Here is a 72,089-nt window from a genome sequence, read left to right on the forward strand (position 1 = left end):
GGTTAAGATAACATCTTGGATGCATTGGGTTAAATAAAATATACTATCAAATTGCTTTCACCTATTTATATTTCAAATTTTTAATGTCGCTATTAGAAAATTTGTGGCTCACATTGTATTTCTGTTAGATGTATAATACTGCTCTGCTGTGTATTTATTTTTCCCCTTGGTGCCAACCATAGAGCTTTGCAGCCAGTAAGTGCTCAACACACCCGTGTTGAATAAAGTTGACCTATAGTTGGTAGGTTAATTGCTGCCACATTTCTTGTCATTGTCACTGGGTTTGTGGGGAACCTCACAGTGAAACATCTATCCCCAAGCCCATGAGTACATGAAGTTCTTCAGTCTTGGCCTGGAGGTGCCCTGTACATTGCATCAGTCTTTGTATTTCCTTTCAGAGGAAGCCCCAGTGCAATCATACACATAGCAATCACCAGGGATGAGGTGGAGTGTGTGGACACTGGCTTCTTGCACAGGAAGTGGCCTCAGCTTTGCAGTTGTCCCTGGGGCATTTTCTTGACAGGCTTCCTATAGGAAGTGGGGGTAGGTGAGCACGAAGTTGAACTCAATGTTGAGAGGGGCTTCTCAGTTCCTTCATGAAGGTGAGGTAAGCTAAGGAATGTGAGGATCTTGGGCTCTTTCATTTGCTTATGCACTGATGCATTCACTTATTCACCTCACAGTTCTGGGGCAACTATTTCATCCTTGGACCTGTGAAGAAAGGTAGGGATCAGACACAGCCCTATTTTTGGCAGTTCTTGGTCTTTTTGGAGAGACAGACACATAAATGCAGTGTGGAGAGGTTTTTGAGACTAGAGGCAGGCAAAGCCAGGAGCCATTAATTTTGCCAGGAAAGGGGTGGTCAGAGAAAGCTTTCTAGAGACAGTGAGCATCATTATTTTATTTCCCTATCTTTTAGAATCTAGCTAAAATCCTACTTTTCTATGAACCTTTCTAATCACCACCACTTCCTCACTCTCTGCCCTGGAAGAATCATGTCTTTCTTACCCACTCTTCTGATTTCACTTTGTACCTTCATCAAATCACTTGTCTCACACTGTAGAGATATATATTTCCTTGGGTGCATGCCTGAATCCCTCTCCCCTCTAGCCTGACAATCCCTCAGTATGATGTAGTGACTGATGCTCAGACAGGCTGTGCATGATTTTTCAAGGGTGTATAGTTAATGTTACAGAGGTTGGTCTATAACCCAGGGTCTATAACACAGGATCCAAGACACAGGGACTCAGACTCAAAATTCAGTGTTTATTTTCATTCCAGCACTGAGTGAATAAATGCATGTATCTACAGTGTGGGACTCCCGCACTGTCTGCCTGCTCCCCCTATCCAACTCTCTTCTCCCTCATCCCGCCTCGTAAGCATGGTCAAGCCAAAGAGCATCCAAAATGGAAGAACTCTATGTCTTTTCGTTGGACAACAGACCTAAAGGAAAAGTCCCGTTTGTGCTGTTGCTGCAAATTGGCCCTTCCAAGCATGCTTTGTGTTTGTGAGGTAAAGAGGAGCTCTGAGGAGCCCCATGCCATTTTCTCTAATTCAGACCTTTTGCATAGTAGGTATGATTTGTAGATCCTCCTGGCTCCTAATGCTTTTTTAATTCGGGTATAGTTGTTTTACAGTGTTGTGTTAGTTTCTACTGTACAGCGAAGTGAAGTAGAGTTCCCTGTGCTATAAAGCAGGTTCTTATTAGTTATCTATTTTATACATATTAGTGTATATATGTCAATCCCACCCTAATGTTTTTTTTTCATGGATCTACTATGAAGCTCAAGTTGGCCATCATTAATTACTACTTTAATTGAAGGCATTGTTTCCAGAGGGCCCCTGTTAAAAAGCTAGGAGAGTACCTTAACTGATAAGAGGAAAAAAACCTGAGTGGGTAGCTGAACTTAATCTCTAGGATATGAGTAGGGAGGAAGGGTCCCTCCCTAGAAAAGTGCCCACAGGACAACCCTGACTCCACCACAAGCTTTAGTCAGAAACCAAAATAAAAAGGAATTGAATCTTTCTAGAAGCCAGATCTGGGGAAACTGGTTTCAAGGACTAAGCCAATAAATTATTCTGGTAGAAGGAAGTTTTCTGCAGAGTAGTGTGAGTGTAAGTGAATTCCTATCCCAGGTAGTCCCCTAGAGCCTCTAGGCTCTGCATACACAGGAAAGACCATAGTGAGAGAGGGGCAGGTATGGAAGGGGTTATAAAGGAACCAGGGAATGTTTGAGTTGGAGAGGCCACCAAGATCATCTAGTTCAGCCTCTGTTGGTTAAATGGGAAACTAAGACTAAGGGAGGGAACAGAGCTGACAGATCTGGGAGTAGGACACCAAACTCCTGGCTTCCAGGATGTGGTCTTTTCTCTTGAACCCGAATTTATATGACTGTATGTAGCTTAGATAGATTATTCACGGAGGCTTGAGTACTGTCAAGGGTCCTATTTCTTCTATGTAGACTAAGGACTGAGACTTGGTCACTGCAATCATTGAAGGTGATCCTGTAAGTATACCCTGAAAGCATTGCAAGAACTGCCTCTCCCGTCTGCCATATCATCAGGATTTATGATGTAGAGCACTGCATAATGGGAATCCAAAGTCTTCCTGGCTGTGAATGGGGACTGCCCAAGGATTGCAAGCATAAGGCTCTAGGAAGTCATTCACTTTCTTCTCATAACTGTCATGTCCCTCATGAAGCCTAAAGGTCACAGTTGAACTTAAGTGTCTGGCACTATCTTTTCCTTCTCAAGGTCAACCACTTTCTTCATAACCAACATAGGAGAGTAGAAAAAGCCTAACATTTTAAGTCAGAAAGACCTGAGTACAAATTCTGCCTTCTCCATTATTTCCTAGTTTTGTGTCCTTAGACAAGCCACTTTACTTCCATGTGTCTCAGTTTCCTCACCTATAAATAGGAATAATGATAATACCATATTAGATGGTTGTTGATTAAATGAGATAACACATGTAAAACACATAATAAATACTTTCATAGATGTGAATTTTCTTTTTTCTGTCTGTGAGCTCCCTGGATGCCAGAATGTGACCTGTGGGCAGAGCTGTGCTAGCAGGCCCAGCTTCATAGGCATGTGACCTGTAAATTTTCACAGGTCCTCATACTTAGAAAGACCCCAAACTTAGCTTAATGTTCTGCTGTTGCCATCTGGAATTTTTAATTTCTTTTTTACAAAGGGCCCTTCCTTTTCATTTTTCACTGGGCCCTGCTAATTATGTTTGTGTGCCAGGGGAGATAAAATGGGTGTTTCAGGACTAGGAGGCATTCTGACAGGGTGAGAGAACACATGATTTGGAGTTGACAGAAATGGATTCAAATTCTAGATGTACCACTAATTTTCTTTTTGATATCAGGCATTTCCTTTTATCCCTCAGGGGGTCAGTTTCTCAATTTTGACAATGGGGATTTTTATTTGATAATGTCTCAGCTTTGACATTCCAGGACTCCTTCAGTAAATCTGGGGAAAACTCCCTGTCCATAGGTCGAGCCTAGGGCAGCCAGGGCTTTCTGCTCAGGCTCTCTGCAGCTTGGGGAGTTAGTATCTGTTGGAGTTCAGCTGGCAGTGGGTGAGGACATGGCAGTGAGGACTGTTGCTTCAGTAGGAGACCCTTTCACAACGGCACTCTTTTGTCATTTTGCACCCAGATTTCCGTTGGCTAACCTCAGCCTTATCTTCCTCATTTCTGTTTCCTCTTGAAGACACCAAGGGCCCTTCAAAACATAGGACCTTCCTGCTCACAGCATAAAGCCCAGTTCCCTCTGGTCTCTGCAGTTTGACTCATCACCAGGGAACCTATGCCTCCTACAAGATGAAGGCACCACTCCAGTAACAGGTATAGTATCAACTTGTCCTCTCTGCTTGGATTCCCAAACTGGGGCAGTGTCCATGGCTACCAAATATGGCTTGGATCTGCTCATCCCATTCTCCTTGGACCCTTCTCAGGAATTCTGGATCAAGGGTGGGGGAGAAGAAGTGTCCCATTGGTACCCTTCTCTCCTGGAGCCTATAATGATGAGAAAGGAGGATGACATTTCCTCTCCAAACAGGCTGTTTAGGGGACAGCAAAATGGAAGTGGAATGTTCTCTGGAACCAGGATCAGGATATTTAAATAATGGTCCTGGTTTTGCCATTTACTCATTGTGTATCTTTGAACAAGTCCTTTCTCCATTCTAGGACTCATATTTTTTACCACTTCTGAAAAGAAGAGGAGGGGAAGGATTAGATGGACAGTGTCTAGAGACTCTTTTAGTTTTTATATCCCTTATTTTGATAGTTTTTAGCCCTCTGTTGAGAAAGGACTTGAGAGTGATGCTGAGTAAATATCTCTGGGTAGGGTTGAGCAGGGGGTTGAACTATGCCTGAAAAAAAGTCCATACTGCTCCCAGTATGAGGGGACCCAACTGGGTCAGTTGCAGAGCAGGTCTTACTGCTTGGTGTGTTAGCCCTCCCAGGGTAGACAGGGAGCAAATGATATTTTATGTAGTATAACAGACCAAGAGAAAACTTTCAGAGACCCTCAGTATCACTCCACGTAGATATCCATCTTTTCTTCCTATGGGTCTGGCCAACCTTCCTCAGCTGAACCTGCTTTCCTTATATACACTCTGTTGGAGAGGCATGGACTAAAACATCCAATGTGGAAATAAAACCAATATAGTTTCAGCTCAGCCACTGCCTCTTTCCATTAATACTGGGGCAAAATGGTCTATAAGGCTCTTAAACTTCATGTACTAAGAAAGAATCTTTAACCTCCTCATACCTGTCTTCCTTTTTGATGAAGTCAGAAAGGGCATTCAGGAGGCTGTGGACATCTTCAGTTTATCCAGGTCTTCACACAGAAGCTGGTAGCCAGTAAGGGTAATGATAGAAGAAAGGCATCAGTCCAGTTCTCTCTCCCACTACCCTGAACTCAAACTCTATTAATCAGCTTCCTTGATTGGCTTCCACTCACAGCTCCAGGGACTGAGCCAAGGTGCCTGTGAGCTCCTATATGAGAGGCTCTGGAAAGCTCACCAAACACTTTCCTGACAACTTTGCCAGGTAAGTCTTCTTGTCCCCATTTCCAGAGAAGACAACTGAAGCTCAAAGGGCAACTGAAGCCTAAAGGAAAACTTTCCCAAAGCCATGATTGGCTAATTAGTGCCCCAAGCAGCATTAGAATCCAAGTTTGTCTGATTCTTTCCACTATGCCATATCTGGTGACCAAGATTGTTGCTTTGGTTGAAAAAGCCACACTTCTGGGTGGCTTGGAACGGCTTGGGTAAGTAGAGAGGGAAATGAGGGGATGGAAAATATCATTTAGAGCTTTAGGTTTGAAGTCACTCTCAGATATCAAATTGGAGGAGCATGTCATCTGCTTACCAACATACATTTACCTGAAAGGGTTAAGTGTTTTTTTTTTTCAATGCACTATGATTTTTTGCTGAAAGACAAGTCCCTCTGCCTTGTCTTAGCTGGGATAAGGCTTTCTGGCCTCATAGGGTAGTTTTATGTTCCTCGGAATGTTTGCCTCTTTTCATGCCAGTATATAATATAAGCCAGCTACTTTCTCCCAGATCAACTACCACATCTGGAAAAGGGAGGAATTTAACACGGACTATCTGGAATTTTTAACAACAGTATCTGGGTATTGCCAAGTGAATTCTCTCGGAAGTTCCAGGCCTGATCATGCTCCTGGCAGCTTCTTTATTTCTCTGATGGCTGTGGGTTGAATGATCCCAGTACCTCACTGCCAAGTCCACTGCCTATATTTTGCCTTCCGTTTTGATGTGTCTCCCTTTTCCCAGAGAGATATACAGAGCATGGAGGTAAAAGGACCAGTGAGGAAAACTGGAGGGCATAATAGGGTGACATAGGGCACAGCCCCAAACTGTGTACAACTTGTACGATCTTTAGCAACTCTCATCCTCAGTGTGAGCCTTCATTTCCTCATTTATAACATGAGTAGGTGAAACTAGATGAAGGTCCTTTTATAGCTGCTATTCTTGAGTCCTGATTTGTTAAGTGCATCATGTTAGGTAAGTCTGAGACCATAAGAAATTCCTGTTTCATTGTCCTGACCCTGTTAAGTCAGTGGTCAATGGCCCTTGCTTTCCTTGTGGTAGTTCAACCACCTTTTGTTTTTCCTTTGGAGCATTTGTTATGTATCAAATACTGACCTAAGGGCTTTACATACATTATTTCATGTCATTCTCACAATAACTTATTAGGTAAGTACTATACTTACGCCCATTTTGTGGATGTGGAAAACTAGAGCTCAAAGAGATGAAATGATTTATCCAAGATTTCTCAGCTACTCAGTGGAAGAGCCAGAATTCATGCCCATGCTTAAACTCAAAGCCTATGTCCATAGTCATAACACTGTGAGAACATAAACTGAGAGAGTTGCGAAGGTGGGACATGGACATTGACTCTGGGACCTGGTCCTTTCCTGAGGTCAGGGAGGCAGGACAATGACCAAATTGTACATTCTCTGCTGCATAGAGAATCTCATTGGAGCTCCGGATCCCTAGAAATGCCATAGCTATAGGACTCAGGCCTGAGGACTTCCCCAGCTGAGCACTGGGGTTTCACCTGCAGTATCAAGTGGGCTTTTCTTACATACCCTAAGGATGCCTCTTCTGGTTAGAAGCCTTATTGCCTATTTTGTTCACTTCCTTATTCCGGTGCTTCAGCTAGTCCCTATAGCCTCTGCAGTTTCCCTGGTGCTCAGGGTGTGACTCCTTTCTCTTTCTTTCCCTCCAGGGCCATATCTCCCAGGAAGATCTTGCCTCCCCACTGAAGCCCCTGGCCCAGCCTCCTGCAGTGCCACACTCCGTGTATTTGACAAGCTGAGTTAGACACTCCATGTAGTAGAGTGTCAGTTTGTCAAATACCCCAAGTGCGGCATATGCCTAGCAGCTCCAGGCCAGGACAGTTGAAATACATCTGATAGACTGACAGCTGGATGCAAGAACACACACCAAATACCAACTAAGCTCTCAGAAGTTATTTTCGGTGACTTTGAGGGAATTAAAGCATTGTACCTGAGGGTGTTGGGGGGCGGGGAAATGAAGCAGCTCTGCTTATACACAGTGGGAGCCCTAGGTGGATACAATAGTCTTGAAAAGGCTTATGGGCCCCAGGGATGGCAGTACTCCTTTATTCATTACTTTCTTCCTTCACATTCCCCTCCCAGAGTCCCCTAAAAAGGACATCTGAATTCTCACACAAGCATCATCACAGGGCTTAGACACCCAGTTTCTGGACACTTAACCTTGGCTTCTAAACACACTTTGACCTTACCTATCTCTCTCCTTTTCTTCATGCTTTTTCTCCTCCTGGGAACACCTTCTTCATTTCTCTCTTCTTATCCAATTCTTTCCCATACTTCTTGGCCAAGCCAAAGTCCAGTCTCTCCAAGGACTTTTGAAAGTCAACCTATACTCTTTCCTTCTTCATTCTCAAAGCACTCCTTGCCTGGATGCTTGTATGTACCCTTTTATCTCCTACTGCCAAATGGTACACCTTGAATTGTTAGTGGACTTTTGCAGGGGATATTTTTGAATTCCCCACTAGATTGTGAGCTCCTAGAGAACAATACTCTTTCCTTAATTGCTGTCTCCCCATTCCATCCCTACTCCAGCCCCAGAACAGTACTCAGGTAACAGAAAATACTTAATAACTGTTTATTGGTTGATAGACTTTCCACTAGTCTATTAGTTTTGGGCCTTTGGGCCAAATGCTACCCAGGAATTTTGTAAGAAAACAATTAAACTTTGGTCGCTGCAGTACTATAGGGTGTGTGAGGCAATTGCCAACATGGAGGGTTTTTCTTCCTGAGAAATAGGGTCAAGAGTCAGAGAAGGAAGGCAAAAATGTAGACTCAGAGGGCAAGTAAGTTTTGGAATTACTTGGTAACAAAAAGTTATACAGATGCTTTATTGCAGGATTTTTCAGAGACTTTAATATTGTAATGTTCCATTGGAAATCTCCAAGAGAGGGCCATAGAATGAAGCAGTTCCCATGCTTATCTGATCATGGAAATGTTTTTCTGTGGGCCATTTCCTGGATCGAGTGTTCCATGGAACAAAATTTGAGAAATTGCCTTAGAGGAACTTCATATCTTTCCTCTCTTCTGGAGATCTTGTCTTTTTACTCTTCTACTTTTCTCCACCCAGCTACCTGCCTAAGACAGGTCCTGTTTCATTATACCATTTTTGTTTAGCCTATCCTGCATATTTGGGCTAGCCTTATACTTAGGACTTTCTCACTGGCTTGTCTTGCATGAAAAAGATTATCAGGTTTTAGGCAGAGATGATCTCTAGAAGTTTCCTGCTGCAATAAATATGTGCTCCTAGGTCTGTAATTTTATCTTGTTTTATCTTGTTATCTTGTGGCATTTAATAAACTTGCAGTATCAGTGTCAACCTGCATCATAGAAAGAGTTTAGAAGTTTACTTTCATTTTTTCCTACTCTGGAACAATTTATGTAACAACAACAAAAGGCTTATGGGTCCCAGGGATGGATGTACTCCTTGATTCATTACTTTCGTTCCTTCCTATAAAGCGAAGGACTCTTTGTTCACTTTTATGTATGATTTTGACTTCTGTAATCAATTCATAGGGGAGCAGCTGCTGGTTAAACCTGAGCTGACCTTGGAATTGCATTGTAACCAAAAGTGGCACATGTCAGCTTCCATAAAGGGTGAAGAAGTTGATTTGACATGCATTACCTGAGGGAAAGGAAACAGTGTTGAACTGACCCAGAACAGTTCCTCTCTGAGGACACTGATTTAAAGGTGTATTGTGTGTGCACATATACAGACAGATAAACACACACACACACACACGCACACACACACTCACACTCCTAGTGCTTATTCCTGTTTGAGGAGAGAGACTTCCCTGCTCTGACCTCTACCCCACAGTGTAAGAAGGGGCCAAGAGATAAAGACGATCTATGAAGAGTACAACTACTCCAAAGATTTTAGGATTCTAGGAGGTGGAAATCCTTGAGGGTGATGCATTCATACTTTGGAGAAAGGGGGATCTCTTTATCTCTGCACCCACAGTCCGCTTTTTTAGGTTTCCAATTGACCTGGGAAGAGTCACCCAGGTGGAGCTGGCAGGATGATTAAAAAGGGAATAGAAAGAAGTTGAGTACTGTTTTACCAAATGTTCATTGTGTTCCAGTGAGCTCACTGCTGAAATGAGGTAAGGGTAGCATAGGTGGGAAGAAGGAAAAAACAAAAAAGCGAAGGTGCTATCCATACTCCCAGGGCCCCAACCATCTCAACTAGTCTCACTTTAATCACACTTGGTAGGTCCTTGAGAGAGGACCAATATGACCAAAGTTGCTGTTATGTTTAGATATTTATTGAGCATCAGAAGATACCAGAGCACTAGACTCACAGTACAGGAGCAGAACTGAACCCTGGCCTCTTACATGACAATCTCAATTAAAAGCTATCTGGCACTAGAGAAAAGGAAGTGATCCTAAACCTAACTGGTTCCCTGAGCTGCCAGAGCTGAGCCTCCCTCTGGTCATTCAGTGGTAAGAGGCCAAAGTTGACTGGTGTCTGGATGCATGATGACCAAGTCCTAGTGGTATAGGCACTTCCCTCTGGTGTTTGGAGTGAAACAATGGAAACTCCAGGCAGGGACACTAGAAGGGCCTAAGGCATGATCCAGCAGCAGGCTTGCTTGAGGTGCATATGGTAACTTCTTAGGCAAAGCCATTCACTCTTAGCAACCCCAGTGTTGGCAAGGAAGACACTTTGGACTATCCAGGAATAAAGATAGCAGGGAAAGGGGCCATGCAGAATGCCAGGGATGAATAGGCAATTATGTCAACAGACTTTGGCCCAGTAGGACATTTTTAGCAGCTGCTCTTGCCCTTGGTGACCAGAAGCTCATAATCTGGGGGAACCGTGTGCAGCAGGCGAGCATAGTCACCGTTGATCTGGGCGATGATCTGGTACTCCTGGCCCAGGCAAGGTTCATCAGAGTAGTCGTTGTCCAGTGTCTGGGAAGCTGGCTCTTCACTGGAGCAGCCACTTGTGAAGATGGCCACCCTCATGGTTTCACCAGAGTCACTGGCCTCCCCGGCATGCACCCTGTGTTCCAAGAGCCCACCATCCATGAGAAGAAACTTGAATCTGGTACCCTGGTTTCCCACTTTTCTGCCCCAATTCTTGCCAACTGACCCTCAGGCACTTGCCACCCAGGGATTCTGGGAATGGAGGGCTAGAGGACCTGAATTATTTTGTGTGTTCAATAGGCCAGGACAGTACCACAGAAGATGATTCAGAGAGGGAAGAAAGTTGTGCCCTGACCCTGAAGGCCTCTGGGCTTAAGATTGGGCCTGTGCCAAACCCCCTTTCCTCTATGCCAGTGACGAACAAAATCGAGGGCAAGGAATGGGTCAGAAGATAAAAGAAGAGAGGTTATCTTACCTGACCACTTCACAGACATGCTCTGGAAAAAAAGGAAGAATCAAGTCAGAAGTCTCCATGGGGAGTGAGTAAGAGCCAAGCATGAGTACTTGTCAAAAGGTAAGGGAAGGGGAGACAGAAAGGGGGATCTCAATATGTCTCAGCCTTCCAACAAATAGGAGCTGTTGGGAAGGTGAGTTGAAATACAGGGATGCAGATTTATCAGGGAAATGAAAAGGAAGCACACTTTATCACTGTCATCTTTGACTGACTCTGGACATTGGGCTGGAGCATTTGCTTGGTATGGTGTGGGGAGGGACACTGGAACTGGATCCACTCTCCACCCAGGAATCTTGCCAAAGATCCCCAGGCAGTCCTTGTGAGAAACTTGGCAGCCATCCAGAGCCCAGGTAAAAGGGTCTGAATTAGTCTGATGTCTGGGACTTTGGTTTGAGCCATTCCCAAATTCACTTATCCCCACCCTGCACCCAGGAAAGATCTTGGAATAAGTCACCATTGCCCCCTAGTGTCAGTGGAGGAGAAGTATCTACATTCCATGCAGGCTTAAAGGCTCTAGCCTAGTACAAAGATAGATATCTCTTGGTACTGCCCTCTAGGAGCTTGTAATCTTTCGGAGATGCAACAGGGAATGCATACATTAAACCACAACAAAGCAAACACGGCATGCTGCAGCAATTTTCCTTTGTGATAGAGCCCTGTATTTCCATGTCTTACCTCCCCAGTTGGCCTGGCAGCTCCTATATTGTAGGGTCTTTTTCATTTTTATATGCCTAATGCATGGTACATAGTAGGCACTCAATAACTACATGTTAAATTGGATTGATGCCCTAAGGCTGTCTCCCTTATAGAGAGGTAGAAAGCAGGAATTCTGGGAAGGTAATCCAGGAAGGAAAAATTATAAAGGCATGAGGTGTGTGGCCAATTTGCCTGCTTGACTCCAGTGTCTGGAAATGAAAATAAGTATAAAGGCATGGTGGGGATTGACAAGATAGGCCAGAGCCACATTATAGAGGGCTTTGAATAGAATGCTACATTTTGACCTCTACCCCCTGAGTCATGAGGAACCCTGGACTGTTTTTGAAAGTAAAATAATCATATGATTACAGTTTATATCCAGTCTCATTGAGACTATAATGAATGTTTTCCTTTTAGTACTCCTGGGATTTGTGACCACTTGAGATATCTCCACATCCAAGTTTAGCCTCATGGGTCGTAGCCATGGCAGTTGGCCAAGACCAGAGCTTACACTTGAGACCCAGGAAAAGGAAACACTCAAGGCTCCCTTCTCCTTTTTGGTTGGAGAGACCCATGGTAGAAACCAGACTATTTGGGAGTAAGAGCTACTACAAACGAAGAGACACACAAATGCTAGTTAAAATAGCTAGTGCAACAGGAACTGAAGTGCAGTTAGGTTTTACTTATAAATCAACATTCAAATTCTTTTTCCTCCTCTGCTGGCAAATAGATGTTAAATGACCCTGACAACTACACTGTAATCATGTCACTCCTCGACTTAAATATTTTTTAGTAATTTTTAATGCAAGGCTTAGAGAAGAAAGTCCAGATTCCTTAACCTGTCATTCAAGACCTATAATCAGGAATAAGCTTTCCTTTTCCCCTGTATTTCTCTATTGCTTGGTTACATGAATTTTCTTTATTGATGACCCCACTCACATTCATATTTCACCATTTTAACCATTTATTCTTGTAGTTTCTCCTTCCTAGACTATTGCTCCCTTTCAAATGGTTTTCATCCTCCAAGGAATGGTCTAAGCCCCACCTCCTTCTGAAATCCCTTGCTAATTACTCTAGCCCTAACTGACTCCCCTGTCCTCTGGATACCTTTAGCACTGATTGTCTTCTCCAGGCTTTGAGTCCATAGCCTTTATAGCTATGTATTGTTATTGATAAACTCCACGCTTCTACCTTGATTCCATTAATCAAATTGTAAGCAACTTGAGGTCAAGGACTGTGACTTCTCCTTCTCTTGAATCCTCATTAGAAAACTCATTACATAGATACTGTACTCAGTTGGGTACCAAAGATTTGTGAATTAACTTTCATAAGTTGTATTGTCATTGTTGCCTTGCAGGTCTGTCTCTATGGACCCCCTACCCTCACTTTCAAACTAGGCTAGGAGCCCTTTGAAGTGCCTAACATAGTGCTTGATACTGAGTTTATGCTCAACTATACTGCTGAATGAATGAATAAATGAGCAAGAGCCACCCAATCATACTTATCACTCACCCTGTTGGGATGTCTTCCGGCAGACCATGATATAAGTCATTGTGGTGACCACAATACAGCAGAAGGAGATGATGAGAATTATGGCAAAGATAGGCAGACCATTTCCTAGGAGGTAAAACAAGACCAAGTGGTATCTGGTTGAAAATGAATCTAGCAACTCCAAGGATCAGTCCAGACCAGCTCACACTTCTTTCTTTTCCATCTTCTCCTAAATTTCTTAGCTAGCCAGAGAGACAAACAAAACCCTAGGCCCATGAGAAAGACTTGAGAGAAGCTAGAGACTCCACGTATAAACAAGTTATTTCAGACCCACTGGTTGATGGCTGATTGGCCTGGGCATTTGAATGACATAGAACATTGTATATAGTGGAAAATTTCAGTTACAAAGTTCACAGCCAAAAGGGAAAGCTAGAAGTCTTAACATTGCCCTTACCTGGCCCAGCACTTGTCTTTCCAACGTAGCCATCCACTTCAGTGATCCAGCCCTGGGATGAGTTCACTGTGGATGTTGCTATGATAACAAGTGTGTTAGGGTTAGAGGCCTCTCTTCCAGCAAGTAACTGTGAGGTGGAGGGTGGCTGCAAAGTCTGAAGTCCTTCTGTGGGTATCTGTGCTAAGCTTTCTGCAATTCCTGACCATGTCACTGACCACTATTACCATAAAGTGAGGTATCTTAGTTTTTCACTGTTTATGATGGGAAGAACGCCAATAGAGGGGAGACAATATACCTAAAGTCCTATAGCAAGTCAGACTAGGAGCAAAGCAGAAGTCACAGTTTTTTCTTTTTTCACTTTTCCCATGGGATTATTCAAATTCTCTCCTTCCTTTTGCCTCAAACATTTTCACGAAGAAGAATATATATATTCATGATTCCACTTCATCATGACCCTTAAATCTTTCTTATTTCCATTTCTTTACTACTAATTTCTTTCCGGAGAACACAATGACCTCTTATTACCCATCTAATGGCATTGGGCCTCCTCTCTTGGCTTCTATGAAGCCATTTCAGACCTTTCCTACTACCGCAGAACCCTAGTAAAACTCACCTTCGAAGGGGGATTGCATGGTTGGAGGTGCCTTAGTCTTGGTCTCGAGTGGCTTTGAGGAATCTACAAGGAAAAGGGAGTCCATTCAAGGGCCCTGGCACCTTTGAGTGAACAGTTGAATGCCTTAGGGAAAATGGGAAGTAAGTTAGGGCCAGTCAGGTCCTTAATTAATCTGGATGGGAAAACATTTTGTTTTAACTAACTTCTGATTGAAATTTAGCTATTCATTCTCTTGAGAGGGTCTTAGAAGGATTACAAAGAAGGTGGGTGTGGTGATGTCAGTAAAAATGGTAGAGTAATGACCTCCAAATATTCACTTCTTCACAAAAGCAATGAAATAACTGAAAAAAATTCATAACTTTTTTCTTTCAGATTTGGGGAAATTAGGCAAAGATTTGCATCAACCCAAGTAGCATTTATGGAAGAAAAACACCCCAGTCGTGTTAAGAACAGGGAGCTCTGTGGCATTTTAACTTACCCCAACCCTATCACCCTGCCCCAGGCCAGTAGTAGCCTTGAAAATAAACCCCATTCTAGGTGCTGGAGTGGACAGAGCAGATTTAATTCCCAAACAATTGTCATTATTTGACCTGTGTGGTGGTTCCCTGAAAGACCTGACTCAAAAGCCTTATATTTATTGGTCACCCAGTGCTAAAACTGTCCCCAGGGAAGGGATGTATTTATCACACAGCTGCCTGAGGCAAGAGATAATAGTTGAGGTAAACAAGAAACTAGCCAGAAAACTTAAAAGAAAAAAAAGTAATTAGATGTTCATAGAGACTTTGAAAATCTCTGACACATTCCTGGTAATCTAGAAGACCACAGACATGCCTAGGGTTTTGTGCATGTTCAGGAAAGACATGAGAACATCATAAGTTCTTTCCTCTGGCTAGCCTTGAGGCTCTGCATTAGCAGGAAGTGAAGGCTACAGCACAGTTATAAACTTCCTGGGTAAGTGTTGAAGACATAGTTCAAAAGGCAACAGAGCCCTGGGAGTTTTAGTGGTTCTAAGTATTTAAGGAGATATCTACCCAATCAGTAGCTGACCACTAAGCTACCAAGCAGAGACTTCAGTGGCAATCCATGACAAAGAATACAAGAGACTACTTAAAATTATCTTAGAAAAGTTACTGAACAAACAAACAGTAACTAGTACAAAAAGCAGTGCCAAAAACAAGCCCTGGAGAGAGAAAGGGAGAGTCAGATTTCTAGATTTGCCATATTATATTATTTAAAAAGTCAAATTTTCAACAAAAATATAAGATATACAAAGAAACTAGAAAGTAGAGCCCATAAACATATAAAAAAGCAATGAATACAAACCATCCCTGAGGAAGCAGAGATACTGGACTTACTAGACAAAGATTTTAAATCAACTAAATTTGTTAAAAAAGAAATAAACCAAAGGAAAGATTGTGCAAAAATCTAAAAGAATGAGGACAATTCAAGCCAAATAACGAATATCAATAAAGAGACAGAATTTATAAAACAGGAACCAACTAGAAATACTAGAGTTGAAAAGTACAATAACTGAAAGGATAAAAATCAATAAAGAGAAGAAAAATTCACTAACGGAGATTAAAGCAGGCAGAAGAAGAATCAGTAAACTTGATAACAATTGAAATTAACCAATTAGAGAAACAGAAAGGAAAGTGAATGAAGAAAAATGAGTAGCACCTCAGAGGTCTGTGGGACACCTTCAAGTGTACCAACATACACATAATGGGAGTTGTAGAAGCAGAGGATAGAAAAGGGTAGACAAAATATTTTAAGATATAATGTCAAAAAACTTTCCAATTTGATGGAAAACAATCTGCAAGTACAAGAAGCTCAATGAACTCCAAGTAGGGAAATATTTTTTAAATTCACACCTAGATACATACTCAAAAGCCAAAGCCAAAGAGAGAATTTTGAAAGCAGCAAGAAAGAAGCAACTCATCATGTACAAGAGATTCTCAGTAAGACTAATGGCTAAGACCATAAAATTCCTAGAAGAAAACATAAGCAGAATACTCTTTGACATAAATAATAGCAGTATTATTTTAGATCTGTCTCCTAAAGAAAAGAAAGCAAAAATAAACAAATGGGAACTAATTAAACTTAAAGGCTTTTGCACAGCTAAAGAATCCATCAACAAAACAAAAAGACTGCCTACTGAATGGGAGAAAATATATGCATAATATGAATGATAAAGTGTTAATGCCAAAAATACATAGATAGCTCATGTAACTCAATATCAAAAAATAAAAACAAAAAACCCATTGGCTTAGTTTTGTTTTTATTTCCCTTTCTCTAGGAGGTGGGTCAAAAAGGATTTTGCTGTGATTTTTGTCACAGAGTGTTCTGCCTATGTTTTCCTCTAAGAGTTTGATGGTGTCTGTCCTTACATTTAGGTCTTTAATCCGTTTTGAGTTAATTTTTTTGTATGGTGTTAGGAAGTGTTCTAATTTCAGTCTTTTACATGTAGCTGTCCAGTTTTACCAGCACCACTTATTGAAGAGGCTGTCTTTTCTCTACTGCATATTCTTGCATCCTTTATCAAAGATAAGGTGACCATATGTGTGTGGGTTTATCTCTGGGCTTTCTTTCCTGTTACATTGATCTATATTTCTGTTTCTGAGCCAGTACCATACTGTCTTGATTACTGTAGCTTTGTAGTATAGTCTGAATTCCGGGAGCCTGATTCCTCCAGACCTGTTTCTCTTTCCCAAGATTGCTTTGGCTATTCAGCGTCTTGTGTGTTTCCATGCAAGTTGTGAAGTTTTTTGTTCTAGTTCTGTGAAAAATGCCATTGGTAATTTGATAGGAATTGCACTGAATGTGTAGATTGCTTTGCGCAGTAGACTAATTTTCACAATGTTGATTCTTCCAATCCAAGAACATGGTATATCTCTCCATCTCCTTGTATCATCTTTAATTTCTTTCATCAGTGTTTTATAATTTTCTGCATACAGGTTTTTTGTTTCCTTTCGTAGGTTTGTTCCTAGATATTTTATTCTTTTTGTTACAATGGAAATAAAAACAAAAATAGACAAATGGGACCTAATGAAACTTCAAAGCTTTTGCACAGCAAAGGAAACCATAAACAAGACCAAAAGACAACCCTCAGAATGGGAGAAAATATTTGCAAATGAAGCAACTGACAAAGGATTAATCTCCAAAATTTACAAGCAGCTCATGCAGCTCAATACGAAAAAAATGAACAACCCAATCCAAAAATGGGTGGAAGACCTAAATAGACATTTCTCCAAAGAAAATATACAGATTGCCAACAGACACATGAAGGAATGCTCAACATCATTAATCATTAGAGAAATGCAAGTCAAAGCTACAATGAGATATCACCTCACACCAGTCAGAATAGCCATCATCAAAAAATCTACAAACAATAAATGCTGGAGAGGGTGTGGAGAAAAGCGTACCCTCTTGCACTGTTGGTGGGAATGTAATTTGATATAGCCACTATGGAGAACAGTATGGAGGTTCCTTAAAAACTACAAACAGAACTACCATACGACCCAGCAATCCCACTACTGGGCATGTACGCTGAGAAAACCATAATTCAAAAAGAGTCATGTACCAAAATGTTCATTGCAGCTCTATTTACAATAGCCAGGACATGGAAGCAACCTAAGTGTGCATCAACAGATGAATGGATAAAGAAGATGTGGCACATATATACAATGGAGTATTACTCAGCCATAAAAAGAAACAAAAATGAGTTATTTGTAGTGAGGTGCATGGATGTAGAGACTGTCATACAGAGTGAAGTAAGTCAGAAAGCAAAAGACAAATACCGTATGCTAACACATATATATGGAATTTAAGAAAAAAATGTCATGAAGAACCTAGGGGTAAGACAGCAATAAAGACACAGACCTACTAGAGAATGGACTTGAGGGTATGGGGAGGGGGAAGGGTGAACTGTGACAGGGCAAGAGAGAGGCATGGACATATATACGCTAACAAACGTAAGGTAGATAGCTAGTGGGAAGCAGCCGCATGGCACAGGGATATCAGCTTGGTGCTTTGTGACCGCCTGGAGGGGTGGGATAGGGAGGGTGGGAGGGAGGGAGATGCAAGAGGGAAGAGACATGGGAACATATGTATATGTATAACTGATTCACTTTGTTATAAAGCAGAAACCAACACACCATTGTAAAGCAAATATACCCCAATAGAGATGTTAAAAAAGAAAGATACATGCACCCCCATGTTTATTGCAGCATCATTTACAATTGCCAAGACATGGAAAGAACCTAAATGTCCATCAACAGATAAATGGATTAAATAAGACGTGAGAAGAATGGAATGACATAGAAACAAAGTTTTTATATGCTATTGAAATTAAGTTGACATGAATTCCACCTAGATTATAGTAAATTAAGAATTAATGGTAATCCCCATAGTAACCACCAAGAAAATAACCAAAAATATATATGGAAGAAACAACAGAGGAACTACATAGTACACTATATTATATTTATTTACTACCAAAGACAGAAGTAATGAAGGAATAAAGGAATGAGAAAAGACAATATATATAGCAAGCTGGCAGACATAAACCCTACCTTACCAGCATTTACATTAAATGTAAATAGCTTAAATTCTCAAATTTAGAGACTGGCAGAATGGATAACAAAACACAATTCAACTATAAGCTATGTATATGTATGATTCAAAAGACACAAATAGTTTGTAAGTAAAAGAATGGAAAAAATATGCCATGCAAATAGTAACCAAAATAGAGCTGGAGTAGCTATACTAATATCAAACAAAATAGACTTAAAACCAAAAAGTGTTATTAGAGAAAGAGAATCACATTTTATAATTATAAAAGGATCAATCAATCATAAGACACTACAATTATAAATATATATGCTCTTAACAACAGAGCCCCAAAACACATGAATCAAACAGTGACTGAATTTTTAGGAGAAATAGACAATTAAACAATAATAGCTTGAGATTCGAATACTACACTTTGAAGTTTAGATAGAACAATTAGAAAAAAGATGAACAAGGACATCATAGAACTGAACAATACTGTTAACCAATGGACCTAACAGACAGATACAGAACACTCTACAAAGCAACGGAATACACTTACTTTTCAAGTACGTATGGAACATTATCCAGAATAGACCATATGTTAGGCCATAAAATAAGTCTCAATAAACTTGAAACAATTGTAATAATGCATCACAATAAAATAAAATTAGAAACAAATAACAGAAGGAAATTAGGGAGATTAAAAAATATGTGGAGATTAAATAACATACTTCTAAATAACCAGTGGGTTAAATAAGAAGTCATTAGGAAATTAGAAAATACTTTCAGATGATTGAAGATAAAAACACAGCATACCAAAACTTATTGGATGCAGTGAAAACAGTACTCAGGGTTCAGATGTAAATACCTACATCAGAGAATAAGAAAGGTTTCTGATAATAATTTAATCTTCCACCTTAAAAATAAAATTAAAAATAGAAGAGAAAACTAAACAGAAAACAAAGCAGATGGAAGAAAATAAATATTTAGCAGAGATAAATTAAATAGAAAATAGAAATCGATAGAGAAAATCAACAAAACCAAAATCTGGTTGTTGAAAAAGATCAATGCAATTGGCAAGCCTTTAGCAAGACCAACCTACAAAAGAAAGAGAGAGAGAGAGAGAGAGAGAGAGAGAGAGAGAGAGAGAGAGAGAGAGAAAGAAAGAAAGAAAGAAAGAAAGAAAGAAAGAAAGAAAGAAAGAAAGAAAGAAAGAAAGAAAGAAAGAAAGAAAGAAAGAAGAAAAAAGAAAAAAAGCAGGTTCAAATTATTAAAATCTTTGATGAAAATGGGGACATATCTACTAACTTTGTAGAAGTAAACAGAATGACAAGGGAATACTATGAACAACCATATGACAGTGGATTAACTAAGATATAAACAACAAATTCCTAGAAATGCACAATCTACTGAAAGTGACTAAAGAAGAAATAGAAAATCAGAATAGGCAGAACTTTAACAAGTAAAAAGGTTGGATTGCTAATCAAACAACTTCAGATAAAGCAAAGGCTAGGCCCAGGTGGCTTCTCTGGTGATTTCTATAAAGGTGTTTTTTTTTTTTTTAAAGGCAACTCTTCACTAATTCTTTCAAAAAGTAGATGTGGTAACACCTTCAAACTCAGTATATGAGACCAGTATTATCATGATACAAAAGCATAGAATGACATCAAAACAAAAGAAAACTAAGAACCAATATCCCTTATGAATATAGATGCAAAACTCCATAACAAAATACTAGCAAACCAAATCCAGCAGCATATTAAAAGGATTGTGCACCATGATTAATTTATCCCAGGAATGCAAGATTGGCTCAATATTTGAAAATGAGTCAAGGTAATGCAGTCTCTTAATAGAATAAGGACTAAAAGAAACACAAAATCATCTCAATAGACACAGAAAATGAACTTGACACAATCCAATTAACTTTTCATTATAAAAACACTCAACAAGCTAGGAAAAAAAGAAGTGGTCTCAAACCAATAAAGGGCATCTACGAAAATAAAGGCATCTATCATCATAATGGTGAAAGAAAGAATATTTTCCTGTAATATCAGAAACAAGTCAATTATTTCCATTCTTTCCATGCTTATTCACCATTGTACTGTAGATACTGGCCAGGAAAATTATGCCAGAATAAGAAATAAAAGGCATCCAAATTGGAAAGAAAGGAATAAAATTATTCCTATTTTCAGATGACAAAATCATATATAGAAAAACCACAAGAATCCACAAAACAGGAGGGAAGATGGTGGAAGAGTAAGTCGCAGAGATCACCTTCCTCCCCTACAGATACAGCAGAAATACATCTATACGTGGAACAACTTCTACAGAACACCTACTGAATGCTGGCAGAAGACCTCAGACCTCCCAAAAGGGAAGAAAGTCCCCACGTACATGGGTAGGGCAAAAGAAAAAACAGAGACAAAAGGACAGGGATGAGACCTGCACCAGTGGGAGGGAGCCGTGAAGGAGGAAAGGTTTCCACACACTAGAAGCCCCTTCACGGGCGGAGACTGTGTGTGGCGGAGGGGGGGAGCTTCGGAGCTGTGGAGGAGAGCACAGCAACAAGGGTGCGGAGGGCAAAGCGGAGAGATTCCCGCACAGAGGATCGGTGCCGACCGGCACTCACCAGCCCGAGAGGCTGGTCTGCTCACCCACCGGGATGGGTGGGGCTGGGAGCTGAGGCTTGGGCTTCGGTCAGAGCGCAGGGAGAGGACTGGGGTTGGCAGCGTGAACACAGCCTGCAGGGGGTTAGTGCACCATGGCTAGCCAGGAGGGAGTCCGGGGAAAAGTCTGGACCTGCCGAAGAGGCAAGAGATTTTTTCTTCTCTCTTTGTTTCCTGGTGTTCGCGGAGAGTGGATTAAGAGCACTGCTTAAAGGAGCTCCAGAGACGGGTGTGAGTCACGGATAAAAGTGCGGACCCCAGAGACGGGCATGAGATACTAAGGATGCTGCTGCCGCCACCAAGAAGCCTGTGGGCGAGCACAGGTCACTATCCACACCCCCTTCCGGGGAGCCTGTGCAGCCCACCACTGCCGGGGTCCCGGGATCCAGGGACAAATTCCCAGGGGGAGCACACAGCACGCCTCGGACTGGTGCAGCGTTACGCCGGCCTCTGCCACCGCAGGCTCTCCCCGCACTCCATGACCATCACCCGCCCTGGCCTGAGTGAGCCAGAGTCCCCGAATCAGCGGCTCCTTTAACCCCGTCCTGTCTGAGTGAAGAACAGACGCCCTCCGGCGACCTACACGCAGAGGAGGGGCCAAATCCAAAGCTGAGCCCCAGGGAGCTGTGAGAACAAAGAAGATAAAGGGAAATCTCTCCCAGAAGCCTCAGAAGCCGTGGATTAAAGCTCCACAATCAACTTGATGTACCCTGCATCTGTGGAATACATGAATAGACAACGAATCATCCCAAATTGAGGAGGTGGACTTTGAGAGCAAGAATTATGATTTTTTCGCCTTTTCCTTTTTCTGTGAGTGTGCATGTGTATGCTTCTGTGTGAGATTTTGTCTGTATAGCTTTGCTTCCACCATTTGTCCCAGGGTTCTATGCATCCGTTTTTTTTTTCAAAAATAATTATTTTTTATTTTAATAACTTTATTTTATTTTACTTTATCTTCTTTCTTTCTTCCTTTCTGTCTTTCTATCTTTCCTTCTTACCCTCCTTTAGACAACAAATCATCCCAAACTGAGGAGGTGGACTTTGAGAGCAAGTTTTATGATATTTTCCCCTTTTCCTCTTTTTGTGAGTGTGTATGTGTATGCTTCTGTGTGAGATTTTGTCTGTATAGCTTTGCTTCCACCATTTGTCCTACGGTTCTATCTGTCCGTTTTTTAAAAAATTATTTTTCTTAATAATTATTTTGTATTTTAATAACTTTATTATATTTTATCTTATTTTATTTGATTTTACTTTATTTTATTTCTTTATTTCTTTTTTTATCCTTCCCTCCTTCCTTTCTTCCTCCCTCCCTCCCTCCTTTCTTTCTCTCTTTCCTCCTTTCTTTCTACTTCTACTAATTAGTTTTTTCTACTTTTTCTCCCTTTTATTCTGAGCTGCGTGGATGAAAGGCTCTTGGTGCTGCAACCTGGAGTCAGTGCTGTGCCTCTGAGGTGGGAGAGCCAACTTCAGGACACTAGTCCACAAGAGACCACCCAGCTCCACATAGTATCAAACAGCGAAAATCTCCCAGACATCCCCATCTCAACACCAGCACACAGCTTCACTCAACAACCAGCAAACTACAGTGCTGGAAACCCTATGCCAAACAACTAGCAAGACAGGAACACAATCCCACCCATTAGCAGAGAGGCTGCCTAACATCACAATAAGTGCACAGACACCCCAAAGCACCCCACCAGACGTGGACCTACCCAGCAAAAAGAAAAGATCCAGCTTCATCCACCAGAACACAGGCACTAGTCCCCTCCACCAGGAAGCCTACTCAACCCACTGAACCAACCTTAGCCACTGGAGAGAGACACCAATAACAGCGGGAACTATGAACCTGCAGCCTGCAAAGAGGAGACCCCAAACACAGTAAGATACCAAAATGAGAAGACAGAGGAAAACACAGCAGATGAAGGAGCAAGATAAAAACCCACCAGAGCTAACAAATAAAGAGGAAATGGGCAGTCTACCTGAAAAACAATTCAGAATAATGATAGTAAAGATGATCCAAAATCTTGGAAATAGAATAGACAAAATGCAAGAAACATTTAATAAGGACCTAGAAGAACTAAAGATGAAACAAACAATGATGAACAACACAATAAACGAAATAAAAAATACTCTAGATGGGATCAATAGCAGAATAACTGAGGCAGAAGAATGGATAAGTGACATGGAAGACAAAATAGTGGGAAAAAAATTGTGCAGAGCAGAATAAAGAAAACAGAATGAAAAGACCTAAGGACAGTCGCAGAGACTTCTGGGACAATATTAAACGTACCAACATTCGAATTATATGGGTTCCAGAAGAAGAAGAGGAAAAGAAAGGGACTGAGAAAATATTTGAAGAGATTGTAGTTGAAAACTTCCCTAATATGGGAAAGGAAATAGTTAATCAAGTCCAGGAAGCACAGAGAGTCCCATAAAGGATAAATCCAAGGAGAAATATGTCAAGACACATTTAATCAAACTGTCAAAATTTAAATACAAAGAAAACATATTAAAAGCAGCAAGGGAAAAATAACACATAAGGGAATCCCCATAAGGTTAACTGCTGATCTTTTAGCAGAAGCTCTGCAAGCCAGAAGGGAGTGGCAGGACATATTTAAAGTGATGAAGGAGAAAAACCTGCAACCAAGATTACTCTACACAGCAAGGATCTCATTCAGTTTTGATGGAGAAATGAAAACCTGTACAGACAAGCAAAAGCTGAGAGAGGTCAGCACCACCAAACCAGCTTTAAACCAAATGCTAAAGGAACTTCTCTAGGCAGGAAACATAAGAGAAGGAAAAGACCTATAATAACAAACCCAAAACAATTAATAAAATGGGAATAGGAACATACATATCTATAATTACCTTAAATATAAAAGGACTAAATGATCCCACCAAAAGACACAGAATGGCTGAATGGATACAGAAACAAGACCCATATATTTGCTGTCTACAAGAGACCCACTTCAGACCTACAGACACATACAGCCTGAAAGTTAGGAGATGGAAAAAGTTATTCCATGCAAATGGAAACCACAAGAAGGCTAGAGTAGCAATTCTCATATAAGACAAAATAGACTTTAAAATAAAGACTATTAGAAGGGAGAAAGAAGGACACTACATACTGATCAAAGGATCGATCCAAGAAGAAGATATAACAAGTGTAAATATTTATACACCCAACATAGGAGCACCTCAATACATCAGGCAAATACTAACAGCCATAAAAGGAGAAATTGACAGTAACACATTCATAGGAAGGGATTTTAACACCCCACTTTCACCAATGGACAGATCATCCAAAATGAAAACAAATAAGGAAACACAAGCTTTAAATGATACTTTAAGCAAGATGGACTTAATTTATATTTATAGGACAGTCCATCCACAAACAACAGAATACACATTTTTCTCAAGTGCTCATGGACCATTCTCCTGGGTAGATCATATCTTGGGTCACAAATCAAGCCTTGGTATATTTGAGAAAATTGAAATTTTATCAAGTATCTTTTCCAACCACAATGCTATGAGACTAGATATCAATTACAGGAAAAGATCTGTAAAGAATACAAACACATAGAGGCTTAACAATACACTACTTAATAACGAAGTGATCACTGAAGAAATCAAAGAGGAAATCAAAAAAATACCTAGAAACAAATGACAATGGAGACACGATGACCCAAAACCTACGGGTTGCAGCAAAAGCAGTTCTAAGAGGGAAGTTTATAGCACTACAATCCTACCTTAAGAAACAGGAAACATCTCGAATAAGCAGCCTAACCTTGCACCTAAACCAGTTAGAGAAAGAAGAACAAAAGAACCCCAAAGTTACCAGAAGGAAAGAAAGCATAAAACCAGATCAGAAATAAATGAAAAAGAAATGAAGGAAATGATAGCAAAGATCAATAAAACTAAAAGCTGGTTCTTTGAGAAGATAAACAAAATTGATAAACCATTAGCCAGACTCATCATGAAAAAAAGGGAGAAGACTCAAATCAATACAATTAGAAATGAAAAAGGGCAAGTAACAACGGACACTTCACAAATACAAAAGATCATGAGAGATTACTACAAACAACTCTATGCCAATATAATGGACAACCTGGAAGAAATGGACAAATTCTTAGAAATGCACGACCTGCCAAGACTGAATCAGGCAGAAATAGAAAATATGAACAGACCAATCACAAGCACTGAAGTTGAAACTGTGATTAAAAATCTTCCAACAAACAAAAGCCCTGGACCAGATGGCTTCACAGGCGAATCCCATCAAACATTTAGAGAAGAGCTAAGACCTATCCTTCTCAAACTCTTCCAAAATATAGCAGAGGGAGGAACACTCCCAAACTCATTCTACGAGGCCACTGTCACCTTGATACCAAAACCAGAAAAGGATGTCACAAAGAAAGAGAACTAGAGGCCAATATCACTGATGAACATCGATGCACAAATCCTCTACAAAATACTATCAAAGAGAATCCAACAGCACGTTGAAAGGATCATACACCATGATCAAGTGGGGTTTATTCCAGGAATGCAAGGATTCTTCAATATACGCAAATCAATCAATACGCAAACAATATGGTGTATGTGATACACCACATTAACAAACTGAAGGAGAAAAACCATATGATCATCTCAAGAGATGCAGAGAAAGCTTTTGACAAAATTCAACACCCATTTATGATAAAAACCCTGCAAAATGTAGGCATAGAGTGAACTTTCCTCAACATAATAAAGGCCATATATGACAAACCCACAGCCAACATCGTCCTCGATGGTGAAAACCTGAAAGAATTTCCACTAAGATCAGTAACAAGACAAGGTGGTCCACTCTCACCACTCATATTCAATAAAATTTTGGAAGTTTTAGCCACTGCAATCAGAGAAGAAAAAGAAATAAAAGGAATCCACATTGGAAAAGAAGAAGTAAAGCTGTCACTGTTTGTAGATGACATGATACTATACATAGAGAATCCTAAAGATGCTACCAGAAAACTACTAGAGCTAATCAATGAATTTGGTAAAGTAGCAGGATACCAAATTAATGCACAGAAATCGCTGGCATTCCTATGCCAGGAATAGGATGAAAAATGATTTTTCATCACTAATGATGAAAAATCTGAAAGTGAAATCAAGAAAACACTCCCATTTATCATTGCAACAAAAAGAATAAAATATCTAGGAATAAACCTACCTGAGGAGACAAAAGACCTGTATGCAGAAAAGTATAAGACACTGATGAAAGAAATTAAAGATGATACAAATAGATGGAGAGATATACCATGTTCTTGGATTGAAAGAATCAACACTGTGAAAATGGCTCTACTACCCAAAGCAATCTACAGATACAATGCAATCCCTATCAAACTACCACTGGCATTTTTCACAGAACTAGAACAAAAAAATTCACAATTTGTATGGAAACACAAAAAACTCCGAATAGCCAAAGCAATCTTGAGAACGAAAAATGGATCTGGAGGAATCCGGCTCCCTGACTTTAGACTATACTAGAAAGCTACAGTAATCAAGACAGTATGGTACTGGCACAAAAACAGAAAGATAGTTCAGTGGAACAGGATAGAAAGCCCAGAGATAAACCCACACACATATGGTCACCTTATCTTTGATAAAGGAGGCAGGAATGTACAGTGGAGAAAGGACAGCCTCTTCAATAAGTGGTTCCGGGAAAACTGAACAGGTACATGTAAAAGTATGAGATTAGATCACTCCCTAACACCATACACAAATATAAACTCAAAATGGATTAAAGAACTAAATGTAAGGCCAGAAACTATCAAACTCTTAGAGGAAAACATAGGCAGAACACTGTATGACATAAATCACAGCAAGATCCATTTTGACCCACCTCCTAGAGAAATGGAAATAAAAACAAAAATAAACAAATGGGACCTAATGAAACTTCAAAGCTTTTGCACAGCAAAGGAAACCTTAAACAAGACCAAAAGACAACCCTCAAAATGGGAGAAAATATTTGCTAATGAAGCAACTGACAAAGGATTAATTTCCAAAATTTATAAGCAGCTCATACAGCTCAATAACAAAAAAACAAGCAACCCAATCCAAAAATGGGCAGAAGACCTAAATAGACATTTCTCCAAAGAAGATATACAGACTGTCAACAAAAACATGAACGAATGGTCAACATCATTAATCATTAGAGGAATGCAAATCAAAACTACAATGAAATATCATGTCACACAAGTCAGAATGGCCATCATCAAAATATCTAGAAACAATAAATTCTGGAGAGGGTGTGGAGGAAAGGGAACACTCTTGCACTACTGGTGGGAATGTGAATTGTTATAGCCACTATGGAAAACAGTATGGATGTTCCTTAAAAAACTACAAATAGAACTACCATATGACCCAGCAATCCCACTACTGGGCATATACCCTGAGAAAACCATAATTCAAAAAGAGTCATGTACCAAAATGTTCATTGCAGCTCTATTTACAATAGCCCGGAGATGGAAACAACCTAAGTGCCCATCATCGGATGAATGGATAAAAAAGATGTGGCACATATATACAATGGAATATTACTCAGCCATAAAAAGAAACGAAATTGAGCTATTTGTAATGAGGTGGATAGACCTAGAGTCTGTCATACAGAGTGAAGTAAGTCAGAAAGAAAAAGACAAATACCGTATGCTAACACATATATATGGAATTTAAGAAAAAAATGTCATGAAGAACCTAGGGGTAAAGCAGGAATAAAGACGCAGACCTCTTAGAGAACAGACTTGAGGTTATGGGGAGGGGGAAGGGTGAGCTGTGACAGGGCGAGAGAGAGTCATGGGCATATACACACTAACAAACGCAGTAAGGTAGATAGCTAGTGGGAAGCAGCCGCATGGCACAGGGATATTGGCTCGGTGCTTTGTGACAGCCTGGAGGGGTGGGATGGGGAGGGTGGGAGGGAGGGAGACGCAACAGGGAAGACATATGGGAACATATGTTTATGTATGACTGATTCACTTTGTTGTAAAGCAGAAGCTAGCACACCATTGTAAAGCAATTATACCCCAATAAAGATGTTAAAAAAAATAAAAAAAATAAAAAATAAATAAAAAATAAAAATAAACAAAAAACAAAAAGAGTCATGTACCAAAATGTTCATTGCAGCTCTATTTACAATAGTCAGGAGATGGAAGCAACCTAAGTGTCCATCGACAGGTAAATGGATAAAGAAAATGTGGCACATATATACAATGGAATATTACTCAGCCATAAAATGAAACGAAATTGAGCTATTTGTCATGAGGTGGCTAGACCTAGAGTCTGTCATACAGAGTGAAGTAAGTCCGAACGAGAAAGACAAGTACCGTATGCTAACACATATATATGGAATTTAAGAAAAAATAATATCATGAAGAACCTTGGGGTAAGACAGGAATAAAGACACAGACCTACTAGAACATGGACTTGAGGATATGGGGAGGGGGAAGGGTAAGCTGTGACAAAGCGAGAGAGAGGCATGGACATATATACACTACCAAACGTAAGGTAGATAACTAGTGGGAAGCAGCCGCATATCACAGGGAGATCAACTCGGTGCTTTGTGACCGCCTGGAGGGGTGGGATAGGGAGGGTGGGAGGGAGGGAGATGCAAGAGATATGGGAACGTATGTATATGTATAACTGATTCACTTTGTTATAAAGCAGAAACCAACACACCATTGTAAAGCAATTATACTCCAAGAAAGATGTAATATGTATAAATAAATATATAAATAAATAAATAAGTATATATATATATATATATATATATGTAAAGAAATTATGCCTCCTATAAACAAGAAACCAAAGTGGTTATCTAGGGGTCTGGTTTTCAATGTTTTATATAAAAAAAATGAATCTGCAAAACAATGATTAGAGCTAATAAATGAGTTTAGCAAGATTGCAGGATATAAGTTCAATATACAAATATCTGTTGTATTTCTGTATGCTAGCAATGAACAATCCAAAATTAAATTTAAGAAAATAATTTTAGAATAAAAGCCTCCCAAATTGGAATGGAAGAAGTAAAATTTTCACTATTTGAAGATAGACGTGATACTATATAAAGACAAACCTAAAGACCACCAAAAGTCTTTTAAAACTAATAAATGAATTCAGTAAAATAACAGGACACAAAATCAATATACAGAAATTTGTGGCATTTCTACATACTAATAATGAACTATCAGAAAGACAAATGAAGAAAATAATCCAATTTATAGTTGTATCAAAAATGTAAAATACTTAGGAAAAAATTTAACCAAGATGGTGAAAGACCTGTACACTGAAAACTGTAAGACACTGATGAAAGAAATTGAAGACATAAATAATTGGAGAGATATCGCATTTTTATTGATTGGAAGAAGTAGTATTGCTAAAATGTCTATACTATCCAAAACAATCTACAGATTTGATGCAATCCTTGTCCCAATTCCAATGGCATATTTCCCAGAACTAAAACAAATAATTCTAAAATTTGTGTGGAACCACAAAAAATGCAGAATAACCTAAAACAATCTTGAGGAAGAACAAAGCTGGAGGCATCACAGTCCCTGATTCCAAACTATACTACAAAGCTGTAGTAATCAAGAGTATGTTGCTGGCACAAAGACAGACACACAGATCAATGGAACAAAATTGAGAGCCCATAAATAAACTCACACTTATATGGACAATTAATTTATGACAAAGGAGCAAAGATGTGAATAAAGATATCTTGGGTTTTGGAGATTTGGAAGTGATGACTCTAGTTTACAAAGTTATGTTGTGCTAAATAGGGAGAGACAGCCAGTGAAAACTACCGTTTTTAGTAGGTTGGTAGTGGCCATAGGAGAGAGGTGGTGTGGCAGATGAAGAAAACGTTTATTTTTTATTATTTTTAATTTTTTTGTGGAACGCGGGCCTCTCACTGTTGTGGCCTCTCCCATTGCGGAGCACAGGCTCCGGAAGCGCAGGCTCAGCAGCCATGGCTCACAGGCCCAGCCGCTCCGCAGCATGTGGGATCTTCCCGGACCGGGGCACGAACCCGTGTCCCCTGCATCGTCAGGCAGACTCTCAACCACTGTGCCACCAGGGAAGCCCGAAAACATTTTTTAAAATAACATATATATGTATGTTATTTACATATATATGTATATTAGGCTTACGTTATACATATATTATACATACATACATACACACACACGTACATACATACATTTTAGGCTTATGTAGAGGATAATGGGTGAAGCAGGGAGTTGGAGTAGTTGAGGTAAAGAGCTGAGGTAGAAGGTTTACTGTGGAGAGAAGAAAGACACATCTTACTCTGAGCCAAGAGAGAATAGGCAGGGAAATGTCAAAGTAGAGAGGGTGGTTGATAGAATTCACATCTGAGGGCAGGGGTCTGGGTCTTCTCAAAGAAGGAGAAGGTGACCTCATCTTCTGGGAGCAGGGCTGGGGACATGAGATAAGGCAGAAAGTATTCTGAATAGCTGTTATAAGGAATGGAACATAGATGAGCAAATTGATTGGCATACAGCATGGGGACAGGCAGTTGATGTCACAGAGCATGAAACTAAAGTGGCATCAATGCATCTCTGCTTTTTCCAGAATTAAGGAACATCACAGAGGGTGAGGGGATGGATGAGGAGCTGAGAGCTATGTAGGACAGAGATGAAACAAGTGACCAGACTCATGGGACCAGGTTGAGGTGCAAAAGAGGCAGGTAGAGGAAGCCAAGAGATAGTAGCTTGGCTTAGAGAACAGGGAAGGGTGTAACTTCTCTGAGCCTCAATTTCCTTATCTGTCAGAGAGCTCAATTGTGAGCACTGCCTAACAGCTCTGTGACCTGTGAACATGGACTAGATAAGGAATAGACAGGCTGATTAGTTGTGAGCAAGATCCTCCCCAGATGGACTAGAAACAAACTCAGAAAGGTGAGAATGTTCAACTTGTCCCTTTACGAAGTACACATTCTTGAACTTTCTGGCCATGTCTTGCTCTCTCTGCTTGACCAGATTATCGACTCTCAGAGAACTGGGCCAGTGTCCATATAATTCTCTCAGAATGAGACTGCCCTTATTCCCACCTAAACTAACAGACCAAATCCTACAGCACACACATCCTCATTACAATTCAATTTTGGGAAACAAATCCTTGCAGGCGAAACAGGAGTCTCAAACCAACATCAGTCTCCTAACCCAAGTGGAAGGAGACAGTTTGTTCACTTTTGTTATACAGAGTTGGCCTCAGAGGATAATAATTTTCAGGTGGCTCTGAGGATAATCTCCTAAAGGCAGTTAGTACTCAACATGTTTTTGGAAATAGAAACCTTATTGAAATAAGTATCTTTCCTTCCAAGGAGATTTCTTGAAAGGTAACAAGACTCATTTGGACATATCACTGCTGAGCTGATCACTTAAATCCCAGCCTACAATCTTTATGTAAACAGTTTGTAGTATTCCCAAATAATTCTTTAATAAATAATCTGACCTTGATTAAGCATAGTCAATCTTCATCGAGACTTCAACCAGAACTTGCATTTGGCTTTAGGAAAAAAGAGGGGGGGGATTTAAAGAAACTATGCAGAGATCTGGGCTTTATTTCATAAAGCAAAACCAAACAAAATCAACCAAAAAAATAACAACAAAAAACACACCAAACAAAGCACAACAAAAAGAAACAAACAAAAAGTATCCCGAAGGGTGCCCAGGAGCTGGTATAGGTTCCACCATGAGAGGCAATCAGACATAGTGGAAAGAGCATGAAATCTGAGTACAAATACAGCCTTGAACTTCCAAGCTCTGAGCCCCTGGACAAGTAGGTTTCCCTTCCTGACTTTTAGTTTTCTCTTCTGTAAAATAAGGGTATCTCATGAGATATTTGTGGGATTCAATGAGAAGACATGTGCCGACTTCTTGTGCATTGTATCTGGCAAATAAATGTACCAGTAAATGTCACTTTTCCCTTTACCATTTTCATCTACTTAACCTACAACATGACAGGCATTGTCTCCACCCCTATTGTCCCCAGTGCAGAATTTTTTCTTTGTGATTGAACAACCCAGGACTCCCTTCCCACCCTGCCCCAACTTCTCTTCTCTGGAATAAAGACATATACTGACGTATCTCTGGAACAAGGTAGTCCATTGAAATGCTCACCAGGAAAGAGAATTGCTCACCTTTGACCACAAACTTCACAGTGTCACTGTGCTGCTCAGAGCCTAACCGGCCCTTGGCAGTACAGAAATAGGAGCCTGAGTCTGTCACCACTGCAGGCTTGAAGAGTAAGGTACTCAAGACTCCTACTTTGATGGGTTCTTGGTTGTTAGTCTGTTCCTTGTACCAAACATAACTGATGGGAGGAGAACCCCGAGCCTGGCATTGAAGGCTAATTCTCATTCCCTGGGGTACCATGAAGCCATAGCCACTGCCAGTCGTCACTGTGGGCTTGGAAACAGAAACTGCAAAGGGAAGACAAGAGAGGAGGCTCTGAGAAGTTACAAGGGTATGGGAACACAAAGCTGAGTCATCCCTGCTGAGTCTAGGGGTATGAATATATCTGCAAAGGGAACTAAAAGGGACTCCTGACATGGGGAGGAAAAAGGGAATAGGACAACTTAAATAAAAAGAACTTCTTTTTGGAAGATTAGGTACCATTTTGGATTATCTGGGGATTTGGGTTATCTGGAGTTAAAACAATCAACTGACTAAAAACAACAACAACAACAAACAGGCTTTGTTGTTGTTGTTTTGCTCAAGTAGAGTTTTTGGATTATATGCAGTTTGGGATTACCAGGGGTCAGAACTCTGTAAAATTGTCAAGCCAGTTAAGCTTATCTTGACTAATCCATGCATTCCTTTTCCCAGAGTTTCTCTGCCAGCATCTATCCACTCTCCAATATCCTGATCAGATATACTCATTTTTATGGATTTTAAGACTCAGAGTCCAAGGAAGCAATCAGGCTATCGATGCAGGAATTTCTGGGACACTTGAAGGGGTAGAGATTTGAAGGCCAGAAAGCCTTCCTAACATTTATTAAATTCTGCCACGAGAGTGATATCACTGAGGATGCTCTGCCTGTCCACTTCCTCTGATTAGCACATATAACTGAAGAGAGACTATGTAAATGTAAACAGAGGTCTCTGGGTTTCTCAGGGTTTTCTAGGATTACAGTCCTCTCTCAGGTTTTTGCTTACCAGTACTTTCCTAACACCCACAGTGACTCACGTTTCTGGACACGGAGTTCAATGATCTTATCTCTCACGACTTGCTTGCCATTAGGGGTCTGCCAAGTGACTTCACATGTGTAGTGGCTCCGGTCATCCATCTCCAGGGTATTCAGTTGGAGGGACACATCTCCTGGAACCTTGTCGTTTACATGCAGGCGGCCCCGGTACTTTGCTTGCTGGATATGGTCTCCAGAAGCGTCACGTAAAAAGATGGTGACTGGGTCTGAGCCACGTTCTACCAGCCACTTTACCAAGACTTGTGTATAGCCTTGCAGAGGACCATAGGTGCAGGGAATATTTACATCCCCTTTCCAAGGCCCTGTCACACTCTCAGGCACTTTCAGGATGGGATGGCCTGAAGAGGGGGAACAGAAGAAGGAAGCAGACACAGATGGCACACCCACCTGGGTACTAAGATGGCAATGGCAGAGAGGCTTTTGAGAAACACAGCCTTAACTCATAGTTTCAGATTTCCCATGCCCTTTTGTTCTCTGCCAGCCCTCCCATCAATCAGAACCAGTCCTTAGAAGGAAAGCCCTTAAGGTTGTTTAGCTCTTGTGAGTTTCAAGTCCTTTCCCTGTCACTGCCTTGCTGTGAGGTGACCCTGGGTAAGTCACCTTTCACCATGGAGGACCCATTTTCTTTGTATATAATGTAGAGAATCTGAATGGAATGATCTCTAACGATTCTACAAACTCTAACATTCTGTAAATCCATGAAAGATACATCTTTCAACATTTTGCAAAAGAAGTGTGGAAGCAAATGCTGAGCAGTTGGGTCTGGGCTATTTTACTGTATGTAATTATGTACCTGGAGAAATGTGGTGGCTTCAAGGCTCAGAAAGAAAGGGCTATCTGCCCCACTAATTCCCCATTGCTCCTTCAGAAAGGCTCAGATTGGGTCCTTAGACTAAAGCTCTTTTCTGGAAGGGAGGAAAGAGGCAGACAAAGGACAAATTTGAGGGTGGAAACTTGTGTGAGATGCATTCCTGTTTAACAAAATCTTTAGTTATTGTTAAGTGTTAAACCTGTAATTTGTAAGCTTGACTTTTTTCTTCTGATTTCTATCCTTTCTTTGTTTATTTCCCTATTGGTTTCTCTGAGTTCTCAGCAAAGGTACATTGGAAAATTTCATCCTGAGGAGGAATGGAGATGAAAAGGTCTGGAGGGGAAAAAGTTCTGAGTATAATCCTAGAACTGGCTGTGGTAGGAATGATGGTAGGACCAAAGGGTGATTAATTCTTGGCTTGCTGGGAAAGGAAACTAAGGGGGGAAATTTGTGGGTGTTGAGAGAGCCACCACCTTCCATCAGCAGTTTCCATCCATAAGCTAATATCTTGAGGATTTTGTGTTTTATTTAACTGGGGTCAGGAGTGAGAGATTGTATTTAGATATGTCTTTATATCTCTCTCAAGAGAGGTTGTTTCAAAGTGTAAGCTATTGCTGAATAAAAACTTTTTATATAGCCTAGTATTCCCAGGCTTCAGTCAAGCAGATGGAAGTTGGGGTGGGGGCTAGCTCCCATAATGTATTGCCAAGTACCAGGGCTTCTATCAATGAGGTTACTAAAGTTTAGCCTTTGGCCTGTGCCCTCACCTGGGACTCTAGTACATAACCAGCATATTTTGGCCAAGATAAAAGCCTTGAATAAACAATAATAAATAAACATGGGTCCATGTTGCTAGGTCCACCACATTCTCTCTGGAGAGTTTCAAACTGGGCAGAGAGAAAAACTCAGATCCACAAATGGGAGCACAATACAGGCAGATTTTGGTTTTCCCTAAAAATGAATTTTGTAATTAATCAGAGCTGTCCATGATGGACTAAGCTGTCTAGGGCAAGTTCTGAGCTTTGTTTAGGTCTTGAACAGAATTATTCTTTAAGGTCTCTTCCAATCTTAGATGGTTCAGTGCTAATAGACTTAATGAAAGCATAAATTAAATAATTACATGTTCTAGCTGGTGGTGAGCTTTCACCAGGTAGTGGGTTTCACTGTGCTATTGACAGTTCCTGCCTCCATATGCATGCAGATACAGCTTATCATCGTCATGAGCACACATGCCCATATATATTTTTGCTCACCTGTAAGCACAAGCATACCAGCCTTAAGCCCCTTGAAAACCATTTGACCCTTTCAGTTTAATCTTTCTCCAGCCCTCCCAAATATCCTTCTCCAACTCTGAAAAGTATTCTCATACTTCCCTTCCTTCTAGGGCAACAAAACAGCATTTTGCTGTGAGGACAGCTGGAGCAGCCAAAAATGCCTGTCTGTGAATATATATGTTTTCCCTTTGACACAGGGGGGCTGCAAGGCCTGTCATGCATTACTCTCTCTGGAAACTTGCTGGAGATTCTCACATAGCTCACTCTGGTCTGTCAAAAATATGGGCAGTCAGTCCCAATTTCCCAGTCTCACTTCTAGAAGTGGGTCAGGCTTCACTTCTCCATCCCAGAATAGGAGGGTGGGGCGTAGTTAGTAACAAGACATCCAAGAATGGCATATTTTCCTCCTTTTACTCTTTTTCTTCCCTTCTCCTTTATTCCTTTCACCCATTATTCCATCTTGCTCCTATTACTCCTCCTTTTTCTTCTTGTTCTGCTCTCCTCTTATTCTTCCTGTTTCATCAGTAGCATGAAGAGACAGTGTATGGTAGGCACAGGGTATCACAAGAAAGAGGACAATGTACCATTCCTCATGTACCCTGACCTCCAAAATGAAGGTAACTTCAATAGCATAGGTTTTTACTTTCCAACTCTTCCTCTGGTGCACAAAGAGCCTAGAGAAACACTGAGTAGGAGCACTGCACCTAGTGAGATCAGGAGGACAGTGAAGGACTGCATGATGTAGTAAGAAGAGTAACACCAATCTAAGTTTAAGGTCTGCCTTACCATATATCTCTCTGTGTGACCTTGGGTAAATTGCTAAGCCTGACTGAGTTTTAGGTCATTATCAGCAAAATAGAGGTAATAGTAAACCTTCCATGGAGTGTTATTATGATGATAAAATGAGCTCATAAGTGTGAAAGCACCTAGCATAGTGGCTGGCATTCAGTAGGTGTGGGATAAATGCTAGTCCTGTCCCATGCCTCAAGAGAAACTTCACATATTTGTATTGATTCTTCTTATCCTAGAAATCCTCAATACGTCTTACCCACGGTGGACAGATTCATTAGATTGGATCATTGTCTGCTTTAATAATGACCTGAAGGAGAAGTTAATACATGAGAAAGTAAGGAGTTTGCCTTTCCATTCTGCTGGGACCTACCAAGTTATGGGTAGGTAATAGGTCATCCGTGGGTTATAAGGAAACCAGAGAGGACACTTTAGCGACAGGACTGGCTTGGCAGCCAATGTGAAATGTTGGCCAAATTAAACAATACTCCTGACTTTCCTGGAAGATTGGGTAGAGGAAAATCTATTTCAGGAAAGTCCCAACTCTTAGGGGGATGCTCTGCCCATTATGGATCTATGCAGACCACCAAATGGTGAGGTACTTGGTACAACAGGGTTTGAAGTATCAGGCAGGAGAGAATTTGGAGACTTCCAGTATGGCATAGCTCAAAGGGCTTTTAGAAACCACTTAGTCACACTCTCTCACGGTACATGTGGACAAGCTGAGGCCCAGAGAGAGAAAGTTGCTTACTCAAAGTCACACAGAGAGCAGGAGCAAAGCTTGGCCTGGAGGCCTAGAATGAAGTCTTTCAGCTCCTACACTGCCTTTTTACTTTTTTAACTGATTAATCCACCAGCCACAACAGAAACCAGCAACCCCTTATCTGGGCCTATTTGACATGGTTTAATGGGTGTTATCCTAGGGCTAGATAATATCCTCCTGACTTCCTGAAAAGTAATTCCCCCATCTGCCAGCTGCTTCCTGAGAAACGTTTCCCAGAACTTCAGAGCTTAGCTCTCCTCCCTCATGGAAGGATTGAATTTCCTGCAAATATTGCATCCCCTCAGAAGAAAGAAAAGGGCTGAGCATGGACTCAAAGGGCTTTGTTGAAAAAAGTTTTGGCTTGAGAAAGGACGCATATTACTGAGGCCCACTCTGGTCCTGGGACCTGGACTTTGAAAATCAAAGTTCTGTGGTCTGTGTGATGATACTAAATCAAGAAAAGGCCTAGTTTGGGGTATGTGGCCCCTTTTATGAGATCCATTATGGGTCCCATCTTGAATTTTCCTTCTTCCATCATTAAACAAAGATGGTGAGATCTTCCAATGACCCTGCACCTCTGTGTTTGGCCTCTCTCCCCCTCTTGGGATGCTTCCTCAAAAGAGGATTAGCTAAGATAATAGGTATTTATAAAATGTTTATAGTTTTTATAAAATGCAAATATTAGGACTTATTTTTATTGTGATTATTTCAACATATGTCTTAGATCTAGAGGCTTTTTAGAAGTTAAGCCACAGTCTTACAGATCTGTCCAGCTGACAGGATCTTCTAAGGCCAGCCAAGCTGATCTAACTATATAGATTTGTTGGGGATACTGAGATGAAGGGAGACAGAAAGCATTATTGGCCATTGAGTTTGTCCACAGTCTCAGGTCTGTGGTGTAAGACCCTCCATGCAAATGGAAGACCTGCTTCCAGGTCTAAAGGACCCTCACAGGCTGTGGAGGGAACATGCACACACACACATACACAAGTGATTTAAATTTAACATTTACAAAATGTTCCTCTGAGCTCCAGTCCTGCCTCTTTAATTCCCAGCTCAAATCAACAGATTTGGAGAAGGTAGAGTGGTGCACTCTAAAACATGTTAGATAGTGAAAATATTGTAGTTGTAGAAAGAACGGTAATTTTTAGGAACATTAACTCTGCTGCTAATGCTCTGTGCCCTGGAGCAAATTATTTTCCTTCTTGGGTGACTTAACTCAGTGTCTCTTTTCTAACTTTGAGGTTCTAGAATTTAATGGGTCACAGAGCCCCAGGACAAGGTGGTTTAATCTGAGTCAGTTATGGAAAGTTGGGTTCTTTCTAACCACACAAAGCGCACCAAGTTAACACTCATCTAGTCTCTCCCTCTAAGGATATGGAATAAACAGGGGTGAATCAAAGAATCTTTTACCCTATCCTGGATTTCACTTAGCTATTATCAGGCTCAGTTTCCTAAAAAGGCTATTTCAATTTTCAGGGGTATAAATGAGGATGGAGTAAGACCCCACAAAATAATGCTACTATGGGATAGTCAATCCTCCTTTGGGGTATGTGTCCAGCATTAAGCCCCCACAAATAGCCCAGACAAACTGGGCTATGTCCACAGGGAAGTGAGATAACCCAGGAAGTGGTAAGAAACCAAGTTCTGTGAAGAACAGTTGAAGGAGCTAAGGCTGTTTAGCTTGGAGAAGAGATGAATCAAAGGGACATGGTTTCTGTCCTCAGGACTCTAAAGAGCTGTCACAGCATAGAGAGAGAAGATATATTATCTGTGTCTCCAAGAAACAGGGCTGGGGTTTTTGGATGGAAGCCACAGGGAATTTGATTTAGTTCAACACAAGGAAGAACTTTCTAACAGTTGAAGCTGCCTTTTTAGATGGTCTGGACAAGTAGTGAATTCTCAGTCACTGCAAGAATGTGAACAAATATTCTGAACACCTGTTCATAACAGTGAAATGTGGATCTAGGTTACTTCTAAGGTCTCATCTAGCTCCTGACAACATTACTTCTTTTGGGGGTTGTATACCTTAACGAGGATCAAAACCTAGTAGCATAGGGGTAAAGGTATAGTGGTAGAATTTAAGATGAAGGGCAACAGATTGGGGAGGGATTTGGGTGGCATTGGGCACATTTTTAATGCCCCTGAGATATGACAGGTACTAGAAAATCATGTGGATGTTTTCCGAGAGAGAATCCTTTCCAATTTCTACCCAAAATTATCTCCTAGCTTCTTCAATAGACTTCAACCTCCTCCCTTCCTTCTGCCAAAAGCTGAGAAAGCCGGGAGCATTGGCTGAGAACACTCACCTAGTCAGCAGGAGTAGGCTTTCCTCAGTAGGCGTTCAATCCCGCCTCTCCCCAACCCCCAGCTTTTTGCCTGTGCCAGCAGTGGCAGCCAGGCCCCCTTTTGCTACCTTACCATAGGTGACCACCAGTAGGTGGCGCAGGAGCAGTAGGCCCAGTAAGAGCTCCATCACAGCCAGAACCACTTCTGTCCTTTCTTCCAGCCTCCTGCTGTCAAAAAGACTTGAACTCCTGATGGCTGCCAGTGTCTGTGCCTGCTCACTTCCTTTTCTTCCCTATATCTCTCGCTCGGACTCCCAGTCCCATCTCAAATTCCCCTTCCTTCCCTATTTCAGCACAAGTCACATGAGCACACCCTTCCCTCCCCTGCCTGGGGTTGGAGGTTTAAGTGTGAGTGAAGCAATTCCTCCCCCTGCTAGACTATTGACTTGACTTTCCCTGGAGCCAATAGGGGTTTCTGGTCTTTGATCTCTCAAGCTGTGTTTATTTGTGTTTCCTCAACAAGATGAGGTTGAGGAATGACTTTTGGGATGAGTCTGCTCCCTTCAGTATGGGAGTGTTTTCCTTTCTGGTGGGCCCAAGTAGAAAAGATCAACTTTGCTGCCCTATGCAATATTCAGCAGTCATAGAGTTAACCCCGTCTGTTCAGCGTATGCAAATAAAGAGTGTTGGAGGTGGGTGCCTATGGGCCTCAGAATACAGAAATTAAGTTCATGAAAGACATTTTTATACACCAATGCTTAAATAATTTGTAAGCCCATGAGTAAGATGGTTATGAGGGAATATACCCCCATATCTCATATAGGGAAAGCTCTTTGAATTACTTTCTCCAATAGCTCTGCCTCTTTGGTGGTAAGGGTACACATTAGTTCCCATTACTGCTCACAAGGAATCTATTATTTATTTATTTTGTGGGAAAGTTAAGTCTAGCATCCAATATACTTGCCAATTGACCTGAGTGGTACGCTCTATTAGGTTGATGTTTTCAGTGGCTTTCAATTGGTACATACCCCTGATCTGTGAGAGAGTGATATTAAGCCTTATGGGAAGCTTAATTACTTCTTTTCACAGGCCCAAGAGTGACTGTAAGTCCACCAGAAGTCTACCTCCAAGTTTGGCACTGACAACAATCCACTAATATTTGAAAATATAAACACTTCCAAAAGAAAAATACATCCAACAAATTCATACTGAAGTGTGGGTAACATCTGAATTTAGCTTTCTTTTTGATTAGAGGGATAGAGAGAACTTGGTTGGGGAGGCATGAGCTTTAAAGAGAGGGGGAGTGGGACTCCAAAGAGAGACATTATCTCCTCCACATGCTTGTCAAAGCATGTTTACATACAGATGATTTGGAGCTGTTCAAGGGCTAAGAGGAGACTTCAGATTTTCAGGCCCTGCCATTATCACAAGGAATTCTGTCAAGCCCCTCTGCCTCCCAGTTTCAATCCCACTTGTTTGGTTGTCCCTTGATTTTTGGTTACTTCATTCAGTCTACCTCACTGGAACTTCTAGTCATTCATTCCCATAGGGTCCTCACTCAGGGAACTCTGAACTTTGGAGAACTCTCCTATTGTATTTTCCAACCAACACCCTACCACACTACCACCATTCACATACAAACACACACTCACACACACACACACACACACACACACTCCTCTTCACCTATACAGTCTTTCCTGATGAAGAGCTGGAAGCCCATGCCCTCTTGGACTGGTGTCAATTTCTGTCTGGCCTGGTGATTGTATTTTTTAACTGCCTCTTGCCTCTTGTTAGGATCTCCTAGATCTGAAGATAAAGAAATATCCTCGAGAGCATGCACAGCATTTCTCTGGGGAAGACTTCCAGTCCTGCAGTGGGCTCAGTAACTGTTGAGCAAGAAGAACATTGAAGGTGAAATTAGGAAGCCCAGAGACAGGCCGGGCTCTGCATCTATTTCATTCTGAGACTTTAGACAAGTTAAATCTCTCTGCGCCTCAGCTTCCCCAATTGTAACATGAGCACTGTTAGCCTTGATATTTGTATCTTTCCTGATCTTTAAAAATCAAACTATAATATACATACAATAACAAGTATAACAATGACAGCTACTATTTCTTAATCATTTGCTCTTCCAGGCACTGTACTAAGCACTTAGTGCAGATTATTTCATTTGGCATTTACAGTCACTCAGGTAGGTATTGATATTATTGTATTATTGTACTTACTCTTGTGTCTCTTTTATCACTCTATTCCCTCTTATGCTGTTATTCTTTTTCTTTGTAGAAATCACTTGGCATGTTGCATTTTTATTGGTTTATTTGTTTGTTGTCTGTCTTCCACTCTAGAATGTAAACACTATGAAGTCATGTTCACTGCTATATATCCAGTGCCTAGAACAGCGACTAACATATAATAGATACTCAGTAAATATTTTTTGATGAAGGAATTGAATAAATCACCATTTTACAAATGAGACTGAGGCCCAGAATAGTGAAATCACTTACCTGTATAGAGCTACCTAGACAAGATCCAAATTGTTAAGCACAGTGTGAATGTACACCTTGGGTTTGACTGAGCTGGAAGGAAGCAGTGGTGCAAAAAGGAAATCCACACAAATCCTGCTCAAGAACATGCATACACACAAACCCATAAACCCACAAATATCATATATAAACATAGATACATATAGACACATAGTTATACATATGTGTATATAATGACCATAGGCATAAAATATTAGCACATTGACACACAATACATGAAATGTACATGCAGAGATACACAGACACACAAAACAGTCATACAGACATGCAAATATACACAGACATGCACATGGACACAAAAACAAGGATTGAAACACAGATCCATTTATCCAAGCAGAACACAAGCAGACAGTACATGCATATAAGCATGTAAACACACAGATACACACATACAAACATTAATCCAAGGAAACATTTAAAAAGAGGGAGATGTATTTAAAAGTAAACTAACAATAACAGGCCTCACATACTAAGAGATAAGGGAATGACAGAAACTTATTTGTACAATGGGAATACAGAGGTGGTAACAAATCCCATGAACTTCATTGGTCTAAGAAAACTTCTGAGAGGAGCTGGAATGTGGGCTGGGACCTGAGATTTGGTTAACACTGTCTAGGCAAAGAGAATGGGGAAGGAATTCCAGATAAGATGGGTAATGAACAAATGCATATTATTTACCTTTAACATTCCTGACACTGTTCTAGGTACTGGGGATATAGTACTGAACTAAACAGACATGGAGCTTATTTTTCTAGTGGAAAGTATCTATTAAACAAACAACCAAACAAATAAATATGGAAATGAAACGTTATATATGATATGGCTCAGCCACGAAGTCTCAGCATCATAAACACTGAATCTTACTCTTACCAATAAAATTATATTTGAATGCATTGAGATAATGGGAAGACAGGAAATATGCATGAGTTTATGTGTGCAGGACTGGAGTGAATGGATACAGGGGAACAAATGAGAGCTAGATTCTCATCTTCTATATAAGATAGAAGAAGGAGTAGCAATATAAGCATGTTATTTAGAGTTATGGAGTCAAAGCTCCCCCAAATCAGTTAAAAGCGTTGATAATATTTGTCTCTGAGGACGGAAAAATGTTTTAACAAGCATCATAGAACTATTTGATTGTTTTGATTACATGCATGTTTAACTAAAACATACGTGTGTTGTATATACTGCATCAGGTGGTGATGAGTACCATGAAGTTAAAATGAAGCAGTGCTGTGGGACAGTGAGTATGGTAGGAAGAATACTGGACCCCGAAAAATGTCTATATGCTAATTCCAAAATTTTGTAAATATGTTAATTTACATGGCAAAGGAGGATTAAATTTGCAGATGGAATTAAGGTTGCTAGTTAACTGACTTTAACAGAGAGAATATTTTGGATTATCCAGGTGATGTCAGTGTAATCACAAGGGTCCTTAAAAGTGGAAGAGAGGGAGGCAGAAGAGTCAGAGTTATAGGAAAATGTTACTATGAAAAAAAGGTGCAGATAGGTGCAACATTGCTGGCTTTGAAGATGGAGGAGGAGAGCCATAAGCCAATGAATGTGGGTGGCCTCTAGAAGCTAAGAAGGACAAAGAAATGGATTATTCCCTTTCAAAGCCTTCAAAAAGGAATGCAGCTCTGCTCACATCTTGATTTTAGTTCAGGAACATCCCTGGCAGACTTCTGACCACTAGAACTGTGAGGTAGTAAATTTGTGGTGTTTTAAGCTACTAAAATCATGATAATTTGTTATGGCAATGATAGAAAATTAAACAGAGAGTAATAAGGTGGCATGTACTCTTGGAGGAAGTAACATTTGAATAGAGGCTTGAATGAAGTTAAACAGCAGGTTTGGCCAATATCTGGGAAAGATAATTCCAGGAAAGGAGGACTGCAAGTGGAAAGATCCTGAGGAGGGAGTATGCCTGGCATTTTCAAGTATGTGTGGTTGGAGTACAGTGAGTGAAGGGGAGAATTGTTAGAGGATGTAATGGGAAAGGGGATGGTTGAGGGGGAGTATATCATACAGGGTTTTGAGGGTCATTTAAAGAATTTTAGCTTTTACTCTGAGATAAGGAATGATTGGTTGTATCTGAACATGGGAATGATGTGATCTGGATTGTGTTTTAAAATCATTTCCATGACTTCTCTATGGTAGACACTAGAGGGGCAAGGGTAGAAGCAGGGAGACCAATCTGGATGCTTTTGCCACAAATGAGTAAATGTACAATGGTGGCACTTTAATCAGAGTAGAAACAGTAGATGCCAGAGACTGAGGAAAGAAGAGTGGCTAGGACTTGACAATGTGTCAGAGTGAATCATGGCTAAGTGTAAGGTGCAGATATTGTTCATGTGGTAGATCTGGATGGCGTGGGCAACAACAAGGCCACAAGTAAAACTCAACGAATTCTGGACGGGAAGTGGTGGTTTTTATGAGAAAACAGTTTGGAACCAGCTTTATGGGAATAGAAGTGATGGGACTTCTGCACTGAGATGTCCTCGTAGGGAGAATATGAGAGGACTGGAAGTCATAAGAGAGGTCATGGCTAGAGGGAGAACTTTGAAAATCATTTAGAAAGAGATGATGGTGAAGACATGGGAGTTTGCCAAACCGCTGAGGAGAGTAGAGAAAAGGAGCAGAGAGTCAAGGATGGAGAACCAAGAGTTCCTAGAGGACACCCAGCTCCCTCCTTTACCACTAATTCCAGACCCATACTTAGAATCATTAAAGGTCAGAGCCTAGAGAACCTTTGAGGTCACCATGGATCTTACATTGTCTCAATTGTACAGGTGGGAAAAACTGAAGTCTAGAGAGAGAATGGAATTTGTTCAAGTCTACAGAGTGAAGGTCAGTGTTAGAGGAAGGACTGGAACTCAGAATACTTTTATTTACTTATTTACTTATTTTTTTCACATCTTTATTGGAATATATTTGCTTAACAATGGTGTCTTAGTTTCTGATCTATAACAAAGTGAATCACTATACATATACATTTACCCCCATTTCTCCTCCCTCTTGTGTCTCCCTCCCACCCTCCATATCCCACCCTTCTAGATGGACACAAAGCACAGAGCTGATCTCCCTGTGCTATGCGGCTGCTTCCCACTAGCTATCTATTTTACGTTTGGTAGAGTGTATATGTCCATGCCACTCTCTCACTTTGTCACAGCTTACACTTCCCACTCCCCATGTCCTCAAGTCCATTCTCTACATCTTCGTCTTTATTCCTGTCCTGCCGCTAGGTTCTTCAGAACCTTTTTTTGTTTTTTAGATGCCATATATATGTGTTAGCATACAGTAATTGTTTCTCTCTTTCTGACTTACTTCACTCTGTATGACAGACTCTAGGTCCATCCACCTCACTGCAAATAACTCAATTTCATTTCTTTTATGGTTAATATTCCACTGCATATATGTGCCACATCTTCTTTATCCATTCATCTGTTAATGGACACTTAGGTTGCTTCCATGTACTGGCTATTGTATATAGAGCTGCAATGAATATTTTGGTACATAACTCTTTTTAAATTATGGTTTTCTCAGGGTATATGCCCAGTAGTGGGATTGCTGTGTCGTATAGTAGTTCTATTTGTAGTTTTTTAAGGAACCTCCATATTGTTCTCCATAGTGGCTGTATCAATTTACATTCCCACCAACAGTGCAAGAGTGTACCCTTTTCTCCACACCCTCTCCAGCATTTATTGTTTGTAGATTTTTTGATGATGGCAATTCTGACCAGTGTGAGGAGATATTTCATTGTAGTTTTGATTTGCATTTCTCTAATGATTAGTGATGCTGAGCATTCTTTCATGTGTTTTTTGGCAATCTGTATATCTTCTTTGGAGAAATGTGTATTTAGGTCTTCTGTCCATTTTTGGATTGGGTTGTTTGTTTTTATAATACTGAGCTTCATAAGCTGCTTGTATACTGTGGATATTAATCCTTTGTCAGTTGTTTCATTTGCAAATATTTTCTTCCATTCTGAGGGTTGTCTTTGAAACTTGTTTATGGTTTCCTTTGCTGTGTAAAAGCTTTTAAGTTTCAGTAGGTCCCAGTTGTTTATTTTTGTTTTTATTTCCATTTCTCTAGGAGGTGGGTCAAAAAGGATCTTGCTATGATTTATGTCATTAAGTGTTCTGCCTATGTTTTCCTCTAAGAGTTTTATAGTGCCTAGCCTTACATTTAGGTCTTTAATCCATCTTGAGTTTATTTCTGTGTATGGTGTTAGGGAATGTTGTAAATTCATTCTTTTACATGTAGCTGTCTAGTTTTCCAGCACCACTTATTGAAGAGACTGTCTTTTCTCCATTGTATATTCTTGCCTCCTTTATCAAAGGTAAGGTGACCCTATGTGTATGGATATATCTCTGGGTTTCTATACAGTTCCATTGATCTATATTTCTGTTTTTGTGCCTATACTATACTGTCTTGATTACTGTAGCTTTGTTGGATAGTCTGAAGTCAGGGAGCCTGATTCCTCCAGCTCCATTTCTCTTTCTCAAGATTGCTTTGGATATTCAGGGTCGCATGTGTTTCCATACAAATTGTGAAATTTTTTGTTCTAGTTCTGTGAAAAATGCCATTGGTAGTTTGATAGGATTGCATTTAATCTGTAGATTGCTTTGGATAGTATAGTCATTTTCACAATATTGATTTTCCCAATCCAGGAACATATTATATCTCTCCATCTGTTTGTATCATCTTTCATTACTTTCGTCAGTATCTTATAGTGTTCTGCCTACAGGTCTTTTCTCTCCTTTGGTAGGTTAACTCCTAGGTATTTTATTATTTTTGTTGCAGTGGTAAATGGGAGTATTTTCTTAATTTCTCTTTCAGATTTTTCATCATTAGTGTATAGGAATGCAAGAGATTTCTGTGCATTAATTTTATATCCTGCTACTTTACCAAATTCATTGATTAGCTCTAGTAGTTTTCTGGTAGCGTGCTTAGGATTCTCTATGTATAGTATCATGTCATCTGCAAACAGTGAGAGTTTTAATTCTTCTTTTCCTATTTGGATTCATTTATTTCTTTTTCTTCTCTGACTGCTGTAGCTATGACTTCCAAAACTGTGTTGAATAATTGCGGTGAGATTGGGCAACCTTGTCTTGTTCCTGATCTTAGTGTAAATGCTTTCAGTTTTTCACCTTTGAGAACAATGCTGACTGTGGGTTTGTCATATATGGTCTTTATTATGTTGAGGTCAGTTCCCTGTATGCCTACTTTCGGGAGGGTTTTTTATCATAAATGGGTATTGAATTTTGTCAAAAGCTTTTTCTGCATCTTTTGAGATGATCATATATATTTTGTTGACAATACAAGAATTTAGGAACTTTATTGGAAATATGTGTGATATACAGTGGGAGCACAGGAGACCAGGACGAAACCTGTAAGTCAGGAAGATAAACCCAATTTTATCTAAGGGAACCTGTCCTAAGCTTTTAAATTAGTAAATTTCCAGGCCCACAAGGCTCTTCCATTTCTTCCAGATCCCCCGTCCCAGTCTGGATGGCAGGTCTCCTCTACACCCTAGAATATGCACTGTGTACCATAGCCTGGCAGGTTATGCAGTGCTTCTCATCTGGGGCAATTTGCCCCCCAAGGACATTTGGCAGTGTCTGGAGCATTGTGGTTGTCACAATGTGGGAGGTGGGTAATGGGGAGAGGACACTGGCATCTAGTGGGTAGAAGCCAGGGGTGCTGCTAAACATCCTATAATGCACAGGACAGCATCCACAACAAAAAAACTATCTGGTCCAACATGTCAACAATGTCAAGGTTAAGGAACCCTGGACAATGGTGATGTCTTCATATTTTATTCTGAGTCAGATGCAAACACAAGCACCTTCACCATTTCTGCCTTAATTCAGAACCACCTTCCTTCATCCATCCATCATATCTAATTACAATGTGTGACCAACCCTTCCAAAGGATAATCTTGCTGCCTATTCTACCGTTTACATTGTCACCTTGGCCTTTGGGGCTTGATGTTGGGTACCATTTTCTAAGACAGGACCCTGGCTATTTCCAGTTCAACCCCCAAGTCCTCTAAACTTGGGGCTGCACTCCTGAAACATGTTCCCACTGGGCTCATCCCATTTCCACAAATATGCCTCCCGACTACCTCTGCTCCCAAACTTGGTCTCCTGCCCCCACCCTATATTCAGCTAAAACTGTGGACACATCACTAAAACTACCACTCCCCAAGTCTCTAACCAGAATCCCTCCCTCCCAAAGGTCACATCCTTCAGCACTACATCTCACTTGGGCACAAACACAGGTGGTCCTAGCACACAGAAAAAGGTTGGGTGAATGGGTGTCACCCACATTTGCCAGCACCTGGCTGGCTCAGGGTATTGACCCAAGGATATGCCTGCACCCAAAAGTTTTGAGTCATTTCCAGTGTCTTAATTTATTTTTATTTTTTATGATTGTGTAGCACAGGGAAGTATATTCAATACCTTGTAATAAAGCATAACAGAAAAGAATATGAAAAAGAATATATATATATAAAACAATCATTTTGCTGTACACCAGAAACTAACACAACATTGTAAATAAACTATATTTCAATTAATATATATATTATATATATGCATATTGTTCACTGATTTTTGACAATGGGGCAAAAACAATACAATGGAGCAAAGGTAGGCCCCTCAACAAATGCCGCTGAAACAACTAGACATCCACGTGCAAAAACGTGAATCCAGATACAGACTTTACACCCATCACACACAAAAAATCTCAAAATGGATCACAGACCCAAATGTAAAACACAAAACTATAAAACTCCTAGAAGATAACATAGGAGAAAATCTAAATGACTATTGACTTGGCAATGACTTTTTCTTTTTTTGAGGGGGTCTAGGGGAATTATTTTTGGTTTTGAATTTTATTTTATATATATTTTTTATACAGCAGGTTCTTATTAGTCATCAATTTTATACACAGCAGTGTATATATGTCAATACCAATCATCCAGTTCACCACACCCCGCACCCCCCTGCCGCTTTCCGCCCTTGGTGTACAAACTTTTGTTCTCTACATCTGTGTCTCAATTTCTGCCCTGAAAACAGGTACATCTGTACCATTTCTCTAGATTCCACATATATGCATTAATATACGATATTTGTTTTTCTTATTCTGACTTACTTCACTCTGTGAGACAGTCTCTAGATCCATCCACGTTTCAACAAATGACCCAATTTTGTTCCTTTATATGGCTGAGTAATATTTCTTTGCATATATGTACCACATCTTCTTTATTCATTCGTCTGTCAATGGGCATTTAGGTTGCTTCCATGACCTGCCTATCGTAAATAGTGCTGCAATGAACATTGGGGCGCAGGTGTCTTTTTGAATTATGATTTTCTCTAGGTATATGTCCAGTAGTGGGAGTGCTGGATTATATGGTAATTCTATTTTTAGTTTTTTAAGGAACCTCCATACTGTTATCCATAGTGGTTGTATCAATTTACATTCCCACCAACAGTGCAAGAGGGTTCCCGTTTCTCCACACCCTCTCCAGCATTTGTTATTTGTAGATTTTCTGATGATGCTCATTCTAACTGGTATGAGGTGATACCTCATTGTAGTTTTGATTTGCATTTCTCTAATAATTAGTGATGTTGAACAGGTTTTCATGTGCTTCTTGGCCATCTGTATGTCTCCTTTGGAGAAATTTCTGTTTAGGTCTTCTGTCCATTTTTGGATTGGGTTGTTTGTCTTTTTTAATACTGAGCTGCATGAGCTGTTTACATATTTTGGAGATTAAGCCTTTGTCCATTGATTCCTTGGCAAATATTTTCTCCCATTCTAAGGGTTGTCTTCTTGTCTTGGTTAAGGTTTCCTTTGCTGTGCAAAAGCTTTGAAGTTTCTTTAGGTCCATTTGTTTATTTTTGGTTTTATTTCCATTACTCTAGGAGGTGGATCAAAAAGATCTTACTGTGATTTATGTCAGTGAGTGTTCCTCCTATGTTTTCCTCTAAGAGTTGTATAGTGTCCAGTCTTACATTTAGGTCTCTAATCCCTCTTGAGTCCATTTTTCTGTATGGTGTTAGGGAGTGTTCTAATATCAGTCTTCCACATGTAGTTGTCCAGTTCTCTGAGCACCACCTATTGAAGAGACTGTCATTTCTCCATTGTATGTCCTTGCCTCCTCTGTCATCGATTAGTTGACCATAGGTGCCTGGGTTTATCTCTGGGCTTTCTATCTTGTTCCATTGATCTATGTTTCTGTTTTTGTGACAGTACCAAATTGTCTTGATTACTGTAGCATTGTAGTATAGTCTGAAGTCAGGGAATCTGATTCCTCCAGCTATGCTTTTTCCCCTCAAGACTGTTTTGGCTACTCGGGGTCTTCTGTGTCTCCAAACAAATTATAAGATATTTTTTTCTAGTTCTGAAAAAATTCCATTGGTAATTTGATATGGATTACAATAAATCTGTAGACTGCTTTGGGTAGTATAGACATTTTCACAATATTGACTCTTCCAATCCAAGAACATGGTATATCTCTCCATCTGTTGGTATCACCTTTAATTTCTTTCATCAGTGTCATAGTTTTCTTCATACAGGTCTTTTGTCTCCCTAGGTAGGTTTACTCGTCAGTATTTTATTCTTTTTGTTGCAGTGGTAAATGGGAGTGTTTATTTAATTTCGCTTTCAGATTCTTCATCATTGGTGTATAGAAATGAAAGAGATTTCTGTGCATTAATTTTATATCTTGCAACTTTACCAAATCCATTTATTAGTGCTAGTAGTTGTCTCGTGGCATCTTTAGGATTCTCTATGTAGAGTATCATGTCATCTGCAAAGAGTGACAGTGTTACTTCTGTTACAATTTGTATTCCTTTAATTTCTTTTACTTCTCTGATTGCTGTGGCAAGGACTTCCAAAACTCTTGAATAATAGGTATGAGAATAGGACATCATTTTCTTTTTCTTGATCCTACAGGAAATGCTTTCACTTTTTCACCATTGAGAATGATGTTTGCTGTGGGTTTGTCCTATATGGTCTTTATTATGTTGAGGTAGGTCCCCTCTATGCCCACTCTCTGGCGAATTGTTATCATAAATGGGTGTTGAATTTTGTCAAAAGCTTTTCCTGCATCTATTGAGATGATCATATGGTTTTTATTCCTCAATTTGTTAATATGGTGTATCACATTGATTGATTTGCATTTATTGAAGAATCCTTGCATCTCTGAGATACATCCCACATGATTATGGTGTATGATCCTTTTAATGTATTGTTGGATTCTGTTTCCTAGTATTTTGTTGAGGATTTTTGCATCTATATTCAACAGTGATATTGGTCTGTAATTTCTTTTCTTTGTAGTATCTTTTTCTGGTTTTGGTATCAGTGTGATGGTGGTCTTATAGAATGAGTTTGGGAGTATTCTTTCTTCCGCAATTTTTTGGAAGATTTTGAGAAGGATAGGTGTTACCTCTTCTCTAAATGTTTTATAGAATTTGCCTGTGAAGCCATCTGGTCCTGGATTATTGTTTGTTGGAAGATTTTAAATCACAGTTTCAATTTCATTACTTGTGATTGGTTTGTTCATATTTTCTATTTCTTCCTGGTTCAGACTTGGAAGGTTATACCTCTCTAAGAATTTGTCCATTTCTTCCAGGTTGTCCATTTTATTGGCATAGAATTTCTTGTAGTAGTCTTTTAGGATGCTTTGTATTTCTGCAGTGTCTATTGTAACTTCTCATTTTTCATTTCTAATTTTATTGATTTGAGTCCTCTCCCTCTTTTTCTTGATGACTCTGACTAATGGTTTATCAATTTTGTTTATTTTCTTAAAGAACCAGCTTTTAGTTTTATTGATCTTTGCTATTGTTTTATTTGTTTCTATTTCATTTATTTCTGCTCTGATCTTTATGAATTCTTTCCTTCTGCTAACTTTGTGTTTTGTTTGTTCTTCTTTCTCTACTTCCTTTAGGTGTAAGTTTAGATTGTTTATTTGAGATTTTTCTTGTTTCTTGAGGTAGGCTTGTATAGCTATAAACTTCCCTCTTAGAATTGTTTTTGTTGCATCCTAAAAGTTTTGGATCATTGTGTTTTCATTGTCATTTGTCTCTAGGTTTTGTTTGTTTGTTTTTTTTTTTCAGTACACAGGCCTCTCACTGTTGTGGCCTCTCCCATTGTGGAGCACATTCTGTGGATGCACAGGCTCAGTGGCCAAGGCTCACGGGCCTAGCTGCTCTGCAGCATGTGGGATCTTCCCAGACCGGGGCATGAACCCGTGTCCCCTTCATCGGCACGCAGACTCTCTACCACTTCGCCACCAGGGAAGCCCTCTAGGTATTTTTTGATTTCCTCTTTGATTTTTTCAGTGATCTCTTGGTTATTTAGTTACGTATTGTTTAGCCTCCATGTGTTTGTGTTTTTTAAGTTTTTTTCCCTTTAATTCATTCCTAATCTCATAGCGTTGTGGTACAAAAAGATGTTTTATATTATTTCAATTTTCTTAAGTTTACTGAGGATTGATTTGTGACCCAAGGTGTGATCTATCATGGAGAATGTTCCATGCGCACTTGAGAAGAAAGTGTAATCTGCTGTTTTTGGTTGGAATGTCCTATAAATATCAATTAAACGTGAGTTCTCTACTGTGTCATTTAAAGCTTCTCTTTCCTTATTTATTTTCATTTTGGATGATCTGTTCACTGGTGTAAGTGAGGTGTTAAAATCCCCCACTATTATTGTGTTACTGTTGATTTCCTCTTTTATAGCTGTTAGCAGTTACCTTATGTATTGAGGTGCTCCTATATTGGGTGCATATATATTTATAATTGTGATATCTTCTTCTTGGATCAATCCCTTGATCATTATGTAGTGTCCTTACTTGTCTCTTGTAACATTCTTTATTTTAAAGTCTATTTTATCTGATATGAGTATTGCTACTCCAGCTTTGGTTTGATTTTCATTCGCATGGAATATCTTTTGTCATTCACTCACTTTCAGTCTGTATGTGTCCCTAGGGCTGAAGTGGGTCTCTTGTAGACAGCTCTTGTTTTTGTATGCATTCAGCAAGCCTGTGTCTTTTGCTTGAACCATTTAATCAATTCACGTTTAAGGTAATTAATGATATGTATGTTCCTATTACCATTTTCTTAATTGTTTTGGGTTTGTTTGTGTGTCCTTTTCTTGTCTTGTGTTTCCCACTTAGCACAGTTCCTTTAGCATTTGTTGTAGAGCTGGTTTGGTGCCGCTGAAGTCTCTTAGCTTTTGCTTGTCTGTAAAGCTTTTGATTTCTCCATGGAATCTGAATGAGATACTTGCCGTGTAGAGTAATCTTGGTTGTAGGTTCTTCTCTTTCAGCACTTTTGTCCCACTCCCTTCTGGCTTGTAGAGTTTCTGTTGAGAAATCAGCTGTTAACCTTATGGGAGTTCCATTGTATGTTATATGTCATTTTTCCCTTGCTGCTTTCAATAATTTTTCTTTGTTTTCACTATTTGCCAATTTGATTATTATGTGTCTCGGTGTGTTTCTCCTTGGGTTTATCCTGTATGGGACTCTCTGCCCTTCCTGGACTTGGGTAGCTATTTCCTTTCCCATCTAGGGAAGTTTTCAACTCTAATCTCTTCAAATATTTTCTCGTGTTCTTTCTCTCTTCTCTTCCTGGGACCCCTATAATGCAAATGTTGTTGTTTTTAATGATGTCCCAGAAGTCTCTTAGGCTGTCTTCATTTCTTTTCATTCTTTTTTCTCTTCCACAGCAGTGAATTCCACCATTCTGTCTTCCAAGTCACTTATCCGCTCTTCTGCCTCATTTATTCTGCTACTGATTCCTTCTACTGTAGTTTTCATTTCAGTTATTGTATTGTTCATCTCTGTTTGTTCTTTAATTCTTCTAGGTCTTTATTAAACATTTGTTGATTCTTCTCGATCTTTGCCTCCATCCTTTTTTCGAGGTCCTGGATCATCTTCATTATCATTATTCTGAATTCTTTTTCTGGAATGTTGTCTATCTCCACTTCATTTAGTTGTTTTTCTGGGATTTTATCTTGTTCCTTCATCTGGTACATAGCCCTCTGCCTTTTCATCTTGTCTATCTTTCTGTGAATGTGGTTTTTCTTCCACAGGCTGCAGGATTGTAGTTCTTCTTGCTCCTGCAGTCTTCCATCTGGTGGATGAGGCTATCTAAGGGACTTGAGCAAGTTTCCTCCTGGGAGGGACTGGTGGTGGGTGGAGCTGGGTGTTGCTCTGGTGGGCAGAGCTCAGTAAAACTTTAATCTGCTTGTCTGCTGATGGGTTGGGCTGGGTTCCCTCCCTGTTGGTTGTTTGGCCTGAGGTAACCCAACACTGGAGCCTACCCAGGCTCTTTGTTGGGGATAATGGTGGACTCTGGGAGGGCTCACACCAAGGAGTACTTACCAGAACTTCTACTGCCAGTGTCCTTGTCCACGTGGTGAGCTACAGCCTTCCCACCTCTGCAGGAGACCCTCCAACACTAGCAGGTAGGTCTGGTTCATTCTCCCGTGGGGTCACTGCTCCTTCCCCTGGCTCCTGGTGTACACTATACTTTGTGTGTGTCCTCCAAGAGTGGAGTCTCTGTTTCTCCCAGTCCTCTCAGAGTTCTGCAATCAAATCACACTAGGCTTCAACATCTGATTCTCTAGGAATTCCTCCTCCTGTTGCTGGACCCCAGGTTGGAAAGCCTGACGTGCGGATCAGAACCTTCACTCCAGTGGGTGAACTTCTGTGGTATAAGTGTCCTCCAGCTTGTGAGTCACACACCCAGCAGTTATGGGATTTGATTTTATTGTAATTGTGCCCCTCCTACCATCTCATTGTGGCTTCTCCTTTGTGTTTGAATGTGGTGTATATTTTTTGGTGAATTCCAGTATCTTCCTGTCGATGATTGTTCAGCAGTTAGTTGTGTTTCTGGTGTTCATACAAGAGCAAGTGAGAGCACGTCCTCCTCTGCCATCTTGGTTCACGGCTTTGATCATACGGTTTATATCCTTCAGTTTGTTAATATGGTGTATCAAATTGATTGATTTGCATATATTGAAGAATCCTTGCATTCCTGGGATAAACCCCATTTGATCATGGTGTACGATCCCCTTAATGTGCTGTTGGATCCTGTTTCCTAGTATTTTGTTGAGGATTTTTGCATCTATGTTCATCAGTGATATTGGCCTGTAATTTTCTTTTTTTGTGGCATCTTTGTCTGGTTTTGGCATCAGAGTGATGGTGGCCTTGTAGAATGATTTGGGTAGTGTTCCTCCCTCTGCTATATTTTGGAGGAGTGTGAGAAGGATGGGCATTATCTCTTCTCTAAATGTTTGATAGAATGCACCTGTGGTAGCATTTGGTCCAGGAATTTTGTTTGTTGGAATTTTTAAAATCACAGTTTCAATTTCAGTGCTTGTGATTGGCCTGTTTATATTTTCTATTTGTTCCTGATTCAGTCTCAGAGGTTGTGCTTTTCTAAGAATTTCTCCATTTCTTCCAGGTTTTCCATTTTTTTGGTATATAGTTCCTTGCAGTAATCTGTCATGATCCTTTGTATTTCTGCAGTGTCAGTTTTTACTTCTCCTCTTTCATTTATAATTCTATTGATTTGAGTCTTCTCTCTTTTCTTCTTGATGGGTCTGGCTAATGGTTTATCAATTTTGCTTATCTTCTCAAAGAAGCAGGTTTTAGTTTTATTGACCTTTGCTATCATTTCCTTCATTTCTTTTTCATTTATTTCTGATCTGATCTTTATGATGTCTTTCCTTCTGGTATGTTGGGGTTTTTTTTGTTCTTCTTTCTCTAATTGCTTTTGTTGTAAAGTTAGGTTGTTTATTTGAGATGTTTCTTGTTTCTTGAGTTACGATTGTCTTGGTATAAACTTTCCTCTTAGAACTGCTTTTGTTGCATCCCATAGGTTTTGGGGCATCATGTTTTCATTGTCATTTGTTTCCAGGTATTTTTTGATTACCTCTTTGATTTCTTCAGTGACCTCTTGCTTATTCTGTAGTGCATTGTTTAGCCTCCATTTGTTTGTATTTTTTTACAGATTTTTTCCTCTAATTGATATCTAGTGTCGTAGTGTTGTGTTTGGAAAAGGTACTTGATACGATTTCAATTTCTTTCAATTCCCAAGGCTTTATTTGTAACCCAAGATATGATCTATCCTGGAGAAAGTTCCATAAGCACTTGAGAAGAAAGTGTATTCTGTTGCTTTTGGATGGAATGTCCTAAAAATATCAGTTAAGTCCATCTTGTTTAATATGTCATTTAAGCTTGTGTTGTGCTATTTATTTTCATTTTGGATGACCTGTCCATAAGGGAAAGTGGGCTGTTAAAGTGTCCTACCATATTTGTGTTACTACTGATTTCCTCCTTTATGGTTGTTAGCATTTGCCTTATATTTTGAGGTGCTCCTATGTTGAGTGCATATATATTTACTATTGTTATAACTTTTTCTTGGATTTTTCCCTTGAACATTATGTAGTGTCCTTCTTTGTCTCTTGTAATAGTCTTTAATTTAAAATCCATTTTGTCTGATATTACAATTGCTACACCAAGTTTCTTTTGATTTCCACTTTCATGGAATATCTTGTTCCATCCCCTCACTTTCAGTCTGTATGTGTCCCTAGGTCTGCAGTTGGTCTCTTGTAGACAGCATATACATGGGTCTTACTTTTGTATCCATTCAGCCAGTCTGTGTCTTTTGGTTGCAGCATTTAACCCGTTTACATTTAAGGTAGTTTTTGATATAGGAACCCTGTTCCTATTACCATTTTCTTAATTATTTGGGGTTTGTTATTGTAGGTCTTTTCCTTCTCTTGTGTTTCCTGCCTAGAGAAGTTCCTTTATCATTTGTTGTAAATCTAGTTTTGCGGTGCTGAATTCTCTTAGCTTTCACTGTCTGTAATGGTTTTAATTTTTCCGTCAAATCTGAATGAGATCCTTGCTGGGTAGAGGAATCTTGGCTGTAGTTTTTCCCTTTCATTGCTTTAAATATGTCCTGCCCCTCCCTTCTTGCTTTCAGAGTTTCTGCTGAAAGATCAGGTGTTAACTTTACGGGGATTCCCTTGTATGTTATTTGTTGTTTTTCCCTTGTTGCTTTTAATATTTTTCCTTTGTACTTAATTTTTTATTGTTTGATTAATATGTGTCTTGACATGTTTCTCCTTGGATTTATCCTGTTTTGGACTCTCTTTGCTCCCCGGACTTGATTGATTATTTCCATTCCCATATTAAGGAAATTTTCAACTATAATCTGTTCAAATATTTTCTCAGTCCCTTTCTTTTTCTCTTCTTCTTCTGGGGGCCCTATAATTCAAATGTTGGTGCATTTAATGTTGTCACAGAGACCAGAGGTCTCTGAGACTGTCCTCAATTCTTTTCATTCTTTTTTTCTTTATTTTGGTCTGCAGTAGTTATTTCCACTATTTTATCTAACAGGTCACTTATCCATTCTTCTGCCTAAGTTATTCTGCTATTGATTCATACTAGAGAATATTTAATTTCATTTATTGTGTGGTTCATCATTGTTTCATTGCTCTTTAGTTCTTTTAGGTCCTTTTTAAACATTTCTTGTATTTTCTCCATTCTGTTTCCAAGGTTTTGGATCATCTTTACTATCATTCCTCTGAATTCTTTTTCAGGTAGGCTACCTATTTGCCCTTCATTTGTGTTTTGGGTCTCCTTTTCTCAGGCTGCAGATTCGTAGCTCCCATTGTTTTTGGTGTCTGCCCCAGTGAGTTATGTTGGCTCAGTGGGTTTTGTAGGCTTCCTGCTGTAGGGAATTGGTTCTGGTGTGCTGGTGGATGAGACTGAAACTTGTCTTTCTGGTGGGCAGGACTGCATCCAGTGATGTTTTTGGGTGTCTTGAATTTATTTTGGTGCCTTGAATTTGAATTTATTATGATTTTAAGCAGCCTCTTCTAATGGATGGTGTTGTGTTCCTGTCTTTCTTGTTGTTTGTTTGGCATAGGGTGTCCAGCACTGTAGCTTGGTGGTTGTTAAGTGCATCTAGGTCTTAGTGTTGAGATGAAGATCTCTGTGAGATTTTTCACATTTTGATATTACATGAGACTGGGAGGTGTCTGGTGGAGCCATATCTTGTACTCATGTCTCCCACCTCAGAGGCTCAGGCCTGACACCTGGCCAGAGCACCACGATCCTGTCAGCCAGGCAGCTTAGAAGAAATGTGACATATTAACAAACTGAAAGAGAAAATCCATATGATCATCTCAATAGATGCAAAGAAAGCTTTTGACAAAATTCAACACCCATTTATATAAAAACCTGGCAGAAAGTAGGCATTTCCTCAACATAATAAAGGCCATATATGACAAGCCAACAGCCAACATCATCATCAATGGTGAAAAACTGAAAGCATTTCCACTAAGATCAGTAACAAGACAAGGTGGCCCACTCTCACCACTCTTATTCAACATAGTTTTGGAAGTTTTAGCCACAGCAATCAGAGAAGAAAAGGAAATAAAAGGAATCAAAATCGGAAAAGAAAAAGTAAAGTTGTCACTGTTTGCAGATGACATGATACTATACATAGAGAATCCTAAATATGCTACCAGAAAACTACTAGAGCTAATCAATGAATTTTGTAAAGTTGCAGGATACAAAATTAATGCACAGAAATCTCTGGCAGTCTTATACACTAATGATGAAAAATCTGAAAGTGAAATCAAGAAAACACTCCCATTTACCATTGCAACAAAAAGAATGAAATATCTAGGAATAAACCTACCTAAGGAGACAAAAGACCTATATGTAGAAAATTATAAGACACTGATGAAAGAAATTAAAGATGATACAAATAGATGGAGAGATATACCATGTTCTTGGATTGGAAGAATCAACATTGTGAAAATGACTCTACTACCCAAAGCAATCTGCAGATTCAATGCAATCCCTATCAAACTACCACTGGCATTTTTCACAGAACTAGAACAAAAAGTTTCACAATTTGTATGGAAACACAAAAGACCTTGAATAGCCAAAGCAATCTTGAGAATGAAAAACGGAGCTGGAGGAATCAGGCTCCCTGACTTCAGACTATACTACAAAGCTACAGTAATCAAGACAGTATGGTACTGGCACAAAAACAGAAAGATCAATGGAACAGGATAGAAAGCTCAGAGAAAAACCAACGTACGTATGGTCACCTTATATTTGATAAAGGAGGCAGGAATTACGATGGCGATAGGACAGCCTCTTCAATAAGTGGTGCTGGGAAAACTGGACAGGTACATGTAAAAGTATGAGATTAGATCACTCCCTAACACCATACACAAAAATAAGCTCAAAATGGATTAAAGACCTAAATGTAAGGCCAGAAACTATCAAACTCTTAGAGGAAAACATAAGCAGAACCCTCTATGACATAAATCACAGCAAAATCCATTTTGACCCACCTCCTAGAGAAATGGAAATAAAAACAAATATAAACAAATGGGACCTAATGAAACTTCAAAGCTTTTGCACAGCAAAGGAAACCATAAACAAGACCAAAAGACAACCCTCAGAATGGGAGAAAATATTTGCAAATGAAGCAACTGACAAAGGATTAATTTCCAAAATTTATAAGGAGCTCATGCAGCTCAATAACTAAAAAACAAACAACCCAATCCAAAAATGGCCAGAAGGCCTAAATAGACATTTCTCCAAAGAATATATACAGACTGCCAACAAACACATGAAAGAATGCTCAACATCATTAATCATTAGGAAAATGCAAATCAAAACTACAATGAGATATCATCTCACACCAGTCAGAATGGCCATCATCAAAAAATCTAGAAACAATAAATGCTGGAGAGGGTGTGGAGAAAAGGGAACACTCTTGCACTGCTGGTGGGAATGTGAATTGGTTCAGCCACTATGGAGAACAGTATGCAGGTTCCTTAAAAAACTACAAACAGAACTACCATATGACCCAGCAATCCCACTACTGGGCATATGCCCTGAGAAGACCATAATTCAAAAAATGTCATGTACCAAAATATTCATTGAAGCTCTATTTACAATAGCCCAGAGATGGAAACAACCTAAGTGCCCATCATCAGATGAATGGATAAAGAAGATGTGGCACATATATACAATGGAATATTACTCAGCCATAAAAAGAAACGAAATTGAGCTGTTTGTGATGAGGTGGATAGATCTAGAGTCTGTCATACAGAGTGAAGTAAGTCAGAAAGAGAAAGACAAGTGCCATATGCTAACACATATATATGGAATTTAAGAGAAAAAATTGTCATGAAGAACCTAGCAGTAAGACAGGAATAAAGACACATACCTACTAGAGAATGGACTTGAGGGTATGGGGAGGAGGAAGTGTGAGCCGTGACAAAGCCAGAGAGAGACATGGACATATATACACTACCAAACCTAAGGTAGATAGCTAGTGGGAAGCAGTCGCATAGCACAGGGAGATCAGCTTGGTGCTTTGTGACAGCCTGGAAGGGTGGGATAGGGAAGGTGGGAGGGAGGGAGATGCAAGAGGGAAGAGATATAGGAACATATGTATATGTATAACTGATTCACTTTGTTATAAAGCAGAAACTAACACACCATTGTAAAGCAGTTATACCCCAATAAAGGTGTTAAAAAAAAGAAATGCGAGAAGAAAATGAAAGAAAGAAAGAAAAAGTAATAAAATAAAATAATTAAAAATATATGTATTATTAAAAATAGAAAAATAAAAATGTAACAAAAAAAGAAAGAAAGAAGAGAACAACCAAACCTAAAACAGAAATCCACCAATGATAACAAGCGCTAAAATCTATACAAAAGCAAAAAAAAAAAAAAAAAATGGAGAGACAGAACACTAGGGCAAATGTTAAAAGCAAAGCTATACATACCAAATCACACAAAGAAGCATATACATACACACTCACAAAAACAGAAAAAGAAAAAATATATATATATAAAGAAGGAAGAGAGCAACCAAATAAATAAACAAATCTACCAATGATAATAACCTCTAAATACTAAACTAAAATAATCATAAAACCAGAAACAAATTACATGCAGAAAACAAATCCCAACCCTTTAGTTGCTCCCAAAGTCCTCCACCTAAATTTTGGGATGATTTGTTTACTATTCACTTATTCCACAGATGCAGGGTACATCAAGGTGATTGTGGAGATTTAAGCCACTGCTCCTGAGGCTGCTGGGAGAGATTTCACTTTCCATGCTTTGTTTGCACAACTCCTGGGGTTCAGCTTTGGATTTGGCCCCACCTCTGCTGGTTGGTCGGCTGAGGGTTTCTGTTCCCCCCCCCAAACAGGAGAGGGTTAAAGGAGCAGTTGATTAAGGGGCTCTGGAAACTCTGGCCTGGGAGAGAGAAGGGTACGGAATGCGAGGTGATCCTGTGGTGGCAGAGGCCCATGTGACATTGCAACAGCCTGAGGCGCAACGTGTGTTCTCCCAGGAAAGTTGTCCCTGGATCATGGGACCCTAGCAGTGGTGGGCTGCACAGGCTTCTGGGAGGGGATGTGTGGATAGTGACCTGTGCTTGTACACAGACTTCTTGGCGGCTGCAACAACAGCCTTAGCGTCTCATGCCCAACTCTGGTGTCTGCACTGATAACCGTGGCTCATGCCCGTCTCTGGAGCTTGTTTAGGCAGTGCTCTGAATCCCCACTCTTCACGCACCCTGAAACAATGGTCTCTTGCCTCTTAGGCAGGTCCAGACATTTTCCTGGACTGCTTCCCAGCTATCTCTGGAGCACTAGCCCCCTTCAGGCTGTGTTCACACAGCCAACCCCAGTCCTTTCCCTGGGATCTGAACTCCAAAGCCCAAGCCTCAGCTCCCAGTCCCCACCCAGCCCAGCAGGTGAGCAGAAAAGTCTCTCAGGCTGTTGAATGCTGATCAGCACCTATCCTATGTGCAGGGATCTCTCTTCCTTGCCCTCTGCAACCCTGTTGCTGCACTCTCCTCCATGGCTCTGAAGATTCCCCCACCCACCCACCCCCCGTCTCTGCCACTGAAGGGGTTTCCTAGTGTGTGGGAAGTTTTCCTCCTTCACAGCTCCCTCCAGTGGGGCAGGTCCCATTCTTATTCTTTTGTCTCTGTTTTTCCTTTTTTCTTTTGCCCTACCCAGGTACGTGTGGAGTTTCTTGCTTTTGGGGAAGTCTGAGGTCTTTGCCAGTGTTCAGTAGGTGTTCTATAGGAGTTGTTCCACACGTAGATGTATTTTTGTGTGTGTGTGGTATGCGGGTCTCTCACCGTTGTGGCCTCTCCCATTGTGGAGCACAGGCTCTGGATGCACAGGCTCAGTGGCCATGGCTCACGGGCCCAGCCACTCCGCAGCATGTGGGATCTTCCCAGACCGGGGCATGAACCCATGTCCCCTGCATCAGCAGGCGGACTCTCAACCACTGCACCACCAGGGAAGCCCTGTAGATGTATTTTTGATGTATTTGTTAGAAGGAAGGTGATCTCCACGTCTTACTCCTCCGCCATCTTGAAGGTCCCTCCCAGACTACTTTTAACTACATCACACTGCCCCTCATGCTGCTAATCCCCTAATTGCGAAGGTTCTGTTCAATCACCTACAGAAATATACTTGGGAGAGGCCTCTTCTAGCTTGGCCAGAGTGGAACTTCTTTGTCCTTACTGAGCCCCAGTTTCTCTCTCTAAAGTATAAAGCCAACAGAAGTGATCAGTCTAGTGGAATAATGAAGAATGCACTTGAAAAATCAAGACTGGACCCATTGACCCTCCAACTCAGATGGTTTATGTATAATTCTAGATACTTTAAGAAAAAAATACATTGTGTACATCTTGGTATCTGTGAATGACCTTGCTACTGTTGTGAGTAAAACAAGCTCAATCAAGCTCACACTTTTCAGCAACAAACAGGGTGCCCAGAGAAGGGTATTGATTTTTAGAGACCACTAACCCCAGCCCTTCTCCATTACTTCTAAGAGATGAGTTTATTTTATAGCTCCAAGAGCAATAATAATATATCACATAATAATATCTATATCTATAATAATATCTATAATTTATTGAATGCTTACTATGTGAAAGTTTCTTGATATCTGTAATCTAATTAACTTTCAAAAGTAAACTGTGGGGCTTCCCTGGTGGCACAGTGGTTGAGAGTCCACCTGCCAATGCAGGGGACATGGGTTCATGCCCCAGTCTGGGAAGATCCCAAATGCCGTGGAGCAGCTAGGCCCGTGAGCCATGGCCGCTGAGCCTGCACGTCTGGAGCCTGTGCTCTGCAATAGGAGAGGCCACAACAGTGAGAGGCCCGTGTAATGCGCAAAAAAAAAAAAAAAAAAAAAAAAAAAAAAAGGAAACTGTGACACTAGTTGGTTTTATTGTCCCATTTTTTCATATGGAGATAGAATAAGAATCACTGTCACATAGTTAATAAGTAGCAGAGTTGAAATTGCGGCCCAGATTTGTTTGACTCCACAGCTCGCTCTTTTACTGAACACTTAGAATAGGAATTTCAAGAGTATATAAGAGAATAAGAAATGAAGCAGAGGGCGGAGCTTCAAGACAGTGGAAGAGCAAGATGCAGAGATCACCTTCCTCCCCACAAATACAGCAGAAATACATCTACATGTGGAACAACTCCTACAGAACACCTACTGAACACTGGCAGAAGACCTCAGACCTCCTAAAAGGCAAGAAACTCCCCATGTACCTGGGTAGGGTAAAAGAAAAAGCAGACAAAGAATACGGGTGGGTGATCTTAAGATTTTTCTAACTTGTTTTTCTAAAAATTCACTTATTAGATTCTCAGAATTTATGCTTTTAACAACATGATTTCAATCAATATAATCAAAATGAAGTCAGTTGCTCTTAGCAAATGTAAGATCACAAATAAATTTCCAAAGTATTTTCCGTATAATATTAAAAAAATAAAAGAATAGGGGTGGGACTGGCACCAGTGCGAGGGAGCTGTGAAGGAGGAAATGTTTCCACACATGAGGAAGCCCCTTTGCGGGCGGAGACTGCAGGGGGTGGAGGGGGGAGCTTTGGAGCCCCGGAGGAGAGCACAGCAACAGAGGTGCGGAGGGCAAAACAGAGAGATTCCTGCACAGAGGATCGGTGCCGACCAGCACTCATGAGCCCTAGAGGCTTCTCTGCTCACCCGCGGGATGGGTGGGGGCTGGGAGCTGAGGCTTGGGCTTTGGTGGGATCCCAGGGAGGGCACTGGTGTTGGCTGTGTGAAAACAGCCTGAAGGGGGTTAGTGCACCACATCTAGCTGGGAGGGAGTCTGGGAAGCAGTCTGGAGATGCCGAAGAGACAAGAGACTTTTTCTCACCTCTTTAAATCCTGGTGCGTGAGGAGAGGGGATTAAGAACACCACTTAAAGGAGCTCCAGAGATGGGGGCGAGCTGCGGCTATCAGCGTAGACACCAGAGACAGGAATGAGATGCTAAGGCTACTGTTGCAGCCATCAAGAAGCCTGTGGGCAAGCACAGGTCACTATCCACACCTCCCTCTCGGAAGCTGTGCAGCCCGCCACTGCCAGTGTCCTGTTATCCAGGGACAACTTCACCAGGAGAATGCACGGCATGCCTCAGTCTTGTGTAATGTCATGCAGGCCTCTGCTGTGGCAGGCTTGCCCCACAACCGCACCCCTGCCTTACCGTGGCCTGAGTGAGCCACAACCCCTGAATCAGCTGCTCCTATAACCCCGTCCTCTCTGAGCAAAGAATAGACGACCTCAGGGACCTACACGCAGAGGCAGGTCCAAATCCAATGCTGAAACCTGGGAGCTGTGCAAACAAAAAAGAGAAAGGGAAATTTCTCCCAGCAGCCTCAGGAGCAGTGGATTAAATCTCCACAGTCAACTTGATGTACCCTGCATCTGTGGAATACCTGAATAGGCAACGAATCATCCCAAACTGAGGAGGTGGACTTTGGGAGCAACGGTATATATATATATTTCTTTCCCTTTTTCTCTTTTTGTGAGTATGTATGTGTATGCATCTGTGTGTGATTTTTTCTGTATATCTCTGCTTTTACCATTTTTCCTAGGGTTCTGTCTGTCCATTTTTTTAATTACTTAAAAAAGTTTTTTTCTTAATAATTATTTTTCATTTTAATAACTTTATTTTATTTTATTTATCTTCTTCTTTCCTTCTTTCTTTATTTTCTGCCTTTATTCTGAGCCATGTGGAGGAAAGGTTCTTGGTGCTCCCGCCAGATATCAGGGATGTGCTTCTGAGGTGGGAGAGCCAAGTTCAGGACACTGGTCCACAAGAGGCCCCCAAAATCCACATTAATATCAAATGGTGAAAATCTCCCAGAGATACCCATCTGAACGACGAGACTCAGCTCCACTCAATGACCAGCAAGCCATAGTGCAGGACACCCTATGCCGAACAACTTGTAAGACAGGAACACAAATCCAGCCACTAGCACAGAGGCTGCCTAAAATCATAATAAGACCACAGACACCGGAAAACACAGCACAAGACATGGTCCTTTCCACCAGAACAACAAGATCCAGCCTCAACCACCAGAACAAAGACACTAGTTTCCTCCACCAGGAAGCATACACAACCCACTGAAAAAACCTTAGCCATTGGGGACAGACACCAAAAACAATGGGAACTACGAACATGTAACCTGGGAAAAGGAGACCCTAAACACAGTAAGTAAAGCAAAATGACAAGACAGAGAAACACACAACAGATGAAGGAGCAAGGCAAAAACCAACCAGACATAACAAAATGAAGAGGAAATAGTCAGTCTACCTGAAATAAAATTCAGAATAATGATAGTAAAGATGGTCCAAAATCTTGGAAATAGAATAGAGAAAATACAAGAAATGTTTAACAAGGACCTAGAACAACTAAAGAGCAAACAACAAACAGTGATGAACAACATAATAAAAGAAATTAAAAATTCTCTACAAGGGATCAATCACAGAATAACTGAGGCAGACGAACCGATAAGTGACCTGGAAGATAAAATAGTGGAAATAACTACTGCACAGCAGAAAAAAGAAAAAAAGAATGAAAAGAACTGAGGACAGCCTCAGAGACCTCTGGGACAACATTAAATGCACCAATATTCGAATTATAGGGCTCCCAGAGGAAGAAAAGAAAAAGAAAGGGACTGAGAAAATATTTGAAGAGATTATAGCTGAAAATATCCCTAATATAGGAATGGAAAATGTTAATCAAGTCCAGGAAATGCAGAGAGTTCCATACAGGATAAATACAAGGAGAAACAAGACAAGACACATATTAATCAAAGCATTAAAAATTAAAGAATACATATTATAAGCAGCAAGGGAAAAACAGCAAATAACACACAAGAGAATACCCATAAGGTTAACAGCTGATGTTTCAGCAGAAACTTGGGAAGCCAGAAGGCAGTGGCAGTACATATTTAAAGTGATGAAAGAGAAAAACCTACAACCAAGATTACTCTACCCAGCAAGGATCTCATTCAGATTTGATGGAGAAATTAAAAGCTTTACAGACAAGCAAAAGCTGAGAGAGTTCCGCATTACCAAACCAGCTTTACAACAAATGCTAAAGGAACTTCACTAGGCAAGAAACACAAGAGAAGGAAAAGACCTACAATAACAGACCCAAAACAATTAAGAAAATGGGAATTGGAACATACATATTGATAATTACGTTAAATGTAAATGGATTAAATGCTCCCACCAAAAGACACAGACTGGCTGAATGGATACAAAAACAAGACCCGTATATATGCTGTCTACAAGAGACCCACTTCAGACTTAGGGACAAATAGAGACTGAAAGTGAAGGAATGGAAAAAGATATTCCATGCAAATGGATATCAAAAGAGAGCTGGGGTAGCAATTCTCATATCAGACAAAATAGACTTTAAAATAAAGATTATTACAAGAGACAAGGAAGGACACTACAAGGGATCCTGATCAAGGGATCGATCTAAGAAGAAGATATAACAATTGTAACTATTTATGCACCCAACATAGCAGCACCTCAATACATAAGGTAAATACTAACAGCCATACAAGGGGAAATTGACAGTAACACAATCATCATAAGGGACATTAACACCCCACGTTCACCAATGGAAAGATCATCAAAAATGCAAAAAAATAAGGAAAAACACAAACTTTAAATGATACATTAAACAATATGGACTTAATTGATATTTATACAACATTCCATTCTAAAACAACAGAATACACATTTTTCTCAAGTGCTCATTGAACACTCTCCAGAATAGGTCATATCTTGGGTAACAAATCAAGCCTTGGTAAATTTAAGAAAATTGACATCGTATCAAGTATCTTTTCCGACAACAATGCTATGAGACTAGATATCAAATACAAGAACGGATATGTAAAAAATACAAACACATTGTGGCTAAAAAATACACTACTTAATAACGAAGTGATAACTGAAAAAATTAAAGAGGAAATCAAAAAATACCAAGAATCAATTGAGAATGGAGATACGAAGACCCAAAACCTATGGGATGCAGCAAAAGAAGTTTTAAGAGGGAAGTTTATAGCAATACAATCCTACCTTAAGAAACAGGAAACATCTCAAAAAACAACCTAACCATGCATGTAAAGCAATTAGAGATAGAAGAACAAAAAAAAAAACCCAAAGTTAGCAGAAGGAAAGAAATCATAAAGATCTGATAAGAAATAAATGAAAAAGAAATGAAGGAACTGATAGCAAAGATCAATAAAACTAAAAGCTGGTTCTTTAAGAAGATAAACAAAATTGATAAACCATTAGCCAGACTCATCAAGAAAAAAAGGGAGAAGACTCAAAACAATAGAATTAGAAATGAAAAAGAAGTAAGAACTGACATTGCAGAAATACAAAAGATCATGAGAGATCACTACAAGCAACTCTAAGGGAATAAAATGGAAAACCTGGAAGAAATGGACACATTTTTAGAAATACAAACCTGCAGAGACAGAACCAGGAAGAAATAGAAAATATGTACAGGCCAATCACAAGCACAGAAATGGAAACTGTGATTAAAAATCTTCCAACAAACAAAAGCCAAGGATGAAGGTGGCTTCACAGGTGAGTTCTATCAAACATATAGAGGAGAGCTAACACCTATCCTTCTCAAACTCTTCCAAAATATAGCAGAGGGAGGAACACTCCCAAACTCATTCTACGAAGCCAACATCACCCTGATACCAAAGCCAGACAAAGATGTGACAAAGAAAGAGAACAACAGGCCAATATCAGTGAAGAACATAGATTCAAAAATCCTCAACAAAATACTAGCAAACAAAATCCAACAACACATTAAAAGGACCATACAACATGATCAACTGGGGTTTATTCCAGCAATGCAGGGATTCTTCAATATACGCAAATCATTCAACGTTATACACCATATTAACAAATTAAAGGAGAAAAACCATATGATCATCTAAATATACGCAGAGAAAGCTTTTGACAAAATTCAACAACGATTTATGATAAAAACCCTGCAGAAAGTAGACATAGAGGGAACTTTCCTCAACATAATAAAGGACATGTATGACAAATCCACTGCCAACATCACTCTCAATGGTGAAAAACTGAAAACATTTCCACTAAGATCAGGAACAAGACAAGGTTGCCCACTCTCACCACTCTTATTCAACATAGTTTTGGAAGTTTTAGCCACAGCAATCAGAGAAGAAAAGGAAATAAAAGGAATCCAAATCAGAAAAGAAGAAGTAAAGCTGTCACTGTTTACAGATGACATGATATTATACATAGAGAATCCTAAACATGTTACCAGAAAACTACTAGAGCTAATCAATGAATTTGGGAAAGTAGCAGGATACCAAATTAATGCACAGAAATCTCTGGCATTCCTATACACTAATGATGAAAAATCTGAAAGTGAAATCAAGAAAACACTCCCATGTACCATTGCAACAAAAAGAATAAAATATCTAGGAATAAACTTACCTAAGGAGACAAAAGACCTGTATGCAGAAAATTATAAGACACTGATGAAAGAAATTACAGATGATACAAATAGATGGAGAGACATACCATGTTCTTGGATTGGAAGAATTAATATTGTGAAAATGAATCTACTAATTAAAGCAATCTAGAGATTCAATGCAATCCCTATCGAACAACCACTGGCATTTTTCACAGACCTAGAACAAAAAAAAAATCACAATTTGTGTGGAAACACAAAAGACCCCGAATAGCCAAAGCAATCTAGAGAATGAAAAATGGATCTGGAGGAATCAGGCTCCCTGACTTTAGACTATACTAGAAAGCTACAGTCATCAAGACAGTATGGTACTGACACAAAAACAGAAATATAAATCAATGGAGCAGGATAGAAAGCCCAGAAATAAAACCAAACACATATGTCACCTTACCATTGGTAAAGGAGGCAAGAATATACAGTGGAGAAAACACAGACACTTCAATAAATGGTGCTGGGAGAACTGGACAGTACATGTAAAGGTATGAAATTAGAACACTCCCTAACACCATACACAAAAATAAGCTCAAAATGGATTAAAGACCTAAATATATGGCAAGACACTATCAAACTCTTAGAGGAAAAGAAAGGCAGAACGCTCTATTGCATAAATCACAACAAGATCCGTTTTGACCCACATCCTAGAGAAAGGGAAATAAAAAAAAAAAAAACCAAATGGGATGTAATGAAACTTAAAAGCTTTTGCACAGCAAAGGAAACCATAAAAAAGACAAAAAGACAACCGTCAGAATGGGAGAAAACATTTGCAAATGAAGCAACTGACAAAGGATTGATCTCCAAAATTGACAAGCAGCTCATGCATCTCAAAACAAAAAACCAAAAAACCCAATCCAAAAATGGGCAAAACACCTAAATACACATTTCTACAAAGAAGGTTAACAGATTGCCAACAAACAAATGAAAGAATGCTCAACATCATTAATCATTAGAGAAATGCAAATTGAAACTACAATGAGATATCATGTCACACCAGTGAGAAAGCCATCATCATAAAATCTAGAAATGATAAATGCTGGAGAAGGTGTGGAGAAAAGGGAACACTCCTGCAGTGGTGGTGGGAATATATATTGATACAGCCACTATGGAGAACAGTATGGAGGTTTCTTAAAAAACTACAAATAGAACTACAATACGACCCAACAATCCTACTACCGGGTGTATACCCTGAGAAAACCATAATTCAAAAAGAGTCATGTACCAAAATATTCAATGCAGCTCTATTTATAATAACCAGGACATGGAAACAACCTAAGTGTCCATCAAAAGATGAATGGATAAAGAAGATGTGGCACATATATACAATAGAATATTACTCAGCCGTGAAAAGAAATGAAATTGAGTTATTTGTATTGAGGTGGATAGACAAAGAGTCTGTCATTCAGAGTGAAGTAGGTCAGAAAGAGAAAAATAAATATCGTATGTTAACACATATATATGGAATCTAAGAAAAAAAAAAGGTCATGAAGTACCTAAGGGTAAGATGGGAGTAAAGAAACAGACCTACTAGAGGATGGACTTGAGTATATGGGGAGGGGGAAGGGTAAGTTCTGACAAAGTGAGAGTGGCATGGACATATATACACTGCCAAACGTAAAGTAGATAGCTAGTTGGAAGCAGCTGCATAGCACAGGGAGATCAGCTAGGTGGTTTTTGACCACTTGGAGGGGTGCGATAGGGAGGGTGGAAGGGGGAGAGATGCAAGAGGGAAGAGATATGGGAACATATGTATATGTATAACTGATTCACACTGTTACAAAGAAGAAACTAACACATAATTGTAAAGAAATTATACTCCAATAAAGATGTTAAAAAACATTAAATACAAAGAAAAAACATTAAAAGCAGCAAGGGAAAAACAACAAGTAACACATAAGGGAATCCCCATATGGTTAACAGCTGACATTTCAGAAGAAACTTTGCAAGCCAGAAGGAAGTGGCAAGACATATTTAAAGTGATGAAAGAGAAAAACCTACAACCAAGATTACACTACCCAGCAAGGATCCCATTCAGATTTGACAGAGAAATTTAAAGCTTTACAGACAAGCAAAAGCAAAGAGAATTCAGCACCACCGAATGAGCTTTACCACAAATGATACAGGAACTTCTCTAGACAGGAAACACAAGAGAAAGAAAAAAAATCTACAATAAAAAACACAAGACAATTAAAAAATGGTAACAGGAAGATACATATCAATAATTACATTAAATGTAAATGGATTAAAAGGTCAAACCAAAAGACATAGAATGCCTGAATGGATACAAAAACAAGACCCATGTATATGCTGTCTACAAGAGACGTATTTCAGACCTAGGGGCCCATACAGACTGAAAGTGAGGGGATGGAAAAAGATATTTCATGGAAATGGAAATCAAAAGAAACTTGGATTAGCAATTCTCATTTCAGACAAAATAGACTTTAAAACAAAGATTATTACAAGAGACAAAGAAGGACACTATATAATGATCAAGGGATCAATCCAAGAAGAAGATATAACAATTGTAAATATTTATGCACCCAAAATATGAGCACCTCAATACATAAGGCAAATGGTAACAGCCATAAAAAGGGAAATTGACAGTAACAGAACCATAGTAGGGGACTTTAACACCCCACTTTCACCAATGGGTAGATCATCCAAAATGAAAATAAATAAGGAAATACAATCTTTAAATGATACATTAAATAAGAGGGACTTAGTTGGTATTTATAAGACATAACATCTAAAAACAACAGAATAAACATTCTTCTCAAGTGCTCATGGAACATTCTCCAGGATAGATCACATCTTGTATCACAAATCAAGCTTTGGTAAATTTAAGAAAATTGAAATCGTATCAAGTATCTTTACTGACCACAACGCTATGTGACTAGATGTCAATTACAGGAAAAAATTTGTAACAAATACAAACACATGGAGGCTAAACAACACACTGCTTTATAACCAAGAGATCACTGAAGAAATCAAAGAGGAAATCAAAAAATACTTACAAACAATGACAATGAAAACACAATGACACCAAACCTATGGGATACAGAAAAAGCAGTTCTAAGAGGGAAGTTTATAGCTATACAAGCCTACCTTAAGAAAAAAGAAATATCTCAAATAAGCAACCTTACCATACACCTAATGCAATTAGAGAAAGAAGAACGGAAAATCCTGAAAGTTAGCAGAGGGAAGGAAATCATAGAGATCAGACCAGAAATAAATGAAAAAGAAATTAAGGAAATAATAGCAAAGATCAATAAAAGTAAAAGCTGATTCTTTGAGAAGATAAACAAATTAATAAACCATTAGCCAGACTCACCAAGAAAAAAAGGCAGAAGACTCAAATCAATAGAATTACAAATGAAAAAGGAAAAGTAATAACAGACACTGCAGAAATACAAAGGATCATGAGAGATTACTACAAGCAACTCTATGCCAATAAAATGGACAAC

At 39.8% G+C, this 72,089-nt stretch overlaps 1 protein-coding gene across 1 annotated transcript; it reads right to left on the reverse strand.

The window, feature by feature from the left end:
* Positions 1 to 9,429: 9,429 nt before the first annotated feature.
* VSIG4 (V-set and immunoglobulin domain containing 4) lies at positions 9,430 to 39,390 on the reverse strand. Its single transcript, XM_082681588.1, has 8 exons — positions 39,283 to 39,390; positions 33,206 to 33,562; positions 32,157 to 32,438; positions 13,752 to 13,814; positions 13,139 to 13,216; positions 12,706 to 12,810; positions 10,459 to 10,480; positions 9,430 to 10,119 (listed from the first exon to the last, which is right to left on the reverse strand). The coding sequence occupies exons 1-8, from the start codon at positions 39,335 to 39,337 to the stop codon at positions 9,882 to 9,884; spliced, it is 1,200 nt and encodes a 399-aa protein (XP_082537714.1). The 5' UTR covers positions 39,338 to 39,390; the 3' UTR covers positions 9,430 to 9,881.
* Between the last annotated feature and the right edge of the window lie 32,699 nt (positions 39,391 to 72,089).

This window comes from Grampus griseus (genome assembly GCF_964374135.1).
Source record: "Grampus griseus genome assembly, chromosome: X".
In the NCBI taxonomy this organism is placed as follows: domain Eukaryota; kingdom Metazoa; phylum Chordata; class Mammalia; order Artiodactyla; family Delphinidae; genus Grampus; species Grampus griseus.

Bases quoted from the DNA above. Each gene is read 5' to 3' on its own strand.
- VSIG4 (XM_082681588.1), bottom strand. From the start codon at position 39,337: ATGGAGCTCTTACTGGGCCTACTGCTCCTGCGCCACCTACTGGTGGTC. The intron at 33,563-39,282 runs GTAAGGTAGCAA...CCCCCTCTTCAG, and splicing joins CCTACTGGTGGTCACCTATG to GCCATCCCATCCTGAAAGTG. The intron at 10,481-12,705 runs GTGAGTGATAAG...CTTTTTTTCCAG, and splicing joins CCGGAAGACATCCCAACAGG to AGCATGTCTGTGAAGTGGTC.